At 53.7% G+C, this 57,276-nt stretch overlaps 2 protein-coding genes and 1 long non-coding RNA gene across 8 annotated transcripts; 1 reads left to right on the top strand and 2 right to left on the bottom strand.

Moving 5' to 3' along the window:
• Window positions 1–362: 362 nt before the first annotated feature.
• On the bottom strand, window positions 363–12,937 carry TMEM11 (transmembrane protein 11). Its single transcript, XM_036888168.2, has 2 exons — window positions 12,805–12,937; window positions 363–1,241 (listed from the first exon to the last, which is right to left on the bottom strand). Exons 1-2 carry the CDS (start codon window positions 12,864–12,866, stop codon window positions 725–727), a joined length of 579 nt encoding a protein of 192 aa, XP_036744063.2. The 5' UTR covers window positions 12,867–12,937; the 3' UTR covers window positions 363–724.
• LOC118913857 (uncharacterized) lies at window positions 12,146–41,900 on the top strand. Of its 6 annotated transcripts, none has more exons than XR_005025381.2 (4): window positions 12,146–14,842; window positions 19,413–20,055; window positions 37,237–37,377; window positions 37,671–38,153. It is a non-coding gene; the product is annotated as an uncharacterized LOC118913857 (long non-coding RNA). The 6 variants fall into 6 exon arrangements; XR_005025379.2 differs by adding an exon at window positions 38,767–41,900 and having other exon boundaries at window positions 12,798–14,842; window positions 37,237–37,851; XR_005025383.2 differs by lacking the exons at window positions 37,237–37,377; window positions 37,671–38,153 and adding an exon at window positions 38,767–41,900 and having other exon boundaries at window positions 12,153–14,842.
• On the bottom strand, window positions 24,835–38,731 carry NATD1 (N-acetyltransferase domain containing 1). The gene is made up of 3 exons (XM_036888169.2): window positions 38,160–38,731; window positions 30,824–30,942; window positions 24,835–29,141 (listed from the first exon to the last, which is right to left on the bottom strand). Exons 1-3 carry the CDS (start codon window positions 38,254–38,256, stop codon window positions 29,025–29,027), a joined length of 333 nt encoding a protein of 110 aa, XP_036744064.1. The 5' UTR covers window positions 38,257–38,731; the 3' UTR covers window positions 24,835–29,024.
• Window positions 41,901–57,276: the final 15,376 nt, after the last annotated feature.

The following is a 57,276-nucleotide window of genomic DNA, read 5'->3' as shown; positions in this document are numbered from 1 at the left end:
GGGTCCCTCTCAGCCTAGGGCAGTGGGGTGAACTCAGGCCACGTCAGGAATAGCTTCAGTGCTTTAAAAACAGTTATGTGTCCTCCTAAATCAAAACCTCTGGACAGGAGGTACTGGGACCCAGTTCTCCACGTGGACCCAACTGGAGTCCCAGTGACTCCTGGGCCTTGTCACACTATCCTACGGTGTCCCTGAACAGCTTAGGGTGAGACACGAGGCTGTTCTGGGAGGGGTCTAGGCCTGCCCTGTTCTTGCTGCCGGTGGCGACCCCAGGCTGCAGCAAGGAGCAGGAGGCTCCCGTGGTACCCCTCCTTCCGTGTGCAAGCTGCCACCAACGGCATGGAGACGGAAGACACCAGAGCTGAAATTTCATAATTTTAATGGTCAACAGCTTCGGGTCGGCTCTGCGTGGTACAATTAAACAACAGACTTAAAAGACCCCTAAGCGCACTCACACCCCCTTGGTGGCATCACTGCCATCAACAGTTCACTGCCCGGGCAGACGTCCACAGCCTCAGGCCCCCACGGGTGACAGGATCCACATCTTGGTGTAGTGAGTTGCAAAACCCTCAGTACACTGTGATCTGTGTTTCTTTTAAATAACAAGCATTGAACCAAACGCCTCCCCAGGCTCTGCTGCCTCACAGCAGGACCATTCCGGTGGCACCCTGACCTCTGTTGTCTCGTGGGCTGGTTGCTTGCTTCTCTCCTTGTGCTACTGCAATCATACGGCATAAAGCTCGTAGATCTTCTTTACACAGTACACTAAGGCGGCCAGGGCTATCGTGTTGTGCAGTCTCTTTCTGTGCAGGTCGTCCTTCCGGACCAGCACCACCGGCGTGGAGGACGTGAGCGTGTGCAGGGGCAGGCGCGACAGTTTGTAGGCGTCGTACTCCACCTGGTACTTGCAGCAAGGGTCAAACTGCCAGGAGATCCCGTACAGGGTGCAGCAGGCTAAGCTGAGCACACCTGCAGGCAGGGAGATGTAGTGGGAGTAATCTAAGGGCAGGGCCAGCGGGGTGAAGAGGCAGGCGGTGCCAGCCAGCACAGCGGTCTTGTGCAGGCAGTTGCCCACGGTGATCCAGCGGGCGGTCTCGTCGCCAATGCGGGTGGGCTCAATCACGATGTACTTGTACTGGGCTTCCAGGGCCTGCTCCAGCTCGTACTCAAACTGGTCTTGGGCATTCTCTCCATTGTAGATTTCATGCACGATGTAACAGTCTGTGGCCGACAAGCTCACCCTTGTGGAGGGGCAGGAGAAAGGGGAGACAGTTAGGCTGAGGAGCACTTGCCACATTTCTTGGGGAGATGCAGAGCAGAGGCCAGGGGAGGGAAGTCTGGCCTCAGGCTCAGCAGAGCCCAAGCTCTGGAGGGCACCACCTCTCCCTTTTGTTACCTTCCTTAGAACCCAATATTATACATCATTAAAGAATTTTTTCCCCCAAGAATAAAATAGTGAATGTAAAGATGCAGGAAGAGGAGCACTCCAACCTCTAAGAGGATGACATCCCATGTTATGTTCAGGGCCTGCAGACAGCCCAGCACAGTGAACAGACCTGTGAGCCAGCAAAGGAGCCCCAGGGGACCACGACGGCTTCAGCTCCGAATCACGTTAACACAAACAGGGCAGAAGCCCAAGTCAGCAGGATGAAATCTGTTCTTGGTTAATCAGGGCAAACTGTGGGAGGAAGACTCTTCCTCGGAAACCAACAGACCCCTGGGACGGAGACTGCCAAACCCTCGGCTCTTCACGGCTCACAACTAGTCATCCCTGCCGCAGAACCGCGGTGCGCAGGGCCGCCTCCACCCTGGGCAACAGAACAAAACTTCTCCAGCCCTCACAGCAGGACAAGCTGTGCAAGGCCCAGGCCCCATCCAGGCCCACAGCCTGAGGAGCACCAGCCCTGAGATTCAATTAGGAAGACAGCCCTCAAGACAGCAGTGACTCTGAAATTCAGTGTGCAAGCAGTCTGTGAGGGGCCCCAGACATTCCTGCCCACTCTCACACTGTGGCTCAGGACTCTCCATCACCAGTGAACACCTCACCCATGTAAGAAACACTGCAGACAAAGGTCTACTGTAAGTAGCTGAGCAGATCCGACTTTACCCTGGGATATGACCCTGACCAGAAGATGAATCTGGAGCCTATGGAAGGCTTAGCTCTGCACTGAAGCCAGGCAGCAGGCTGGCACAGCCTTGGCAGGGACTCATTTCTGGCAGACTTAGGATTCACATTGAGGCGCCTCTGGTGCAAACTTCCCAACCAAAGCAGAATCTCCCCACACCCCTGAGTGGCAACGTAAACACAGACCTGTAAACACCTTATCACTTTGATTTGGCTTATTTCAGCCTGCCCAGATCTTTCTGAACCTCTACACTGCACCCAGCATATACTGTTTCTCCTGGATTTGTATTATCTGTTCATCTGATAAGGCACCTTTATACTAGCCTTTGGGAGGGATGCTGCTAGACACAGCTCTTGAGGATGGATCAAGTTGCTTAACCCATCATACGGCCACCAGGCCATCTTTGGCCACATGCCTCAGTGAGCAGCACCCCCTGGTCCCCAGGCTGGTCAGACTGTCACAGGAGATGAGGCCCGAGGATCCCATCTGTCTCCTGGCAATCACCACGGCCCCCTCCGTCTGTGCATCCTAGCTGGGGCTTGGGACTGGAGTACTGGGCCACACAAGGTGAGCATGACCCTCCTGCCTGAGCTCTGCCTCCCGCGGGAAGCAGAACCCTAAGTACTCAGACACAAGCCAGCAGCTGGGTGCCCACACCACGTGGCTGGCCAGGTTAAGTCCACGAGGTAGCTGGGCTCAGAGCTTCCTGGTCACTGATGGTGCACATTAGGGACCACGAAGGCTTTTAAATCAAAGCCTGAGAGCCTCTAAGTCCAGCATTAAGGCACTTCTAGCTCTCCTTCAAAGATGAGAGCAATTGCATGTTGAAGGTGGTAGAAATGGGACTGTCAGGGGCAAACCACGGGAAAGGGGCAGGCGGTCAGAGAGCCAGACGGAAACAGACTGCCAAGTGCTCTTTCCAGTTGTTACTCCCGGGCAGGGTTCATGGGGAGCTGCTTTTAGCAAAAAGCAAGCAAACCCAAGTGGCAGGGTTTCACTCCAGCTGGACAGACTGGCTAACATGTTCCTGCACTCACTAGAAATTAAACCTTTGGTTACCAGGCTGATGGTGCCCCCAGGTACGAAGCAGCACCCCAGGGGGAGCCACTGCTTGGACCAGGCAGAAGAAACTACCCCCAAAAAGACCCTGTAATTCAGTGCGCTCAGGGAGGCTAATTAAATCAAGGCCCCATTTAAGCTGTGCCCTGGGGAGCAGTCATTCCCTGGGGGCCCCTAAGAAAGGTGGCTGCTGCAGAGGGCCAGGAGACAGGGCTGCCTTTCCAGGATGTTAAATGAGCTGTTTCTGTAAGACTCCATCAGACATTTACAAAATAGGAAAAGCCAGGTTTTCCCCTTGAAGGGGAAGGGGAGAGGGAGCTCACACTGGGATTACTCCCAGGTGGGACTCAGCACTTTGGAAGCCACCTTGAGCACACAAGCAACACTAGAGGCTGGTCCTACTCTAGATGGGTAAGTCACACGGGGAATGGAAGCACTGGTCGTGGACTGACTGTCACAGCGGCCCAGAGATTTCCTTTGTGCTCTCAGGTTCATCAGGCATAAGTGGGGGAGGACAGGGAAAGGGAGGGGCCGGTCCTGTGCACTCTGTGCTCTGGGGGAAGTGCTTCCAAGCCACAGTGCTTCCTGCTATCAAAGCGAGGCCAGGGGACACCACCTTGCAGTCCGCGTCTGAGGCGAGCTATCTGGCCACCAATTAATTCCTCTCAAACACGCAAAGCAAAGCGTCAGTGTCAAGGTTAGGATTACAGAATGTTCTTGCCAAAACCCCAGGCACCTCAGTGCAGTGCCCTGCTCTGCCTGGCACACTGTGGCCATCCTGAGTAGGCCCATAATGTGCCTGCGACAGACTGCTCTATCTTGCAAACACATCAGTGGGCAGTCCCCACCCCGCCCCCATGCCGTGCTGAGCCCCCACCCCACTCCCTGTTGCCCTTGCCTCCGCAAGCCAAGCTGGCACCATGGCCACCTCTGCCCAGCCCAGGATCGGGCTCCCTTGGGTCCCTTGGTGTGGGCTAGGGGGCCGAGGTGCTGTTTTGTCATTTGTTAACACGGATTAGGGGATGTGTCCATGGGTCCCATTAAGCCTGGCAGTGGGTGAGAGGCGGTACCCTTCAGAATCCCCTCATTGCTGATGTTCGGGGTGTCAGCCCTGACAGCACACGAGCGACAGTGAGTAGACACGGGCTGTCATGAAACCACAGGCAAGTGTGTGTGCACACAGGTGGGCTCACCTGACGAATGCAGCCAAGCCTGCGGAAGCAGCCTGCAGCTCCCTGGAGCCCATGGCTCACTGTGGGCAGGGCACCCCATCCTGTCTGTCCCCACAAACCAGCTCTCCGCAGTGTGAAGACAGGCATGGGCCGAGTGCAGCTTCCTGAGCACAGCAAACCAGGTGTGCCCAGAGGCCCGCAGAGCCATGTTGCCTGAGGCACACCAATTCCGCTTTACAGCCAAACCACTACACCCGGTTCAGGGAAGCGAGTCTTGGTCTCCACTCATCTGGAATAGCAGATTCCCAGGATCCCACATGGTATACAAGGAAGGAAGACAGCAAGGTTCTACACACACATTCACCAGGAGCACCCCGTTTGTGAGGGGCCACCCCACAGGCAGTAAGCACCCACACCCACATCTTGCACCTGGGCTGCCCCTGCAAATGTAGGATTTGAAGGCTGCCTGGGCCACCAGGTTCGTTTGTGCATGGTTGACATGGAGAGTTACTTCACAAACCCAGGAGAAAGCCATGTCTGCCATCTTCGGGCTACATGGGCACCCACCAACAACGGCGTGCTTTTGCTTCTGGGTCAAATGTAACCCCACTAAGGAAAGGATCTAGTAGGAGGTTGCCTTGAAGCTGTTCAGAGAATCACCAGCCAACTCCCAACTCGAACTGGGCCACACAACAGATCATAAAGAATAGCTACCTGGAATCTTCGGAACCCTGGGCTCCCTCAGGAACTCCATTTCTGCTTTTCATTGCAGATGTGAAATGACCAGGAGAGAGTAATAAAAAGCATCTGTGTTAGAAGAGAGTGCTGACAATGGAAAGGCCTCCAAAAAAATGAAAAAAGCAGTTCCAAACAGTGTTTATGTATGCTATCTTTAGTGTGTTCTTAAAAATGTATACACAGAACATTTCTGGATGGATATACAAAGACCTAAGAGATGACTGTCACTAGGGAGGGGAATGGAGCAGCTCCACAAAGAAAAGGGGGTCCCTTTCTACCAAATGACTTTTGACCCTTATGCATTCGGCATGCACTGTGCTCTTTAAGGGAGGTTGTTCCTCTGATCGCCTGCTGCCCGCGCTGAGATCGCTCTGAGCCGTGGGCCTCTGACCAGCCTGTGGAGCAGAGCATCCTCCCGAGGCTCTTGAACCTCCTCCCCTGCTATACCTTACACCAGAATTGGCCCGCCTTCTCCTTGTCTGAACTGCTCGGGAAGTACTCAGGAAAGAGTCATCAAAGAAATCCCCTGGGAACAGTGGCTTTCCGGCAAGAAGGTGGCCACACAGAAGACATGACAGGACAAACCCTATTTCCCCTGGGATCTGGGAACCCTGCGTGTGTGCCCTGCCCAGAACTGGGCCTGTGGTCCCTGCACCTTCACAAAGCTGGTGTCAAAGGAATCTGGGATTACTAAGCACTCTCAAATGTGGGTTCCCCAGAGTCTGGAGACACCTCCCCAAGTCAGAGCTGCACAAGAATGCTTGGAGCAGCACTGTTTGGTCAGAGGAACAGATTACTAACAAAAGAAGAGAGAAAAAAATGGTTAAGTCCTCCACTGGAGTGACAGCAAACAGCCTAGAGCTTATGCTTCACGGCTGAACACGCACATCGAAGGCAGAGGGAAGAGCAGGCACAGAGCGTGTGCAGGTGGGCGCCTTGCGTCCATGATTCCAGGCACACAGAACTAAAGGAAGGGCCACTTAGGGATTTTTTTCAGTGCAGGAACTATGAGGGAAGGCAAGGAAATGCCAGACAGTTCAGGAACTGGGTAGCCTCTCATGGGCAGAGGGACACATGAGCCAGAGTAATGCTAGTTTTCCACTGCTTAAACTGACCAGTGAACACACAGGTTTATTAATTTTTTTAAATTATGATAAAATATGTGTAACAGAATTTCCTGTTGTAACCATTTTTGAGTGTGTATTTTGGGAGCATTGAGTACATTCACATTTTGTGTAATCATCTTCAGAACTTTGCACCTTGCAAAACTGAAACTCTGTACCCATTAAAGAACTCCCACTCCCCACTCTTCTACTTTGTCTCTGTACTTGACAGCTCTAAGTATCTCATATAAGTAGAATCATACAGTATTTGTTCTTTTGTGACCGGCTTATTTCACATGGTGTTTTCAAGGTTTACTCATGTTATACAGCAGGTGTCAGAGTATCCCTCTTTTTTACGGATAAATAGTATTCCACTGTATTCCAGTAAGCCACATTTGTTAATCTATCCATCCACTGATGGACACCTGGGTTACTTCCTCCTCCTAGCTATTGTGAATAACACTGCTATGAACACAGTATAAAAATATTGTTCCTGTCTGTGCTTTTAATTCCTTTGGATATATACCTAGAAGTGGAGTTGCTGGATCATACGGTACTTCTATTTCTAACTTTTTGAGGAGCAGCCATACAGTTTTTCACAGCAGCTGCACCATTTTACATTCCCAACAGCACTGCACCGAGGTTCCAACTTCTCCACCTTTTCACTAACACTTGTTATTTTCTGTTCTGTTGTTTTTAATAGCTATGCTGATGGGTGTGAGGTGGTATCACATTGTGGTTTTAATTTGTACTTTTAAAAATAACAGCTTTACCGAGACAGAATTCACACCATACAATTCACCCATTTAAAATACACACTCCAATGGCTCACTGCCTTCCTGAATTCAGCAGCCATCACCACAATCAATTTTGGAATACTTTCATCATCCTGAAAAGGAACCCATCACTCCCCATTAACCCCAACCCCGCACCCCCACCCCACGTGGCACCCCCTCTCTTTCCTGACTCTGGAGCTTCCTCCTCTGGACATTTCATATAAATGCAATCATACGGTACGTGAGCTTGTGACTGGCTTCTTTCATTTAGCAAAATGATTTCAAGGGTCACACATGGTAGCAAGTTTATGACTTTTGAAGTCAGAAACATATTTTTGGTGTGTTTAACACACTATGTTTAAAAGTCAAAGACAAAATATCTGAGATGAAGTATCAAAGGCGCTATGCATGAGAAATGGTCAACAACGGTTTTCTTTGGACAGTGGCCTGACAGGCAGCTTTAAAATTTTATTTTTCTTCATCCTTTTCTGTATTTAAAAACAAAAACACATGTTTCTTTAACAATGGGAAAATTAATTATAAATGTTTTCTTAAAAAGAAAAACCTCGTTGCAACAGCCCATATCCTCTGGATGAAGAGACCAGACAGCCGTGGGCCTGCCACAGCTGAGCAGTGCAGGAGGCCACTCACTTTCGGCAGCAAGCCCCTACCTCGGTCGGTCTGGGTGCAGGCAGCTTCTCACGAGGGTCGAGCCGCTCTCCATTCCTGCCAGTGAGGAGGACACGGAGAATTCCATTTCCGTGTTTCACTCAATCGAGCAATGGTCAAGCTGCCCCGCAGTCACCACCACTTTTTGATCATGTGAGAACCAGAGAACCAAGTCAAACCACAGTGGAAGCACCTCCTGTAGGCCTCTTCCTGATGCAGGCCCCGGGCTCACAGACGGATGGAGCTTTAGCTCCTGCTGAAAATGATTCCAAGCTCCACGAAGGCAGAGACTGCACTCCACCATGGCAACCCCAGCCCTGGGCCTGCCTGCAACAGGTTCCCAACACAGCTGGAGGAACTGCGTTTGGCGTGAGTGATACAAGGAAAACCATCACAGTAATTAAGAGAACCCGCGGCTGAAAAACTAAACTAGGTTCATAGGTCAGGATGCCTTCCCCCTAACGTGTACCTCTGACAGGTGGGGTGCTGGACTCCACTGCTACCCCCAGGTCTAGGAAAACCAAGTTTTGGCTAACAAAAAAGTACTTCCTCAGGAGTCTAAGAAAGCAGCTAACATCTTCACTGCTGCAGATTTAAGCGTCAAGACAGAAGGCCCAGGCATGTGGCCCCAAATATCCAGGACAGTCCAGAGGCCAAGGAATGTCCACGGGGCACTTGACATTTTCATCTGTTTCAGAGAAAGTCACATTGTGAGAGCATAGTGAGAGACACTTTCCTCTTCTGCTCTAGTAACCACGCACCTCTCTGGGGACAGAACATGGTGCTTGCATCACGTGTAGGACTCAAGTTCCCTCTCAGTCACACACTGGCTTTGTGTCCACGCGCAGAGCCCCCACTGTGCTGGGCCAGTCAGCCGTAGGTCTGGTGGGGTGAGGCGCCCACTCCCCCAGACAGTTGCAGGGCAGATGGATCAAAGGGAGAACTGCAAAGACCAGCCCAGTGTTAGGCCCATGCAGTTGTTTAAGTTAATTAAAATTGAATAAAATAAAAAGTCCAGTCCCCAAACACATGAGCCTCATTTCAAATGCTCAACAGACACATGTGGCTAATGGCTGCCCTAAGAGACCACACGGACACACAGTCCTGTCACAGCAGAAAGGCCTGCTGAGAGCCTGAGCTGAGGACTCTTACGACTAAGTTTCAGTGGCTTTCCCAAGAACTCTGTGGCCCATAAAGTTGCGGCCAGTGCCAGAGGCAGAACGCCGTGGCAGCTGCGAGGTGGCCACGGAGCACTTCCCACCTCCTGCTGTGGTGGCCCTTGCTCATGGGCGTGCAGGCCCAGGGCAGGGAAGGCCATCTCAGGCTTGGCCTCTACCTCCTCCTCACCTCCCCGGACATGAGATCATCCCTCCCTTCTCCGGAAGTTGGGTCTGGATCGGAATGTGGCTGAAGGACGGACCCCTGAGGCTGCAGCTGGAATCCAGCCTGATTGAGTGAGTCAAGGAAAATGTAAATTCATGCCCCAGATGTGCACCAGCAGACCTTAACCAACACCCAACTTCCAGGGACAGAACGTGTGGCCCAAGCATGCATGGCCAGTTGGGGAGACCCACACCCTCAGGACTGCACACCTGTGGATGGGTGCAGACGCTGCAGCTGTGTGGCTCACCCAGACCAGGAGGAAAGAAGCGCTTTACCACACATGGGAGCCAGAGTGGGAGTCTTTCAAGAGAATCAAAATACCCAAAGCCCCTAAAGGTCTTAGCTTTAAAGGAAAGGATCCCATCAGAATGAGGGAACAGTACCCCAGGACTGTGAGCCACCTGCCTGTGTGGCTGGTGGTCCATCCAGTCAGCTGGATTGGTAACGAATTCCTCCCAGCCATCCAGGACCACGTTCGTCTCATTCACAGATTAAAAGCAAAGCTGTGAAAGCGGAGGACTACGCGCAGGGGAATGCCACGTGGTACAGAACGCTGTGGAAATAATTCCACAGAACTGGCTGCCTAAAAACACTGGAGCAGACGGCTGCACAGCTGGGGGTGGGAGGTTACAAAGTGACTTTACCCTAAAACCTAAACATTTTGTCCAGCGTGCTTGGTCCTCTGAACACCCGAGGCCCTTGGACAGAGCTGCTGCCTCGCACCAGGATCAGAATCAGATCAAGCACAACTTCACATGACGATAAAGTCAGGAATTGGCAGCACACATGGTACTCATATTCCCACAATCAGGGAGGGCTCAGGGTGCTCAGGGGCTACAGGGTGAAGATGAGTGGCCCCAGGGACAGGCGTGCTGTCTGTGAGCTGATTAGAAATGGCACTCGAGTGGCAGAACACACAGATACCTGCGCTGTGCTTTCCTAGGTGGGCAAGAGTGTCTCAAAGACGCCGACAGGACAAGCGGCAATCTGTTTCGTGTGCTCGCTGCTAGTGTGCTGAATTTTGGACAATAATTCAGGTTACAGCCCAGAGTCTGATGTTCTTCATTACAACACTGTTGATTCCCTAGATTTAATGGAGTGGAGAGAAAAATCAACAAGCAGGCAGCTACCAATCTGCTGTTTATACCCCTCTCCTCTTTGTCTAGGCCAGCACAATCCTGTCAGTAGAACCTTCTGCATCACGGGCATGTTCCTGTATCTGTGCCATCCAATATGGTCACCACAAGCCACATGAGGCTGCTAAGCACCTGAAATGTGGCTAGTGTGACAGAGGAGCAGATATTTAATTTTAGTTAATTTAAATTTAATTGCCACAAGTGATAGTAGCTACTGAATTATTACAGCTCTAGACTCAAGAACCAGGTAAAAAATCCACACACTGTGTATTCCAAATCAGACTATCATTAACACACAGCTGATGACAGTAATTCTTGTGGACAGGCCAGCATCAGGCAGGGCCTTTAAATACAAGGCAGGCTGTGGAGTTTGCAGCCACTGGCAAATCTGGAAAGTCTGCCCAAAATGCTGCTCTGCTCCAGCCCCTGACCCAAACCAGGCAGTTTCCTTCAGGTTCAGAATAAAGCTGACTCCAACCAGGTGTGTGCAACAAGTCAGACAAGTCGTCTTACAGTGTGGAGCTGAGATCTGAGTCAGCACAATGTAACATGGAACAAAGTCATTTGAGAGAGCCATAAACAGCCTACTTCAGTCATAATGTACTCGGGCCTCATAATCTCCAGTGCTGGGCAATCAATTAATCCAGCCTGCCCCACCCGAATAGCCTTCGCACACATGGAGCAGCAGTGGAGGTGTGCCCAGAAGTTAGCTGGAGGCCCAGCGGCTGTTATGTTTCCCTCCCTTGCTCAGCATGGGAGGCTCTTAGGGAAACTGGGCTCAGGCAAATGACACCTCCCAACAGAGCCGGGCTGGGGCCTCACAGCCAAGGCAAACAGAGAGGTACCCCCAGCCACAGCACATTATATGGAAGGAGGAGACATGGCATCACCCAAACCACAAAACCAGATGCCTCTTTCCTGGCTGAAAGAAGACATCTGCATGTGTGAGCAGAGATGTCAGTTCCAGACCAAAGGTTGCAACCTCAACACCCCAGGAGACCAGGCAGGTAAAGCTAGCAGGTGAGAGATGAACTGAAGAGTACTTGTCCTGACCAAAAAAAAAAAGGCGGCCACTACTCAGCTTTTCAAGGAGCGTTTTACGTCAAATTTTTCCATTTATAACTGTTGGCAACTAATTACTGTAAAAACCGAGGCTCAACAGTCAAGGGCTGGATTCAGCCTATGGGTGGCTGGTTTGCAAACTCAGTTTTGAATTACCACTTGTATCCAACCAAGAAAAAAATCCCCAGTTAGATCAGTAAATGCTTAACTAGCACGTTCCCTGTATGGTGTCTGGGGCATCCCCATTAGGACCTTTCAGTTGTTTGTATCCAGTAAGGAAAAATGCCTTTCTCTCAGATAGTCTTAATTTTCTAAACAGGTTATTTCCTAGTACTAAATAATTAATGTGTGCATTAAAGAGCTTGAAAACGTTTGCTAGTTTTTAAGACCATTTGGAAACCACTGAGGTCACTTTTTTAACTTCTAAGAAATACCAGTGGGAGTCTGGAATAACAGCTACCTGCTTGCCATTCATTGCTTTTCCAAGGAAAAGAAAATGCACACAATGTTGGTTAACTGAGCTCAAGATAAAATGTGATATAAGGCATCTGTCCCAACTACCAAACAGGAAAAATCTTCTGGGTTGGGAAAACCATCTGCAGGCAACAGCCATGATTAGATGCACTCAGTCAAAGAAAAGGAATAATGTAGAATAAGTGAGAGAAAGAGAGGAGGGGGGAAAGAGAACTTTCTGTTTATCTCAGAATTTTCTCAGGTTTATCACCAAGAAGAGGAAAAGACAAACGCAAACTTCCCTTTCTTGCTGACCTCTGCTAGACCAACCACGGCTTAACAGAATGGACAGGACGGTTTAATCCAGGTGGCCCCACCAATACACATCCTTTCCCAAATTTCTAGTGGCTGAACAGCTTCCAGTGGCTTCTGCTAGCTGCAACTGCTTTCAAAAAAAAACAAACCTGTATATTCAACAAAACACACGAAACGACTCCAATCTCATCTAGAAATCAGCTCTCCAAATCGAGATCCTCCTTGGAAGAAACAAAACTCCTAGTTGCCTACCCACACCCCATTCATCAGGAAAGGTCACTTTAAAAGGACTCCCACAACACAAGAACGCTGGAATCGCCCCTCGAGGAAGTGGCTGGCTCTCCGCCGAGGTCACACCGGGGAAGGCTGCGGCACCCCCGGCAGATGCCGCCGGCCCACCCCGGGAAGGCGGCCCTTCCTCCTCCCTCCCTCGCCACGTCAGGAGCCGCGGACGAGAGGGCCACGCGTGTGGCTGGCGGGGCGGGAGCTCCGGACGCCGCTCGGTCCGCCGGCTGCCAGGCGGGTCCCGTGAGCCCGCGCGGGACGCCGGGTCTTCTCGCGCGGCGCGGCTGCGGCCCACGTCGCCGCCCCGCCCCGCCCGCGCCCCCACCCCGCCCCGGCCACTGAGCCCTCTGCGTAGGCCGCTCGGGCCCGGCTCCCTGGGTCCTGGGTCGGCCAACTGGGCCCCGCGTGCGCGGCGTGGCGACGGGCGGGCGCGCGAAGGCAGCCAGGGTGCTGCGGCTCAGGATGCCTCATGGGCCGCCGCGCTCCTGCGCCGCCCGCCCGGGGAGGGCGCCAGCCTCGGGCCTCACCTCTCTCGGGGGCCGCCACCGCTGCTGCCCGGGACGAGACGCCTCCTTCCCCAAGCGGCCATCTTGGAGACTCTCTGCTTGCAAGCGACTCGCGCCGAGGCGGCCTGGGGATGGTGGGTGGGCGGAAGGGAAATGTAGTCCTAGCCGCAGCCCGGGACGGGGAGTGAGGCGGAGGCCGGGCTCCAGTGGACTACCAGGACCACAATGCCTCGCGCGCCGGAAGCCCCGCCCGGGCCCTGGGAACCGCGGTCCGGCAGCGGGCGTGTCCTGCCGTTCCCCGCGAGTCGGTACGCCGGGTGTGCAGCCGGGGCAACACCAGCGTCCACCGCGGGCGCAGCCTTGAGCCTCGGGGGCAAAGAGCTGAAGGAGAGCTGGAAGGACGGTGCCGCAACTACGCGCCACCCCCAGCCTTTCCCGCGCCCCCGCCCCCGCCTTTCCCCACGAAGGCCACCGGGGCGGGAGGCACCCCCAGCTCTCTGGACTGCGGTGCTGCGCCGCGAACTCGACGGACGCGGTCTCTGCCGCGGAGGCCTCTGCGTGCGAGCTTCTGGAAGACCGAAGGCAAAGAGGAGAAAGTGGTCACAGCATGTGGTAGTTGCTATGAGAGAAACGGTATCTGCGACGGAGAAAAGCCCGTTTTAGACATAAGGGCCCCGGGCCCCTTCGGCCCTGCCCTACACGCCGCTCTGTCCCGGCTGCGGTGACAGAAACGTGATCTTGTATTTCGGTGTCTTTGACGGCATTTGCAGGGCAAGTCACCCACCTCACAGCAGCCCTGCCTGGACGCTGCTGTAAAGAGGCACAGCCAAGATGGACTAAAGGGAGCCCAGCTATTCCTAGATGCTCCCTCAGACGTGGGAGCTATTTGGCGGATCTTTGGCAGTTTTTGAACTGCTAGTCCCTCTTTTCCCACAACATGGCTGAACATTCGTGGGTCGCATAGTTAGTCCCATAAATATTGAGCAACTCTTCTATGCCAAAATCTGCCCAGATCAGAGGCGGGAAGAAACGCAGCACCCGCTCTGAGCGCCGAGTGTGGTGGGACTCGGGAGCAGGGCTGGAGGACTGGTGGGTGTAGATTTGACTCTTTATCACGGAGGATTCCTCAGGATTTCCTTGCAGCTGATGTTCTACAGTAGGTGTAAGTGCATGAAGTCTCCTCCTTCGTTGCCTGACATGTAAAAGTCGAACTCGGCACAGTCTAGACGCTCCTCTGCAGTTTGGAGGGTGCCTGCCTCCCCAGGTTCAACTGCCTACTTCTCAGACCTGGGACTTGCCGGGCTCGCAAATTCAGAGGGTTTGAAGGTCCCCAGATGTTCCATGCTTTGCCTAAAATACCTTTCTCTCCCTGCCAGCTTTGCTTCTAGACCTTGGGCCTGTGTGATCCTTCAGAAGTATCTGTTGGGTCAACCCTGCCTGCAGGTACCAACACGTGGTATGTGCTAGAGATCTCTGAACAACTACCATGTTGGCTTGGCCCTGCCTATGGCTAAGTCTGCTTTCTCTGGCCCCTTGTGGTGATCAGGCTTTCTAGGGATTTTAGAACAGCTGGGCTTGAAGCATGGCTCCACACTCTGGATCTGGATCTTGTATAACCTCTGTTTCTCAGTTTTCTTGTTTATAAGGTGGGGGTGATATTAGAGACTCTCCTCAGAGGACTTCTCTGAGTATTGCATAAGAGGACATGTGTATGGAACTTAGAGCAGTGCACAAGGTGACGATAACGGACGACTATGGCATGCCAAGCCCTGTTCTAAATATTTGAAGTGATTTAACTCTTGATCTTCAAAACAGCCCTATGGAAGTGATACTGTTACTATCAACATTATCATTTTGCAAATAAGGAAACCAGGCTGCAGAGGACCCTAGTGATTCACCAGGGCCATGCTGCCTGTCAGGATTGGTATCAGGATTTGAACCCAAGCTGTCTGGTTGCAGAGATCACACCATGCAGCGTGCCTCTCAGGAGGACCTCGGGAAATGCCTGTCATCTTTGATGAGGACAGGTCCCAGCCCAATGACTAGTGCTGGAGGAAAGGTAAGTGTTCAAACAATTGTAGACCTCAGATGATCTTTCCACCCCTCTGGCTTTTGCACTTAACTTTTAACAGGCCATCTGCTTCCAGTCTGCTGATGAGCTGACATCCAGGTCAGTGTTAGCACACTGCCATCTTCAGGAGGCTTGACAGGCAGGCTGACTCACTCAGCATGGAGTAACTGAGCACCCCTGAGGCCTGAATGCTGGACAGTGGAGTTCTTGTGGGCTTCCATGCTGTGGAGCCCCCCGATGAGCCCCCTGAACTGCTGGCAGAGAGGCAGCAGAGGGAGAGGCAGGTCCTAGCTGGTGCTCCAAACTAATCGGCTGCTTCTCATGAGCCTTGTCATCCGTCAAGCTCACAGCAGGTAGTATTGTGTGCATACTGGTGCCAGTACCCTGAGGCACCTGAGACACAGCATTTGGTCAGACACTCTTCCTGGTCTCATGGGCTTTCCAGTCCAGTGGGGTAAACAAGTAAATAAATAAACATTCAGAGAATGGTGAGGAAATAAAGCAGGATGATGTAATAGAGTGACTTGGAAATTACTGATGTCTAGAGGTCTCCAAGAGGTAACGTTTGCATGGGGCCCAAATGAAGAGAAAGTATGCATGTGAAGAGCCAGTGACAGAATGGTCTGCACAGAGAGAATGGGTGTGAGGGATCTGGAGTGCGAGCGGGTTTGGTGTGTTCCAGAAATGGGGCCAGGGTGGCTGAGACATGGTAGGGGGAGAGGTACCAGGTTTGCCTTTGGCTGAGTCACTTCCTCTTTCTGAATTTCAATTTTATCACCTGTAAAATGGGGGTAATTTTACTTTGTTAGTTTCTAATTAAGGGGAAAAAACACCCTAGGTATTTCAAACAGTAGAACTTAAATATAGGGCAGTGTTTACAGAGGTGCTGGGAGGGCAGGAGGAGCAGGGGGTGATGAGGACCCCCACGGACCAGTATATGGCGGGAGAAGCTTGGGCCCCTAAGCCTGAAGGAGCAGAAGGAAAATGAGTGTTTCCCAGAAACAGGTTCCTGCTGCAGCCTGGGCAGGAGTGGGGAGCTGCAGCCACTGGGGCTCTGCTGACACCACACTGTGGCCTGGGGTGCCACCAGAACCCAGCTGGGATGGCTCTTCCTCCCTTCCATCTTCTGAACTCTACCACTGCCTCCCACTGGCCGAGTCAGTTGGCAAAGGGGTCTGGGAAATCTCACTTGTAGGCTTCCATTCCTGGCCACAAAGAAGGGTCTAGAAAGGTAAGTGTGGGAAGAAGGCAGCTACATCATTTGCCCACCAGCTACCTTGCAGGGCTTTTTTGAGTAGAAGTGCATATATACTCAACAAGTTCTGCGTGTTCTCATGCTTCATAGTGCATAGCAGGCATTCAGGAAGGGAAAACCTACCAGAAATATATCTCTGGTATACTATTTCTACACAAAGGTTTGAACTTAATGATTAAAGCATCAAAACTGAGCATTTTGAGGATAGAATTTTAGTTCTGAATGGGTAATGCATTCACATGGTGTAAAACTCAAGTCAGCTTCTCTCACCCTAACTCCTGCTACCCAGTCCACAGTGCCTTCCAGAGCCAGCATGGCGCCTCTCCTGCGTACCTGCCATGTGCAAGCCAGACACAGGCAAGTGTGCACATATGTTAGAAATGACAGTTCTCCTTTGCCCATCTGGGGCATACTGTCCCTGCACTGCACTGTCATGCAGGTCACCGCCAGCACACGCCTGAGTGGTTTGAACAGTGCATGGCATTCAATGGCCAGGTCAAGATGCTATTAGCCAGTTCCCCAGTGGTCTGCCATTTCAAAGTGTTGCAGTCAACATGCTTATACAACTTCCTGGTTTCCCATGTGCATGTATTCATGGGAGATAATTTCCTGAAAAGAGCTTGCTGAGTCAAAGTGTATTTTGATGAAGATTGCTGAACTGCCCCCCATTCCGCCTGTCTCCTGCAGCTTCCTGCCATATTCACAGTGCCACTGACAGGCAGGGACAATCCTCCCTCAGAACCCTGTCTGAAGGCCTGGCCCACAGACACCATGAGCAGAGTAAAATGGCTATTTCATGCCAGTGTGTTTCAAGGTGGCTTGGTACACAGCAATAGGAAACTCAAGCAGCCCCTTCCTGAAACCCAAGGGCAGACATTCTCCACTTGGTGAGACAAAAGCTGGCCTAACAGTGCTGAGCAAAAGCCCAGTCGCTCCCAACTGCAACCATCCAGTGTCCTCCGTGCTGTCTCGGGAGCCATGTCAGCACCCCACCTCGCACACACAAAGGCCCTGGGTGTGTGCACAGACAGTGCTCTGATGCACACCTGCTGCCAAAAGATGAAACAGTTGGCATGGTTGTATTGCATGCATCAGGGGAAGGCACAGATGGCCCCAAACTTAGTGCCCTCCTGGAGGAGACCAGTAGCAGTCAGCAAGAGCTGGCAGTCACAGAGATTTGTGGGAGATGTGTCACTTGCTCATTTGTCACCAAATCTTTGCTGAACACCTGGTTTGTACCAGGTCCTGGAAGAGCTCCGGTGATAGAGTAATAAACAGATGAGGCCCCTGCCTTCCATCAGCCCATGTGGCCAGCCCCTAATTCAGGGTTGGGGGAAGAACACAGAGCAGGGGTGCAGAAGGGTAACATGGGGGTTTCAGTTTCAGTATCGGGAGGGTCCTGGGCAAAATGGGCCAAGGTGGTCACACCAGGGCAATGAGCAAGGCGAAGATGGCTTGATAATACTGATGTCTCGATAGCCCACCTGCTGCACATGCTCCTATCACAAGCTGGAGAGGTAGATGAGACTGTTAGAATTTTGATTTCACAGACTTGGGCTGGGGCTGGCGGCTGGCTAGAGAAATGGAGAAATTCAGGATATTAAAATATACTCTTCATTTGCCAGGGCTGCATAACAAAGTACCACAGGCTAGGGGGCTTAAATAACAAATTGATTTTCTCATGATCCTGGAGGCTGGAAGTCCAATGTGAAGGTGCTGTCAGGGTGGGTTTCTCCCGAGGCTGCGAGGTTCACAGATGGCCACCTTCTCTGTGTGTTATCCCCTGGGTGTGCATCCTGGTGTCTGCTTGTGTGTTCAGATCCCCTCTTCTCAAGAGGACCCCAGTGGGGTGGACTAGGGCCCACCCTGTAGCCTCACTTACCTTCTCACCTCTCTCAAGGACTTGTCTCCAGACAGAGTCACATTCTGAGGTACTAGGGATTAGGGCTTCAACATTGCTCATTTGTCAACAAACCTTTGCTGAACACCTGGTTTGTGCCAGGTCCTGGAAGAGCTCCGGTGATAGAGTAATAAACAGGGGGTTTGTATCTCAGGGGATACAACTGCCTGAACACTCTCCCCAGTTCGCACTGCGACCACAGAATGAGGTGAGGCTCCACACGCTTCCCCTGCAGTGCCGTTGCCACCTCAGCCTAACAGGAGGTGGAGGATCAGAGAAAGTTGATCTGGGACAAGAACAGTTGCTCTGGGTGCCCTGGGCTAGGTGCAGGGACTGATGAATGGCTACACGTGGAGGATTCTAAAGAGAGGCTACACTGGTGCCCAAGGTGGTGGACACAGAGAGGCAGACCTGTGCTGGGGCCAGCTCCACTCCCCACCCGGGTGGAAGGAGATTGGAGTGAAGGGCTGACACTACTTTAAATCCTGTCCTGCCCTAGGGAGGAGATTGGAGTGAGGGGCTGGCACTATTTTAAATCCTGTCCTGCCTTAGGGGACAATTAGAGGGGCAAAGGGCTCCCATCAGCAGGATGGGCCACCAGATAACTAGGGTTTGAGAAAAGGAACGGAAGGCTGCTGTCACAGGAAGCAGACCCAGAAGGGCCACAGCGCAGGTGCTGCAGAGCGGGGCCAGCAGATGTCACCCAGGCAGGTGCTTGTGCACCTGTACTTGGAGCAGTGCTCTTCACAGCCACAGAAAGGCTGAACCACCCAGATGTCCACCCACAGAGGAACAGATAAAACGGCGTCCATCCACACAGTGGGCTATTACCCAGAAACAGGAACGAAATTCTGACATATGCTATGATGTGGATGGACCTGGAAAATATGCTAAGTGAAAATAAGCTGGTCACAAAAGGAAAAACTATGAGTCTATGTGTGTGGAATGCCCACACTAGGCACATCCATAGAGACAGAAGTAGACTAGTGGTTGCTTAGGGCTGGGCAGGGGATGGGGAGTAGACTCCTGGAGACCAGGTTTCTTTTTGGGTAAAGAAAATGCTTTGGAACTAAGTAGAAGTTGCTATTTGTGCCAGACCCTTAGTCCATGTTTAATATTTGTCTTTAAATGGGTCCACTCTTTGAACACTGAAATGTATTTATTTAAAAGAGAGACTCTATATGACTAAGTGGAATGTCTGTGTCATGTACACATAGCTGCAAAAATAAATATAATGGAAACAAAGGTTATTAAGTTTTAGTTAGATATCTCACCATTTCCCTAAACCTCCCTCAAAAAGGGGGGCACTTCCATGCTATGTGAGGGCTGCTGTTTAGCTCTGGGCTTTGCACCGCCCCAGATCATCTTGGCCACTGCACCAATTTTTTTCTCTTTACATCCAGGCTTCAAAAACATGGGCTCCTTCTTCGTGTGCCTGGGACCTGAAAATGGATTTGGCTGCTGCCCATGACTGCCTGGATGCCTCCCAAAGAGGGTCCAGGGAGGCCTGGGGGTACACTAGGAAACTTCCAGGCCCACAGCAGGAGGGAGGTGTTTCCATCCTGATTCTGGCACCAAGCCACCTAGGGAACTTTGTAATTCATTTATTCAACAAATATTTATTGAGCATTTCCTATGTTGCCAGACACAGTTTTTGCCATAAAGAAGATGGGTATGGTCCTTCCCTAGTGGAACTCTACTTGTAGTGGCAGGAGTTGGTCTAACAAGCAAGGAAACAAGAAAATTCTAAGTAGTGATTAAGATCAGAATAGGATGTGGTAATGGAATAGAGAGTGCCCAGGGAGGCAACTTAGATAGGGAGGTCAGGGAAGGAAACGTGTGCCTTTCCTTCTGCTTGGAATATGGTTGTGATACCTGGAGGGAAAGCACCCATTTTGTGACCTTTAAACAACAAGCATGAAGGCAAAAGCCATCATGCTGAGGGTGGTGCAGACAGAAGATGAAAAGCGGCTGGGTCTTCAGTGAAATCACTGCACCACCACGCAAGCCCTGGACCTTCACTCTCCAGACCTCATGATATGTAAGGTAAGTGAAATGCCACTATGGACTGGGTTTTTCTAGCAACTGAACACATCTAACTAAAGAGACTTAAGTGACAAGGAAGATTAAATTATGGTAATATCTGGAGGTAGAACAAGTACAAAGACCCTGAGGCAGAACAAGCTCAAAGGATTTAATGAACAAAAGCAAAGCCTGGGCAGCTGAAATGTGACAAACTGGAAGGACACAGGTGAGCAGGGCTGCATCAGGTCCCCAGGTTTTACCCTCAGTGCAATAGGAGGACACTGGGGAATTTGGAGCGAGGGAGAGACATGGTCTGATTGAGGTTTTAGGAAAATCTTTCTGGCTACGTGTGGAGAGCAGCCCACAGGGAGCAAAAGAGCAGTCGGGGGACCAAAGGATGGTGGGCCCTGGCCTGGTCGGCGTAGCCAGAGTCTGGGGCCGTGTGTGTACACACATACCTGGACATACAGGACCCTCTTCCACCCAGACAGCCCCCCATTTCAAATGCTGGCCCTGTCACTTGTCAGCTGTGGGGCTCGGCCAGGTTGCTTCAGTGCCTCAGACCTACCCATTTCTCTGTCTTACTGCCCCCATTGTGGTCCAGGACACTGTTCTCTCTCACCTCAGATCTGCCATGACCTTCTAACCTGCCTTCCTGCCCCCAGGCTTCACCCTCCAGTCCTTTCTCTGCACTCCAGCCACAATATTTTTTTTTTTCAGTGTGTCACGAAGAACTTTTATTACTTTTATAATAGGCTCTTATGCTTCCTTGGAGTCAAAGAATGAACTTCGCAAACACTCAAGGTAGGACAGCAAGGCAGAGGCTTTTATTTAGAGATAAAGCAAGAGGACAGAGCTCCTGGCTTACGCCAGGAAGGGACAAGAGAGCCCCACACAATAATACTTTTAAAACAAATGTAGCCGCAGCACTTCCCTGGTTGAGGCCTTTATGGCTCCCCACAACCCTTAGCAATAAGTTAAATGCCCGGTAGTTTAACAGATAGCCTGAACAATGCTGCTGAGGTCGGCTACAGTGCAATGTGGGCTCCCCCCCACAGCAGCTGGGGCAGCGGTCTCCCACCAGGGACTCAGAGACCTGGGTCATTAGTCTGGTACCCCACCACACCCCTTCCCTACTGGCCAGCGTAAGGGGAAGCTGGCAGTGCTAGGAAATGCGGCCCATGTGTCTAGGACAGGAAATGGAGTTTTGGTGAGTTACTGAGTCTGAAACAGTCTGTGCCCCTTCCTCCACTCACATCTCCCCCTTTCTGCTCCAGGGCCCCTGTCTCTTCCAGATGCACCATGTTCTACATCAGCAGCAGCCTGAGATCTAGAAGTAAAATCCAAGTTACTGCCTGCTCTGAACCTGGAGAGACAGACTGAACTCAGGGGAGGCTCCCACTAGGAAAAGGGAGAGCAGGGCACAGCCCGCAGCAGGGCACAGCCCGCAGCAGGGCCAGGCCCGTGGCAACAGGGCCAGGGGCAGTGGCCCTGACTCTGCTCTCTGGGGTGGCCCCCCTCGTCCAGTTTTCCCTGCGGCCACATCTGAGGAAGGGACTACACACTTTCTGCAGCTCCTTGCCTGCTCACCAATGTGTGGCTTCAGGGGCCAAGCCACAGGCTCGTGGCCTCTTTGGCAGTGTGATTCTCTCCAAAATTGAAGGAGTTTCCCTTCCAATAAGTTCTGTGTACTGCACTGAGGTTCTTTTCTAATATGGCTTTTGAGCAGCTTTATTTCTTTGCTTCCTCCTCCCCTGGTCTGTTTCTGTCTTAGTTTACTGACACTCATGTCAGAGCATCTCAGACAGTTGGAGGGCCATAAGGGTCATGTCCACATTGCCACAGGGCTGAGGCCTTTGTCTGTAGAGCTAAGTAAGCTTTAATGGGCCTTTGTTGCTTAAAACCTTTTCCAGTCTGAGTTCCTGCACTTTGGGGTGGGGCCCAGTCACAGGTGCCTTTTCCAACACGGAGGCCTAAAACCCTTTCTTGCCCCTTTCTTCTGTTTGCAAACTGTCTGCTGCTTGCAAACCTGGTATCCCTCTTTCTTTTACCTCACTATAAAGTGAAGGAACAGCAACACACATTAGTGTTCAGCTTGTTCCAACCACTTTTCCCTGGAGCCACAACTGGGTAGGTCTCTGGTCTGCCCCCAAGGCATTGCAGGTTTGGCTTTAACAAACGTTTTCCCCTGCACTCCAGTCTCCCCAACTTGCCACGTTGCAGTACCTATGTCCATGTTCCCTGCTGCCTGACCAGTAGCCAAAACTATGTATTTCAGGTTTAAGCACCTTACTTCAAGGCATTACTACCGTCTGGGCATAACAGACCACAAGGTGCAGTATGCTTAACACACTGTGGAAATGTGTTTATTCCTTGCTCGCCAAATAAACCCAAATGAGAGTTTGGTTTTGGCAGGGGGTTTCTGTATGTAGCCATTCAGCCAGCAGGTTCACCAACCCCAGAGTCTTGGCACTTGTTCCATCTGGCATGGTCTGAGAAAGACAGGGCCTGGGGGGAGCCTGCCTCATTTCCAGGCACATTCCATTGGCTGAACTCTGACCCAGGTCATGCCTGTGTCAAGGGAGGCTGGTAGGTGCAGCTGTGTGTCCACCCATGGAAACAGGTGGGTTGGTAGCAGCCTTGACCATCCCTCCTGGCCCTCATCACTTGCCTGCCTACCTCTCCGGACTCACTTCTTGACTCCCAGTTCCAGCCACACACAACCTCACAAGATGTGAGAAGCTATCTCACCATGAGGCCTTTGCTCATGTTTAGTCTCCCAGAGCCCCCTTCCCCTTGCTGTTCCATCCATTCATCTATCCACCCACCCATCCAACAAATATTGTTGAGCATTAAAGATGTGCCAGGCACTGATCTGATCTGTGAATATTGAAATGATGTGGGGCTTGTATTTATTGCTGACAACAGATAAGGTAAAATAAAACAGCCATGTGTAGTGTAAGAAGAAAGCAATGATTGGAAAGAATCCAGCAAGATAAGGGAATCAGGAGTTGGAGGTGGCAATGTAAAGGAGCTGGGATCTGGGAAAGGCAGCCTACTGGGAAGGGGACAGTTGGGCACAGCTCTGAAGGAGGTGAGGGAGGGAGATCTGAGATGCCTTTGGGAAGAGGAGGAGCACATGCAGAGGCCCTGAGATGGGCATGGCTCTGCAGATATGAGATGTTGCTGGGAGGCCTGTGCGGCTGGAGAGCGGTGGGCAGTGAGGTCAGAGCCCACGGGCCTCTGGGCTGGTCCCTTCACAAAGCCCACCTTCCAGCTCAGCTACCTCTTCAGGAGGGCCTTCCAGGGCCCCTCACGCTGGGTGGGCGCCTCGCCTGTGCACGCCAGCACAGCCTTCTTACCGGGTGTGTGCTTTCCCACCCCCACCTGCACTGCGGGCCCCTGGAGGTGGAGCCCCATTGGCCCTGCTCACCCTTGTGCCTTCGCTGGACACACCATGGGTGTTCATCATAGGAAGCAGTTGGCTTTCTGGAGGGTGGTATCTGCCTGCATAAGGAGGAGAGCTGCCCCATCGTAGGCCTGCTCGCAGATCGGAATGAGATGGCCTGGTTTTCTGATCTGTCCACGTACTTAGTTGGGCTTTTTGTCTTAGATGGCAAGTGAAACACCAATAGGTTCTTACTCCCCGAGACTCCTTTCTCTAGATCCCAGAGTGACTGGAGAGGCTTGCTACTGTCCCATGTCAGTTTCTCCCCACATCTGACAGGTGCCTTCACCAGCCAGTCTCACTAATTCAGAAGATCGCTGAATCTTATCCAGCCCAGTCTCCCACCCAAGTTCGTGATTCACCACCTGCAAGCGTCTCGCTTGAGCTGTGAGCTCACACCGGCATTGGTGATGGCCCAGTACCTCCAAACATGAGCTGCTGCAACAGCAGGCATTCTGAGCGGGCTGGTGTTGGGCTCTGTCGTTCTCTGTCATGCTGGTCTCAGCATTTGGGATAGATGGGTTCGCATTATGGCAGATGCCCCACCCCTGGAGACAAGAATATCCCTTGTTATTTTGTCCCCACTGTCTGTCTGCTGGCACTCAGATCCCTTCTGCACCCCGATCAGAGAGGGACTGGGCACCTGTAGCCGCATTCCCCAGAGCCCTTACCAGCGGGTGGCCATTCATTTCTGTGGATGGGAGGCACAAGCAGGAGGCCAGAAGCAGCAAGTTCCTGGATTTGGGGTGTTTGCAGTGGCAGTGGCAGCAGTGAGCAGAGGGCAGGTGCTCCTGGGCTTCTTTGAGGCAGCGAAAAGCAGCCATGCAGCTGTGGCCTTGGGGCCCCTTGTGCTCCTGCAGCTCTGGCTCCTCCTAACACCTGGGGCATCTCACCCTCTTGCTTTTGACCCTCCAGCCCTTACACCAGTTTTCATGACCAGCCCTCTGCACTCAACCCCGTTTGAAGCAGGGGCAAGAAACCTGGCGCAGTTTCTGCTTCCCTGACTGCACATGAGCAGGTATTGTTCTTGGCGAAGGAATGGCCTCTGATGAACGGTCCCTCTGGTGTGGAAACCTAGGGTCACTTATCTGGCCTGACGAGCACAGAAACGACCTCATTGCTTGGGGCAAATGGGACCCTGACGTTCACAGCTCTCAGAGCCAAAATCACTGCTTCAAGAGCTGGGGTGAGGCCTCTTGAAAGCAAAGCTTGGGGATTTGATGGGCTGTCACCCCATCACTGATGGGAGCCACGCCACAAAGGCTCTGGTGTGGGCAGGCTGCCGGGGCCTGAAATCAGCAGGAAGAGACCTGCACCCTGCTCAAGACACAGGTAGAGAACTGGAGAGCATCTCTTGACAGCCAGAAATGAATCTCTTTAATATCTGCAGCTGTGAGACTGATTCAACTGCAAACGTGACCTTGAACTTGATCCTGCAAGTGGCAAAGTCACATGACTCCACAGCCTCAGCTGACCTCTGATGTGCAATTTAGGGTGTTTGTTGATTTGGGAGGAATGGGACCTTGAGAAGAGTACAGAGACATCTGGGTAGACTTGGGCAAATCTGAGAATCATCAACTAGGGAAGAAACAATGTGAGCGGTTGGATGGCCCATCTGCGTTGCCGTCACCACCCTGGCTCCACGGGCAGTGCAGGCTGGAGGAGATGTTATCTCCACGTCCACCCGGATCTCTGATGGGCCATGTACCTTGTAGCTCAGGACGGAACCCACCTCAGCCTTCCAAACGAACTGGAAGGTTGCCAAAGTGCCATCTGTGCATTGCTTTCCAAGGCCATCTGTTGCCTGAAGTGGACATGAGATCTCCCGACACTCAGGTGTAGTTCATCTCACAGAGAGGGCAGGAACTGAGTGTGGATCCTGGTCCCCTCACCTTCTGGCCCTGTGGGCTGCAGCCTAGGGCCTCCCCGCCAAGCCTGTTTCCTTGTCTGAAAAACAGGCCTAGGACTCAGGATCCCATGAACTGCTGCACCAATCAGCTGGACAAGCCTGTGCTCTAGGGGCCTGGCGACTGCTATGCCCTCTTTGGGGTGGCATTATGACCTCCAGGGTGGGAGCCAGGAGGAAGCAATCCTGCTCGGGGTCCCTCCTGTCCCAGGCAGCCAAGAAGCAGCCCTCAGGCTGGGCCAGAATGCTCTCACACTCCTGTTTTGGGAACGTTTGCGGGGGCTTAGCCCCAGGGACTGCATGGGTGCTCTGCCGCCTCCTGCTGGACCACAAGGCTTGGAGAAGGCTGAGGGGCAGAGGGACAAGTCCAAGAACAGCGGTGGATGTGACATGTGATAGCGCAGCTCTTCCTGGTAAATCCCGTCCAGGCAGTGGGCGGCCCACTGCTGAGAGTGTGGCCGTGGCCTCCGGAGGAGGTGGGAGCCGTGGTGCAGGGAAGGGATGTGGCTGGGCATGCACAGCAGGGCCCTGGAGCCCAACACCTGCTGTCTCACAGCCAAGCCCAGTGCCTCTCGAAGCCTCGCACTCCCTACCTGAAAGTGGGGCTGCGCCACCAGTTAAGTATGAGAGGCTGACCACCAGGGCAAGAGATGGGAGGAGAGCACCTGCCAGGCTTGCTGTCTCCTCTGTCCACCAGCCTGTGGCTCCTGAGCCTCCACTGCCTGGCTCTGCATTAGTAAAAGCTAAAAGGCGCCAGTGATCAGACTGCGGTGGGGAACGGTCCAGCCGGCCTGAGGACAGCAGCCCCTGGCTTGCAGGTACCCACTGTGCCTTTTCTAGCAGCAATCCTGGAGCCAGTGTGCTAGGCCATTATCTTTTATTGAAACGTACATCATGCAATCTGTTTAGGAGTTTGAAAAATAACAAAGGGTGTGGGTCTGGAGACACCCTGGCCCAGACACCACCTGGAATAGGCCCTGAGTAGGAAAGGCACATGAGTTGCCATCTATTTTGACCAGGCAGGAAAGAAACACACGTGAGACATGGCAGGAGAGCCCGTGGCCTGGGGGCTACTGGGAGGGGGCCCCGGATTGGCGGTGTCCCTCTGCTCTTGCCGGTGGTGTGAACTGGTCCCTGTGGCCTGCCTCCAGAGGAAGGGCTCCTGGAGCACCCTGGGGTGGGTAGGGTGAGGCTTGGGGCCCCAGACAGGGTAGCACCGAGGGCAGGCCACTGGCCATAGAGTCAGGCGTACAGGCTGAGGTGAACTGGGGTCTGCAGGGGCATCTGCAACAGACCAGGGCACCTGCCTGGGAGAGTGGGCTATGGCTGTTGCCTTGAGGCTCTGCCAGAGCCTGAGGGCCAGCCTGGCCACAGCAGCAGACACCCCTGCAGTGATGGCAGCAACAGTTTAAGGCAGCCCAGGTCACACCTGCAGGACCTGGGGACAGGGGTCCCTCTGAGATCCTGTGCTTCTCCTGGTTCAAGTACTGTTGTGCATGCTGGCTGGGCTCAGTGAGTCACCTGCTATTCGGACACAAGCTCAGGCTGGGGATAGGGACAGGGCTGCTGTCCTGGTGCCACCTGGCTCTTTGCTCCTCTGGCCTTCTCACGTGGGGGGCCTCCCCTGGGGTCCTGTGTGCCGCCCCTGCAGGGCACCCTCCCATGGACAGGTTGGGAAGGCACCAGGGCCAAGTGCCCTCCTGCAGCTGGCTCACCTCACCCTGTAGGCTGTGGAGGGACAGCACTAGCTTGCTGTGGGGGAGCTTTTCATGACGGGGTCTGTGCTTGAACTTGGGGAGGCATGTGTGGATGTGGGTGGTCCTGGAGAGGGAGGGAAAGGGGGTCCCAGGATGGTGAGGATGGAGCAGGCCCAGGCCCAGGCCCATCTGTCTATGGGGGCCTACAACTCACTCTGCTTCAGTGGGACGCCCCGAGGCCTGACGGCCCAGCAGCTGAGCCCACTTCCTGACAGCCACTTCCAGGCCCATGACACACAGCACAGTGGAGGCCCAGGGGCTTTCTGGGCTCCCCACAATAGGCCTTTGCAGATAGAGCTGAGGAGTACAGTGGGAAGGCAAGGGGTGCCCTCGGCCTTCTGGCAAGCTCCTGAGACCAGAGAGGATCTAGGCATGGGCCACGAGAGTGGGTGGGTTGCTAAGGATGGTGACTCGGGGGCACAGAGACCCCCGGTGGGCAGACCACCAGGCCTGTATGCACGTGCAGATGACATATTACTGCCACTGGGTGCAGAGGTGTCTGTGCAAATGCCTGGGGTGGGCCCTGCTGTAGCGGGGCAGGGACTGGGGGAGCTCAGTGCTGACACTGGTTGGTGAGAGAAACAGGCAACAGCAGGCCAGTTCCCACCACCAGTCAGACAAAGGTGCCCCCAGCATCTACACCTCCCAAGTCCATGCCAGCTGGAGGCCTGCGGAGCACGTCATCCCCAGAGATACGCTGTCAATCGGTGCCTCAGCTCCACAGGGAAGCAGGCATGGATGGGACCGTGTGGAGAGCGGCACAGGGAGGCAGGACACTGGGCCCTAAGCAGCCTCCAAAAGGAAGCTCCCAGGACCCCAGGACAAAGGCTGCAGGAGTGCACCTTGCAGGCCATTACCTGGAAGGCAGATCTTAGAGGGGCCCTGGGACCCTAAATAGGCAACAGAAAGTGCCCAGCCACTGGCTCACCACGAGAGAGAGAGACGCTCTGATGGCTGGTGGCTGCGCAGGAAATCCCTCTGCAGAAGTGCTTCTTCCTCCTGGGTGGTGAGGAGGATTTTCTGAGGACAGTTTGCCTCCTAAAGGGTCTTCTCTGAGAAAGCCCACTGACGGGGTGGCCATGAGGCCACCGGGGGTGGGAGTCCCCAGTACTGGGGCCACACTTGGGGCTGGCTCCTGGCAGTCGGGGACAGGGAGGGCAGCTCCGGGGCCCAGGGGCCTTGGTTTCGGCAGAGCTGACAGACAAGGAGGCAGGAACTTCAGGGAATGGCCACCGAGGAGCGAACACCCAGCACCCTCCCCAGCAGCCACCCGACCCAGCGTCTGGGTTTGTGTTTGTGCCTGGTCTGCCCATCACAGGCCTCACACATCGGGGGGGCTGCCCCTTGCCTTGGCCAGCCCCCTCATGGCACACAAGTCACAGGGCAGGGGCAGAGCCCATGGCAGCATGGCTGCGCCCCTTGGAGGTTGGCACACAAGGTTTCTTATTGCTCATCTTGGCTCAGGGAGCACCCTCCTCATCTACAGGATGGATGCAGATCTAGGAGGTGGCAGCAGGGGCTCCAAATCGCCTTCCTGTGATCACAGAGCAGGGAACAGCAGGTGGGGCAGATGGGCCACAGGGCTGCCCTGTCCACCTCTGGTCCTGGCCACAAAAGGCTGCAGAGGCCTCCTGAGAAGCCAGTGTCTGCAGAGCGGGAGCTGCCGGGACTTTGGCCACCCAGCCTCCCCTTGCCTCAGCAGCTGGACCGCTGCCCATCCTTGGCCAGCTGCCTCCAGAGGTCACAGATGAATGTCCTTACAAAAATAACTCTGACTCTGCCCCCTGTGGGGACCAAGTTTCCTGAGAGCCCACGGAAGGCTGGGCAAAGGCCACGAGGAGAGGTCTGCGTGGAGTATCCCCACCCCGCAGGGCCAGGGTCATGGCTGCAGGCGCTCCAGGTACTGAGGCAGGGGGTTCTCCTTGATGTACTTCTGGATGTACCAGCATGTGAGATGCGCCTTCAGGTCCTCCTCCACCACAAAGTCCAGGGCGGCCTGGCAGCAGGGCAGAGAGAAGAGCACCCAGTGTGGGACCTGCAGCCTGGGCTCCGCGTGGCCCAGCGGCCGCCTCCCCAACTGCCCCCTCTGAGCCACCTGTTCTCTGTTCTGCAAGAGGCAGGGAGGTGCTGTCCTCACCCCTGTACTTCAGTTGGGGAAACGGAGGCAGGAAGCTTTGGTACAGTGCCTGAGGCCACGTGGCATGGAAGTGAATGAGGACTGGACCCAGGATTGGGGTCCCAGCACAAAACAGGCAAGGCCTGGGCAGTCTCCATACTGGCAGCTGAGAGAACCCAGCAGCAATGTGGCCGCAGCTCGGAGTGTCTTGTACAGCATCAGGCAGGGACTGAACCAGTCACCCTCTGCCCCGCCGCATCTCTGCCCCACACCCCACCAATGAAGCCTGTCTCTACAGTGCCCCACCCTCCCCAGGCTTGGGGCTTTTGTTCACAGAGCGCTCCTGCAGCTCCCTTTCCTCCCACCCTTCATGTGGCGGCTCACTTAATGCCTCCTCCTGGGACCTTCTCCTCCTTTCTCAGTCAGGGGTGTCCCAGGGCTCCTGTAGCCCCTCAGGGCTTCCTGCACCCAGTGGAGATCACACTTAGTTACTAGAAGGGCCCCAAAGCCAGTTGTGGGGGAAGCAATGGGGGTACCAGTGTGTGGCCTTTGTGGCTCCAGTCATCTCCGAGCTAGGAGGGGGAGAGCAAGGGCCTGTCCGGTGTACTCGCTGCCCCTGCCAGGGTCTTCTCAGGATGCCATGCACACAGGTGGTGTCTAATGCTTGCTGGTACAAAGTGGGAGATGAGGGTTGGCTGATCTGACGAGCACCTAGCAAGGGGCTGGCTTGTCTGAGTCTCCGGCCCCACATGCCGAGCTGGCCTTTGGGTGTCTCGACAGCCACACCCTGTCCTGGGCCCTACGACCTGAGACCCTCTCTAGTGACAGGACTCCCATCTATTCTCCCAGTCTACAGAAAAGAAACTGAAGGCCCAGAAAGTGTCATGGGAGGCCACAGGGTGAATGCCTGTGCCTCAGCAGGCAGGGCTTCAAGCGGATCCCCTGGCTCCTGAGTGAGGGAGGGCATGCCCCTCCCTGGCCCACACCCTCACCCAGGGCAAGGGCTCTGTTTCCTCCTCTGTAACACGGGACAGCTGCTGCTGAAAGACGCACCCCCTCCCCCCCTCCATGCTGGGCCTGGGCAGCACCAGGTGGAGGGTGGAGGATGAGTGGGGGCCTGGGGCGGGGATGGACGTGGGAAGACAGGCAGGGGGAGAAACCCAGGCCACTGCAGGCAGCAGCTCCCTCACAGCCCAAACCTGCAGCAGAGCGATGAAGGGTGGGTTGTGGGGCAAGAACCACTTGAACGTTTGCTTATCCATTCTTTCAACAAGGGTTTCCTAAGCACCTGTCATCTGTGCTGGGACCTGGCCAGTGAGCTCCTGGCCCACAGGAGGTGACTGTGGCCCTGGAGGCTCACTCCACAGAACCCTGGGCCTGGGCCCAGAACTGCCACCACCAGCCAGAGAGAAGTGGCGGGAGGCACATGGCTCTGACAATAGCTTGTCCTCACTGCAGCCTGCTGGCAGGGTGGGCACCCGCTGCACACTGCCAAGAAACAGGCTGGGGTCAGCCCTAGGATGTGGCTCTGCTTGGGGTGGGCTGGTGACCCCACCGCCTACCTTGGCGAGGTGCTTGGCGATGCCACGTCCACGGTAGGCGTCAGGGACCTCGGTGTGCTGCAGGTCCACAGTGCGCTTGCCCACGTACTCATAGAGCAGGATGGCCCGATCGTGACATCCTGTGGGGCAGGTGGCAGCAGAGTGAGGCCCTGCAGTCAGGGGCTTGGCTCAGGCCCTTGGAGGCAGGCACTGGAGCTGGGTCCTGAATAACCTATGTGTGCCTCAGTTTCCTCACCCGTAAGTCGGGATATAATGAAACGCTCCTCCTGGAGTCTGGAGGGTTAAGGGAAGTAGTCTCTGAAGGTGCTCAGAGCAGGCCCTAGAACACCCCAAGTCCCATGAAAGTCTCCACTGTTGGGGTCTGTCATGGCACCCCAAGGCCCCCAGCACCCCTTCACCACCCAGCTCCTGTGTCCCCACCTGAGTGCACTCTGAGCTCTGGGAGTCCCTGGCCCAGTGCTGGAAGCACAGCAAGGCTCAGCAAGTTCCAGCTAAACCCCAACCCGAACGGACAAGAGGCCACAAGATGCATCGGGACCACCTGCTGACCCTGTGGAAGATCAGAAGCAGCACTGACATCTGTGAGAAAGTGATGTGGCACAGGATGCAGGAACAGACTGGCCTTTGTGCCCTCTCAGGCCTGCCAGGACTGGAGCACACCAGTCCACCCAAAATCCCGCTGGCAAAACATTTAACTGAAGTTCAAACCAACCAGTCTTTAGTTCCCCATCCATCTGAACATCCATTGAACTACACACATCCATCCATCTACCCCCTCACACACCTACTCAGCCATCTGCCCAACCAGCTGTCCACCCATCCGTTCCATTCAACAAGTGTTTATGGAGCCCCAGGCACTACTTCAGGCACTGGGGACACAGCTATAAACAAGCTGGACAAAGAGCCCTGCCCTCATGGAACTAGAAGGGGAGACAGAGACAGAACAAGGAAGCAAGTTGATGTGTGGCGTGGCAGGGGTCGGAGCAGGGGCAGAGGGGGTGCTGGGTAGGGACAGGAAGGAGAGGGAGCCAGCCAGGCCATGTGACGCCTGGTGGGGGCAGTGTTCCAGGCAGAGGGAATAGCCAGTGCAGAGTCTCTGAGGCAGGAGAGGGTCTGGCGTATCTGAGGGACAGTGAGGAGTCTGGGGTGGCTGCAAGGGCTGGGAGAGGGTGGAGATGAGGGAAGTGACGGCAGGTCCTGCAGAGCCCCTTAAGCTATCGTGAGCTGGGGGCCACATAAGGGTCCTTGGCAGAGGAAGGACAGGATGTGACGTGGGGTTTCACAGGATCCCTCCGGCTGCCAGAGAACAGAGTGGGGGCAGAAGCAGGGAGACCAGTGAGGCAGTTGCTGCGCTAGTCCGGGTGAATGGCAGTGAGGACTCAGGACAGGCAGTGGGGTGTGAGGAGTGGTCAGACACAGACTGTTCTGAAGGTGTAGCCAGCAGATTCGCTGAGACGGCTTGGGTGTGGTAAGTGAGAGAAACAGTTGCTGAGCTAAGGACACCTCCAGGGTTTATCATTTCAGAGTTTTAAGTGTGTGAAGGAAATAAGCCAGGTTTTGGCAGAGAAGGGCCATTTAGCCAGGGGTAGTCAGGGGATATCCTTCCAAGAAACCTCTGGGCTCAGAGCAGGAGAGTTAGTGGGTACAGCTAGTACAAAGGCCCTGAGGTTAGTGTACACAATGCACTGACCCTAAAAGAAGTTGTGTTAAAGCAAAGGGTCTTTCTCTAGTTTTTAAAAGTGGACTGTTATTTCATGCATCTTAGCTTCAAAGCACCATAGAGAATTCAATCCTAAATGCTGGGCACTTGGCCTGTGGGAGTGGGGAAAACTGACAGGCTAAGAGATGTAAGTGACCAGTCCAGGATCTGCAGCAAATTGGACACTGGGACAGGGTCCAAACCCACTTAGGAGGCTTCTAGTTCTCTACAATTCACCTCCCCATTTCCAGATGGGAAGATAGGGATCCAGAGACCCGAGTTCCACAGTGAATCCAAGGTGAAGCTCCAGGCCTCCAGACCCTCAACCTAGTCTTCTCCTGCCCCACCTCCATGTGCCTTTTTCCTCCTGCCTCCAGGCTTTTGCCTAGGCAGCTCCCTGTACCTGGAATGTCCTTTCCCTCTTCAGGTCCAGCTGACAGTGACCCCCAGTCCAACCTCCAGGCCACCAGCACCTCTTCCTCATAGCCTGACTGTGACTCTGCCCCCTGTCCTGGCCCCCCTGTGGCCCTCACTGCCCCTGCCCCGGCCTGGGCCCTGCTGTGGCCTCCGCTGCCCCTGCCCTGGCCATGTGGAATGGAACCTGGTCTTTGGCTCTGCGTCTGGGGTTAATTCAGCTCACCCAGGACAGCAGAGCAGAGATCAGGAGGCTACTTTGGGCCTGAGCAGGTTCACCAGTCAAGTTAGGAGCTGCCTGCCTACTCTGGCTACTTAACTACCCCAAGACCTTAACTCACTGAGGGCCTACTGTGTGTCAGGTAGGGGTTCAGGTGCAGGGGATGCAGCGTCCTCACAGAGGGAGACCGACAACATCATCATCACAATACAGGATTCAAAGATGACGAGTCAGATACAACACAGGAGAGAAGCAGGGGCTGCCGCTGTATGGAGGACACAGGCCTCTCTTCAGCAAAGGCCAGGATCTACAAGGAGATGTGGGGGGTGGGCAGTCCAGTGGAAGGACCACTAGGAAGATCCTGAGGAGGCTGTCTGGGGAAGGGTGGGGGCCTGCCTGCACCTTTGGGGAAAGGGCAGGAGGGAGCGGCTGCGGCTCCCACTTGAGGTGGGGCTGCCATGGTACAGGCCTGTGCTCAGCTCTCTCCACAGCTGAATCCTCACACAATCTTAGGAAATGGGCAGGGTTCTTACAGCCCCACTTACAGGTGGGGAAACTGAGGCCATAAAATGTAGTCACACAGCTTGGCAGTGCGTGGAGGTGAGCTCCGTTAGGAGGGCCTTCTGGCTGAAAGAGGAACAGAAGGGTGTCCAGTGCCCCCAGGGGGTCATGGCTACACAGGACCACACCAAGCCTGGCTGGGGAGGGGCCAGGCCCCCAGCGAACCATCTCGGAGGGCTTGGCCTGTGGCCCGGCATCCTGTCCCAGCTGTCAGGGCCCTGGTCCAGCCTCACTGGCCTCCTGGCTGTCCTGCATACAAACCCAGCTCTCCACCTAGCCGTGTGGGCTGCCCCCTCTGCCTGGAACACACCTCCCCCATCCTTATCATTCAATGTCACCTCCCGAGGCCTCCCATCAGCCAAGGGCAAGGGTAGTACCATAAGCTACCCTCCCAGCCTGGGCACCGGGGCCACCCCCATCACTAGTGTCTGGGCCACAGACCCTTTGATAACACTTATCTGTGCTCACAGCATCGTGGGCAGAGCCCCTGGGCACAGCCTTCTCTGGCCCCAGACCTTATCCAGGCTGGGTTGAATGAGCTGCCAAGACTCCCAGGCCTCAGAACAGCAAGTAGGTCATTATTTACCACCTGGGGTCTCAGGAACAAGCCAGGGCAGGGCAGGCCCAGGGTTCCAGTCCCAGTTCTGCCAGATGGGGCCAGTCAGACACCTGTGTCCAAGACCTCACCTGTCCTGGGACAGTTGGTATCATCCTCCTGGGCCTTGGAATCATATCAAGATCACAGATTGTAACTAGGCTTGAGAAATGTTAAAACTGCTCCACTAACAGAGGACTCTTCCCTGGATCTCTCCACCCCAGTACCCTCCACCTCACCCCACTCTCAGGGCTGAAACCCTAGGAAGTTATTGGGGTGAGTGTCAACAAGAAATTGTCTACCCTACAGGTGGGGAAGAAGAGCAGGGGTTCCAGGTGGGAGATTTCGGGTCTTTGTGGAGGGCATTGATGGCCACCATCTCTGCTCTGCCCTAACCAATCTGATGAGAGGGCCAGTAGGTCAAAACTCCTGTTGTACCAATGAAGAGACTGAGGCAAACCAGAGCCCAGGCCTTCTGCTCCATCTGGGAGCTGAGTTAGTGAGCAAGGACAAGCAGTGCAGGGGACAGGCCCCAGAAGCACCCAGCTGGCTTTTCTGGGTGCCTGCACGTGCACAGCCTGGTTTGGGGAGGCGTCACATGCTGGTGGCTCAGAGGTGGGTTAGGCAGTGGACTCGGCCTGGAGGAGCCAGGGGTGGGCAGGCCCTAGGGGTTCCCAGGGAAGTCCATCCCCAGGCCCTGCCAGTCCCCTTGCTGCACCGGTCAGCCTCCTGGGACCTCTGCTTGGCATCCCTCTAGGTGGCATCATGGGACACTATGGGGCAGGGTGGTCCCCACGGGGTACCTAGGCCTGGGATCTGAGTGCCACAAGACCTGCCAGTGCACTTTTAGCCCGGCTGCCTCCACAGGTGCTGCAGGCCAGAGCAGCCACTGACTCCGGGGCCTCCACTTTCCTAACTGGGAATGGGGGTCTAGGTGGGTGCGGAAAGCACTGGGATTCCATGGCCCCCAAGTGACCCTTCTTGCGGCGAGCACTCAGTGTGGCTGAGGTGGGAGAGGAGGGCAGGGAGGGGACTGCCCGGGCTGGGGCTCAACTCTGGCTCTGCGACCTACTGGCTGCATGCCCTGGTCTCCCCACCTAGCGTACAGTGACATAGGAGCTAGCAATTAAGAATCCGGATCTCCCACGTCCCCCAGCACTCATGTCAGCAGCCCATCTGTGCCTCCTACAACATCTGCCCAGGACCGTTGCTCCTACTCCCCGATCTGGATGAGTGCGGAGCCACCTCCCGGCTTCTGTCTCGCCAGAGAAGCCTCTCATACCTCCGCTCAGAACCCTCCAGGGCCCCCGTCTCACTCAGGGGAAGCCAAGTCCTCACGCTGGCTTTCACCCCTGCACCGTGTGTATCCCCAATTCCTGGCCTGGTCTGCTGGGGTCCTCCTCTCCAGTCTGTGCTCTCTGCCGCTCTGCAGGCACCCCAGGGACTGCTGGGCCTTTGCTCTTACTGCCTCTTCCACTTCAACAGCTTCCTGCTTGCCTCCTGGTCTGTACTCAAATGCCACCTTCCCAGGGTGGCCCTTCTGGACACCCAATTCTACACAGCAGCCCCTTCCTGACATGCCTTCCCTCTGCCCTGCTTTCTTCCTCACCAGGCTCTTGTTTCTAGAATGCTCTACAGTTTATTGCTCAGTGTTCTTCTAGTCCCATGAGTCTCTAGCACCTAGAACAGAGCTTTGCACACAGTAGATGCTCACTAAGGACCTGGTGGAATGAATCCCAGTTCTTCCAACTCTTGAGTTGCAAGACCCTGGGTGAGTCAGTGATTTCTACATGCCGCAGTCTTGTCTGTAGAGTAGAAGCAGTGTCTCCTCACCCCACCCAGTGATGTTCTGAAGATTAAATAAGTGGTCCATGAGCCGGAGTCCAGCACCTGCCTGGAGCACAAGGACTTACATGCAGCAGCTAAAGCTCACCCCTCACCCAGAGCCAGAGCCAGCTGGAAGCTCAGCAGCAGAGCTCTGCCATGTGGAAGGCCCAGGCCCAGGCCTGCCCCAAGAGCCCTGGGGCTGCCTCCCCTCTCAGCCTGCGTTCCCACCTTTCAATGGGCACAACAAGACAGGCTCCAGGGCTTGCCTTGCAGGTCAGCACACACTATGACAGGCTGCTCTCCTCCCCGGCTGAGGCAGGGCTGGGCTGAGACACAGAGAGCCCTTTCTTAGCTTGTATACATGCCAGACCTGCTGGACCAGGGCTACCCAGCCCCTGCCTTACAGGCTGGAGAGGAGCCAGTGGCTCCCCACTCCTCTCTGGCTTGGCTGGGGGATCCCTATTTGGGCAGTAGGTTCTAGAAGGGGCAAGTTTAGAAATACGGCTGGGCACATCCAGCTCTGACCATGGCTGACTCCAGAGGGGCAGCCCTGCTAACTTGGAAGAGAAAGGAAAACCCCAAATGTCCCTTTTCCTCCTGTCTCCTTGAGTGCTTAGGGCCTCCTGAGCCCCCAAGAGAAACAGAAGCCTCTCTGGAACCTCTGAAAAGAGGACTTGAAAAGCCACAAGGCCCTTCCCTACGAGAGTGGCCAGCCCTCAGTGTTGGCCAGCTGGGCCAGGCAGGCACCAAGGTCTCTGAAGGACTCACTTTTGTGGTAGAGGGTCACTGGGCCCAGGTGTGAGTTCTGGCTCTGGCACTTTGTGAAGCTGGGCAAGTCACTCCTTCCCTGTGGTCCCAGCCTCAGTTTGCTCATCCATAAGGTGGGTGGTACCCACATCACAGGGGTGTTGTGACAGAGAAGTAGGGGGGGACACATCCATGCCACAGGCCCAGGCCATGCCCCATCCTGACGGCCTCCAAGTGCAGGTAGGAAGAGGAGCCAGGCCAGGCACAATCCTATCCCAGGCCTGTCACGACTCACTGCCCGACCTCAGGTAAGCCTCTCCCATCTCTGGACTTCTGCCTTCCCAACTCAGAAATGGGCACAGCGTCTCTACTGCCATAGAGGGCCCAGCTGGGAGAGAAGAAAATGTTACTGATAGGGAGAGCATGGGAGATGTAAGTTCATGTTCCTGGATTTTATAATTTTGTGTTCTAAGGGGAAGGGGTGTAAGATGGTAAGTTGGCAGAATCTTTCTTTACAGGAAATTAAGACTTGGCTTTCTGGTTTTAAAAATAATGACCAGTCCATGTTTATGAGCACTTAATATGTGTAGCAGGTGCTGTTCTAAGCCTTTACTCTTACGGCGGCATTTCATTCACCTAACCAGCCCAGAGCGATGCACAGCTGTTACTCACATTGTAGAGAGGGAGCAGAGGCGACTGGGCCCAAGTCCCCGAGCCAACGGGGTATGCTCGGGGCATCAACCCCCCCACACCCTCACAGAGCAGACACCACTTTCTCCCTCAGCCCCAGGTCTGCAGAGAAGATTTTTCCAACGTTCTCAGGGCAGAAAAGCTAAGCTTCCCGGGGCAGCAAGGAGCCATTTAACACCCGGGGAAGAGGGAGAGGTAACGGCGGGCCCGCTCTCCGAGATTTCAGGCAGCAGCCCTCGGCGATGTCCGGCCCCGGAGGACAGCCGGCGGAGCAGGTGCGGGTCCCCAGGCTGACGCGCGGCTGGCGACCGCTCGCGTCCCGCCGTCCCTGGGGCCCCGCCCGCCGGGGGCGCGCCCCTCCCGGGCAATCCGCCCCGCGCGCCTGCGAGGGAAGCCCCCGGCCTGCCTCCAGAGCGCGGGGCGGGGCTGCACTGGAGCGGCGGCCGCCGAGGCCATCCCGCAGCGCGCACTCGCGCCCCTCACCCGGCTGCGGGCCGGGGGCGCGCGTCCCAACTGGGGGCGGCCTCGGCGGGTCCCGCTCCCTCCCAGACAAAAGGCGGGGTTGCGCCGGGCGCCGCGTTACCGTTGAGCCGGACGGTGAACTGACGGCGCCGGCGGTCGTGCTCCACGCGGATGGGGCAGCCCTGCTCCGGCGGCCCGGCGGCCGCCGCCTGCGCCATCTGCGCGCCGGGCAGCCGCTCGGACCCGCGGCGGGCGCCGGCTCGGCGGGGCCGGGCGCGAAGAGGGGCGCGGGCGGTCGGGGGCCGGCACGCGAGAGACGGCAGGCGGCGGCGCTGAAACTGACACTCGGCGGCGGCCGCCCGGAGGAAGGGCCGGGAGATCAGCTGTGCGGTCACGTGCGGTGCGCGGCCAGTGGGCGCGCGGCCTTTTTGTTTTGATACATTCCTTTCGCCTCTTAAAGGGGCTACGCGCCTCTCTGGCCGCGTTCCCCACGCCGCTGCGAACAAAACACCGCGCGCCACTCGCGCGCCAGGGCCTGGGTTCCCTCTGGCGTTTGCCCACCGGCCGCCCCGGGCGCCCCAGGGCTCCTCTCTCGGGAAGGTGTGGAGACGCGCAGGCCGCCCGGTCGTCCCCTCGCGGCCGCAGGGTGACGGGCTCCGCGGTGCGCGCGGCCAGTGCCTGGCGCGCCCTGGGAAGTGGCGGGGAGCGACTTGACCCCCGTTTTACAGACGCGGAAGCAGAGGCCCAGAGCAGTGCCAGCGCCTCGTGAGTCGCACACAGCTGGGCCCTGGGAGGGCCGGTGCTGCTCAGAGATGATCTGACAAGCCCTGTTGGGGACGGGGGTGAAGTGCCACCTTCTCCCAAAGGCAGAAGCGCAGGGGAGGCTTCGGCGATGACTGCGCCCCACTCCGCAGATGGGGAAACTGAGGGGCAGGGACTTGCTTGAGAAGTCACAGGACTGCGGGAAGGAGAGGATTATTCTCTGAGAAGGGACTCGACCAGCCTACGTCCAGTTCCATCTTTTTCGCACCAGAAGCTACAGTCCCTCTCATCCACAGCTGTGCGCTGAACTCCGTGACTGTAGGTCACTGTTTACTAGTTGGTTAATTAAGGTGTAAGCTCCTCGTTCACTCCCATGTGACCACCACCCAAATCAAGATAGGGAACACTTGTGGTTCTCTGGGCCCTTCTAACCGGTGCCCCATCCCATGAGGTAACCTATCCTTGACTTCTAGCGTCATTGACTCATTTGCTTTTCCTAGAACATCATAAAAACAAAATCATGTAGTACTGTCTTGCCAATGGGTTTCAGCCCCTGGCAAGTTCACTATGGATTCAATGTCACCAAAGAAATTGACAGCAAAACGTTCTTGGGATGAAAGGGTTATACCCAACTTTATTTCCAAGTGGCAGGTCAGTCACTAGAGTCCCATTCACTCAAAGTGAGTCTGCATGCAACAAGCTGGTCTCTGCCTCTGGGCCCCTCTGTCCGCACAGCCGTCCTCTGGGCCTCTCTGCACAACCATCCTGCACAGCCGTCCTCTGGGCCCCTCTGTCCTCACAGCTGTCCTCTGGGCCCCTCTGCCCACACAGCCGTCCTCTGGGCCCCTCTGCATAGTCGTCCCGCACAGCCATCTTCTGGGCCCTTCTGTCCACACAGCTGTCCTCTGGGCTCCTCTGCCTGCACAGCCGTCCTGCACAGCCATCCTCCGGGTCTCTCTGCACAGTCATCCTGCAGAGCTGTCCTCTGGGCCTCTGTCCTTGGCGCTGCCAGCACTCCAGCCTCTGCTCTGCTCTCCTGCAGCCTTGCAGCCCTGCCACTGTGTCATGCCCAGAGCACTGGGCAGAGCTCTTCATATAGAGTCAACAGCCATGTATTGCCCACAGGTGTGCAGTGAGCTAGTCAACCACAGGAATTCTCATTTTATCCACAAGTACCTACTTTTTAGTGTCCAGCTTCCTTTTGTTCAGCATTGAATGTGTGAGATTCATCCGTGCTTTTGTGTCTTCCTCATCACTCAATAGTATCCCATTGTGTGCTAGCCACACACCTGTTGATGGACATTTGGGTTGCTTGACTATTTTGACTATTTTGAATCAACCTGCTGTGGACATCATTGAACACATCTTTTGGTGTCCTTATTGTAGCATGCCTCTTGGGAGCCACCAGGAATACACTGTGGATCTCATACAAGGTGTATTTTTACTATTAGGAGAAATTGCAGACCTTTTCTGAAGTGGCTGTACCATTTTACACTCCTATCAACAATTTTGAGAGTTTCACTTGGTGTCACAGTGTTTCCAGTCTTTTTTAAGTTTAGCCATTATGATTAGTGTGACATGGGCTTTCACTGGCTTTCATTTGTATTTGCCTGATGACTGATGGTCCTGAGCCTTTTCCATATGCTCCTTGGCCATTTGGGTATCCACTTTTGTGAAAAGCTTGTTTAAGTATTTTGCCTACTCATTTTTCTTCTTTTTGAGTTGTTGGAGTTTGGTTTTCAGTCCTTTGTCAGATATTACTGAGAATATCCTAGCATTTTTTTTTTAAGCAAGTGTCTTATTATAGAGTTCGAAAACAAAAGACGGCTGAGGTGTAGGTCATTATATACAAGGAGACAGAAAGGGATTCTGGGGTCAGAAGGGGCCTTGACCTCAGCTGAGTCAGGGCTGGCTGCAATCCTGAGCAAGCAAGATGTGACCTTGCATATGTCTCAGGTGACTTCTTTTGTTTACAAAGTACTTGAGTAGGGTGGGGAGGCCAGAAGAAGTGTCTGGAAATTCCATGAACAGGACATGCCGTGCCCCATTTGGGCCTTTGCATCTGGTGTTGTCCAAACATCACCTTCTCTGGGAAGCCCTCACTGGTGCTTACCAGCCAGCTTGGGTCCAGGGAGGCCCCTTATTGAATAAGTCTCTGGCAGGGTCCAGTGCACACCAGGCCCATCCTAAGAGCCCTAGATCCTCCCTGTTTTTGACTCATTTCTTTCTCTCCTACTTTTGAATGTCTATTAATTTGCTGGAGTCTTTAAACCTTGCATAAATCCTTTGTGGAACAAGCCTATGGATCAATAAAAGAGTAAAGTGAGCAATTGATGTCTGCTGAGTTGAATGGACTTGCTCTATCTTTTGACCCAGAACATGCTGGTCATGAAAAAGACTTCGGGGAGGGGTGAATCAATGTGAGACCACTGAAGTTTGAAAGCAAAGTGGAGTCCCAGTAGTCTTGGAGGAGATGGGCCCTGGGTGTTGAAAGCACCTATGGCTCGGGCCTGGTGGGGCTGCATGGATAAGGATATCATTTATTCAGTCAATTATCTATTCATTTAGCAAATATTTATTGAGCATCTACTATGTAAAGTGCTATTCTAAGGGTACACAACAGTGAACAAAGCAAAACAAGCTCCTTGCCCTTTAGGAGCTTATGTTCTGGAAGAGAGGGAGATAATAAAGAAATACATAAATACACGGTCCATCTTGTGGGGACAAGTGCCCCCGAGAGGGATTCGTCTGGGAGGGTGTGGGGCAAGACCCTGGAGGAGGTTTCCGGCGGGACGGCCAGGACATAGCTCAACTGACTTGGGGTCTTTTTAATGACAGACTTGAAGCAGGTAAGGGAGTGAGTCAGGAGATATCAGGTGGCGGGGAAGGAGTGGTCAAGGCAGAGGACAGCCAGTGCCAAGGCCCTGAGGAGTGTTTGAAGAACAGGGTGGGGCTCTTAGCTTTTACTCTGAGCCAGGAGGGAGCCACAGGAGGATTTTGAGGATACAGTCTTAGGTTTTCTTGTGTTTCTTTTTAATGCTGGAAAATTTCAATCTTAAATGTAAATGGAATAGTAAAATAAATCCCAGTGTACCCATCATGGGTGAGGTTTTTGTTTATTTAAAAAATTTCAAGTGGTATTTAGTATTTATGTGCACTAAAAATGATCCCTTTCTTCATGTAGTTTTGACAATGTATACAATGTCATGTGGCTGCCATCGGAATCAAGTCATAAAAGTTTTATCACCTCCTAAACCACCCACCTCTATTGTCTTGCCTTTTCTAGTGTCATATAAATGCAGTCACACAGCTCATGGCCTTCTGAGCCCACTGCCTTCGGTCAGCATGACACCTTTGCTTCGGCCAAGCTGCCATGTGTGTTGGTGGCTGTGTGTTGGTGGCCTGTTCCTTGCCGTGTTCTGTAGGATTCCATGGAACTGTGTAACAGCCTCAGTTGTGAGGACCCAGGGAGGTGTGGGCCATGGAGAGGAAAGGAGAGAGGCAGGGGACCCCTGCACCAGTCCAGACAAGCAGTGACAACAGTGGCCATATCTGTTGTGCTGAGCACTGTGGTTCTCACAGAAATGCTGCATGGAAGGCTGCTCATGGGCTTGGCACTGACACCTCCACCCTTTGGAGGGGAGGGAAACTGAGGCCCCATGAGGAGGAGGCTCCCAGGAAAGTTAAGTGACATATTTAGAATTTGAACCAGTCTGTCTCCAGAGCCTTGCTCTCAATCCCCAGGCCTCAGTTTCCTCATCTGTGAGATGGAGTTGACAGGTATGAATAACTCCATCGGGTGTCCAGGTGTTATGTTGGAAGCTGATACCTGAGTAGGCCTGGCCCTTCCATCCTGGTGCTGCTGTGTGACTCCAGGCCAGTCACAGGCCCCTCTGGGCCTCACCTTCCCTCCTGTAGTGCTGGGCAACCCTCAGGTCCTCAGCTCTGCCAGGCTGTGTGGATGAGTGTGGGTAGGCAGGTGGGAGGCCTGCCCTGGTCACCAGCCCAATGTTCTTAGCAGTGAGCCCACCCCCTGGCCCCCTCTGGGCCTGAGACACCCCCATGCCTGTGACAGAGCCATTATTGTTTCCTTTCCTGATTAGATGCTTGAGGGGGTACTCATTTTAGAATTTCTGAATAAGCTGAAAAATATCAAGAAGACACCTGCTAAGCCTGCCACTGTTCAGAGTCTGGCTGTGTGTCCTCCAAGATGCCGTGTTCTTACAGCCATTCATTCATCCACTCTTTTATTGGCTCGCTTGTTCAGTGTTTGTCAAGCAGCTCTCTGTGTTCAGGGTTCTGGGAGCACAGCAGTGAGGAAGGCAGGCCGAGCTCTTGCTCGCCCGGACTCTGCAAACCCATGGTGTTCTTCCAATGAGAGTGGAATCAAATCATATACATTGTGTGGTAGATTTTTTCCCCTTTTAACAATATACTGTAAACATTTTCCTTTGTTAACATATTGAAAACTACAGAACCATTCTTTTAAGAATATTATTTAATTTTTGATTAGGTTTGTGTTCATGTTTCAAAAACTGAAACAAAATATACACTGGCCCTACAAAACATTCTACCTTCTGCTCCTGTTTCCCGTCTTCCCAGTTCTCCCTGACACATACAGTGAAGCATTCATTTTTACTTGCTTCCTATTCATTTTTCCAGAGTTTTCCATAAACAAAAATAAATACAAATATATATTCTTTCTTGCCATTTTTTTAACCCCAAAGTTAGGAGTATCACTTCACAGAATATCCTGGAGCCTGGACATCCCCACCTTTCTCTACATAGTTTCCCATTGATGAATATCATGACGTCATCAACAGACAACAAGGCCTGACCATTCTCTTAGACACAGTCCTTTATTGGTGGCTACGTGGGTCATTTCTAAATATAGCATGTTTGTCTCAGCCGCTGAGTCCTCCATTTAATGGATACACGAATCATCTAACCAGCTCCTCATTGTCGGGCATTTAGGTCAATTTCCAGTTTTTCACTGCATTTAGATGATGCAGGAGATATGTGCTGATGAGTTAAGAGCAAAAGGTTATGATGGCAGTGAAATGATTCAGAAACATTATGTCTCTAAGTATGTCTAAGGGGGAGAGACAGAGGCAAAGAGAAAGGGAGCATGTGGCCCTGTCTTAACAATGCCAGCCCAGGCTGCCTGTGTGCTTGAAAATTTCCATAATAAAAATTTGGGGAAAAGAAGGAAAAACCAGGGGGTAAAACAAAGCATACATGGGTGCTAGATATGGCCCCTGGTTTGCCACGTGTCATTTAGCCCCATTCACCCTAGTGCAAGATGGGGGATCTGAGGCCCAGAGGGCAGAACCAGTGTCCCTTTTGGAGGCTGATTCATTTTGCCACCTGGTGTGAGAGCAGGGATTGGGCTGGTAGGGATGAGGCCTGGCTGGCACTTCTGTCTTCCTTGTCTTCTCTCTCTCCTGTACCAGAGCCCCACGAGAGCGGGTCTGTTCTAGCCCCATTTTACAGAGGTGGAAACAGGCCCAGAGAGGGCAGTGACTTGCACATCAAGTTGGGGAGGGAAACTGGTCCTCTGGACCTCCCATTTTCCCTTGTATCCCAGAGCAAGAGCACTGGCTGTGGAGCCAACAGGACTAGCTCCACTGCCAGCTTTGCTGTGTGACCTGGGGAACTCACCCAACCCCTCTGAGCAGTAGCTTGTGGTAAGGAATTAATGAGGTGACATGTGAGAAGGCTCCTGACCCACTGCCTCATGCGTGGTGGAGCTGTGACATGTCCTTCTAGCCTGCAGTCCCTGACATCTCAGCATCTCCAGCATTATGCCCACCAGGGCTGCCCCACAGGGCCATTGCCCTCCCTCCAGCCATCCTCTTTCCCCAGCCCCGTACCCGCCTAGCTGCTGTCCCACCAGCCTCTGCCTGCGCCTCTGGGTGTGTGCTCTCATCAGAGTGTGCCACGCACCTTGGCCCTATCACATCATGCTTCTGAGCCTGTTTCCCCATCTGCAACTTGGCGACAATGGCCCCAATTGCACAGGGCTTTTTCTTCACTGGACAGTCTCCCCTTCTCCTTCCCCAGCTTTTAAGGTATAATTTACATGCAATAAAATTCACCCAATTAAGTGTAAGTTTGGTGACTTTTGACAAATGCATATAATTCTGAAATCACAACCACAAGCCTTAGACTCTTTCCTTTGCCCCCAGATTTCTCTGGTGCCCCTTTTCAGTTACCCTGCACCCCCACCCCCAGAACACCGATTGTTTTGTGTTACCAGAGTTGCCTTTCCTAGAATGCTCACGAATGGAGTCATGGCAGATGTTACCTTTGTAGTGTGGTTTCTTTGACTCAGCATGATGCACTTGAAACTCACCCATGTTGTGCCCCTATCTGAAGCTCTTTCCTTTTTGTGTTGCTGAATAGTATTCCCTGGATGGATATACGATCATTTGATTTTCCATTCGCAAATTCATGAATATTTGTGTTCTTTCCAGGTTTTAGTTATAATGAAAAAAGCTGCTATTAGTATTTGCTTACAGATTTTTTTTGCATGTAAACACAAGTTTTCATTTCTCTGGGGAGTGAAACTGCAGGCTGGGTTGTGGGTGGGTATATATTTAACGTCGTAGGAAATTGCCAAGCTGTGCTACAGAGCAGTCGTACCATTTTGCAGGCTGCTGTCCTGCCAGGGTGAGTTCCAGTTTCTTCACTTTCTGGCTGACACTTGGAATTGCCAGACCTTTACATTGTAGACATTCTATCAGGCATACAGCGGAGTCTCAGTGTGGTTTAATTTGCATTCCCCTGATGACGGAGAACGCTGAGCATCTTTTCATTGCCTGTTTGCCGTCTTCTTTGGTAAGGTGTCTGTTTGGGTTTTTTGCACATTGTTTATTGGGTTTGTTTGTTTTCTTATTTTTGAGTTGTAAGAATTTTGGATATCCTGGATACAAGCCTTTTAAACACTTGATGTGCTCTTACCATTATGGTTATTACTGCTGCTATTTTATTGCTTGATTTTTCTCAATGTGGATAGAACAAGACCTCATGCCTCTCAGCCCAGAGGTTCCAGGGCACCTGCCAATTGAGGCTCTCTCTCACCTGCTGAAAACCCTCTGTGGGGGACACAGCTGCCACTGGGGCCCAGGTGCCTCAGTGCCTTCCGCTGTTTATAGTGATCATCTATCAGAACCAACCAGCTGCCCAAGGCTGCTTGGCCGGCTGCTCGTTGGGGCAGGAGGCCCAGAGGAGGACTTGGCGATGGCCTCACCCTCCTTGCCCTGCCCACTGGACAGCCCATCCTCCCCACCTCCCGGTTCACACCCAGGGCTCCTGCGTGCCACGCGTGCACAGAGCCCCCCATTCAGGCCTCACCACAGCCTCCAGGGGCTGATTCCCATTTGCTAGATGGGGCAGCCACAAAGAGGCTACGTGCCCACCCACAGCCCTGCAGCCCAGGGGGGCGGGCCGAGGCAGCACCCCTGGCCCTCTGGCGCGACATCCCTGTCTGCTTGCGCCCCTGGCCCATGTGTGGCCGGGCTGAGCCGTGGACAACCAGGGTCAAACAGTGACTATTTACTAAGTGTGTCGCAGGTGCTGAGCACAGGGATCTGTGTGAGCTGTCTCATTTGAGGCAGGAGATGTTATTGTTCCATTTTATAGATGAGGACATTGAGGCTTAGACTGTGTGACTCACTTAATAAATTAGTGGCAGAGCAGGACTTGAACCCAGGTGCACCATCTCCTCAGCCTGAGTGCTTGACTGCTGGCCACACTGAGTCCCAGCCTCTGTCCCTTCTGTGGGGCCTTCCCCAACCTGTGTGGCCAGCAGTTCTGGGGCCAGGCTCAGCACACGGACATCCTCACGGACCATCATGGTACCTGGGGAGCCTGTGCCACCCTGTCTTGCCCACCACGCCTCTGCCCTTCTCTCTTCAAGCTCATTATCACTCCCTGTCTGCACTGTTATTTATGCCGGGTGTTTTGCAGACTAGCCCCCCAACCTCACCATCACCCATATTCCTTAAAATCTTCCCAGTGGAAACCGGCTGACTCAGACATGGTGCCAGGGCCCAGCCTGTGGAGGCCCATGTGGTAGGATTTGCCCCAGCCACCCCCCATTCTGGGCCTTTCTTCTTCAGATGGACTTACTCACACATGTGGGAAATGATGTTTGCAGAAGGCTGTACATTGTAAGTTCTAAAGACTGGAAGGCACCCAGGTGCCCATCATTAACGCCTCGTGTTTGGGGAGAGGCGTGGGGGCAGAGCTCTGCAGCTGCAGAGGAGATGGGGCTGCTCCCTGTGGGCCGAAGCAGAAGACACACAGGGCCGAAGGGGCACATCAGGCCCCAGTGAGACATGTGGGGTGGGGGGAGAGGGCACGCACTGCCTTGTCCCCGTGAAGGCGCAGAGGGCTGGCTGTAGGGATGGGAGGGGACAGTTTGCACTCTCCCACCTTGCCACATTTTGAAGCCGCCTCTGATTCCACACCTGAGGCATCCCACTCATGGTGTTGTTCTGAGTAACTTAGAGGGTGGTGACAGACCCCAACCTCCTCTAAATCTGGTTGCCCCCCTAGGTACTGGGAGGAGGTCCCACCCTCCCTTTGCATGTCTTTGGCTCACACTGGACGCCCTGAGGGAGGGGCCTCTGAGGTTTGTTCTGCAGGTGACCCAACAGGCCCAGCTCAACACCCTGGGAGGCTGCTGACTCTGCCCAGATCCTGGGGCCTCCTCCTGCCCCCAGGCCTCAAAGCCTGTGCTGAGCCAGGCACATGGAGGCATACCGGCACATGCTAATCCTCACCTTAATTCTTTATGAATACTACTAAAAACCCCACTTTCCAGAGGTAACAGGCTCAGAGCAGTTAAGAAATTCCATAACACCCCAGAGTCACACACCAGGGAACCAAAGAGCCAGAACTCAATCCTGGAGGTGCCTGGCTGCTCTTTGAGGGGCCCTGGCCCCTGGTGGCCTGTCTGCCGGAGAGGCATCTCGGCCTGGGGGTGCCTCTCTCCTGCCCTGGGTGAGGCTGAGGGCCCTAGGACGCATCAGGCCTGCGTCAGTGGGCTCCCATCCAGTGTGATGGTGGCTGGAGAGGGTTTTCTGGAGCCCAGAGGAGGGAGCAGTGATCCCACCTGCAGTAGCAGGGAAGGCTTTCTTGGAGGAGGAGGTGCTGGCGCTCAGCCTGGAAAGATGAGGTGGCTGTCAAACCTTTCAACTCAACACGTTCCCGCCAAGCTCACAGTCTTCTCTTTCTGCCCCAACTGCCCAACCCAGTTTTATCCTTATCAGCACTTTCCTTCTGAGGCAGGAGGAGGCTTCAAGCCTCCCCATTACCCTGGCTTCCTCCCTCCGCCTCCGCCTGCTTTCTGCCAGCCACCAAGACCTCTTACTCTTTCTCAGATCCCACCTCTACCTTCCATGCCCACTCCAGTCCCATCTGGACTTGTGCCAGTCTGCGCACAGGAGGAGAACATCCCTGCCAGGGCCCTGCCCGAAGAGATGTGCTGGCACGCTGGGGAGTGCAGGGTAGGTGGCGCTGCGAATAGTCACTGTCTGTGAGAAATTGCAGAAGGGGTGTGTAGAACAAAAAAAATGGCTGGAAGTTCTCCATCATTCCTCCCACTGTGAGACGGGGTCTATGTCTCCTCCTCTTAAAACTGGGTGGGCTGCTTTGACCAGTTTTAAGTTGACAGGAAGGCAGACTGACACTGTGTGACTTCAAACACTGCATCAGAAAGGGCCATGCAGCTTCTGACCAGTTCTCTTGGGATGCCTGCACTCAGCGCCTGCCGCCCATGCCCCAAGGAACCCCTAGGCACCTGCGGAGGCTGTGTGCAGGTGCTCACGTCCACAGACCCAGCTGGCCCCGCCCTGATGTGCTCCTGGCCTAGGTGCCGGACATGGAAGTGAAGAGCCTCCGGATGCATCCAGCAGAGGCCCTAAGGTGTCATGGGTCAGAGACAGGCCACCCCTGCTTTGTCCTGATCATAAAAGAGTGGTTTCACACTGAGTTTAGGGGGTTGTAACAGAGGAAAGAAGTGGGGATGTGGGGAGTTATAATTTTCCTCGTCTCTCATCATTATTTCTTTCTCAACACATGTCTGTTGGGACCTATATGGGTTTGGGGACTTCAGAGGCAATGCTGGTTGGAATTCAGTCCAGGGTTAAATCCTAGAGCCACTATTTACCCCTCCTTGTTAAATAATGGGACTGGATTAGAATCAGGGAACATTGGCTCTGACCCTCTGCCTCCCCAAACCACCATACAACCCAGCTCCTGACATCACTGGACTTTGAAGTTTTGGGGTCACTAGATGGTGTTAAGTCCCAGGAAGAGCTCACTTTGGGTAATCCAGGAAGGCTGCATGTAAGAGGTAGAACTGAAGTTGTAAAGAACAGAGATAAAAATAATAATTTTTTGTTTATGTTAAAATATTAGATTAACATTAATTATGTTAACTGACTTTATTAACATATTAAAATACTACATATTTAATATGTATTAAAAATAACACTGGTTCTTACAGAAATGTTTGACAGAAAGAGTGTAAAAAAGACAGGCACATTTCTTGTAACCTCCGTGCCTAGAAGTCACCTTGGCTGACCTGCTGGGGTTTCACCCACATTCCCACCATGCAATCTGGGCCAGGCTGCAACTTTCAGCAAGCTTTCCTGATGGCTCAGGCAACACAGAGACCAGCTGGCAGAAGGTCCCAGCAGGAGAAGAAGCCGCATTAGGGGCATGTGGCTCCGTGCCCTTCTTCCCTGTCCCTGCATAGCTCCCAGGGACAAGGTCATCCCAGCAGCTCCCCCTGGCATGGCCCCAGCTCTGTGTTCCTCACAGAACAACCTGGGGGGCATCTCTGAGTGTGCAAGTCTAACATCCTTCCAGCTGCTGCTTGGGTCTCTAATACCCAAGCACACACAATAGCCTCCAGGCCCAGGATGGTGGGAATCTATCCCTAGAAGGGCAAAGGAAGCTGCTTGTCTAAGTATGCTGGGGGCATCCTGACTGCTCGCCCAACAGGTGCTTCAATCAGTTTCAGTTGTGGGCACCGGAGGAGGAAATGAATTCCTGTAACTCTCCAAATGGCAGTTTCCCAAGGTCAGCTATTTGAACACCCTTCTCTCACTATACAAGGAATACCTGTGGTTTCCAGATTCATCCTGGAAGGCTGGGATGGCTGAGCCTTTGAGTCCAGTGCAGGCTGGGGTGGCAGCCAAGGTGGTCCATGAGGCCGAGCCCCGCCAGCACAGGCTGGAGGCAGTGCCCTCGCTGAGGCATGGTCGGCTGTGCACTCTGGCCGCAGCTGGTCTGGAGGAGCCTCTTCTGAGGAGACCTGCCTCTTTGCTGCTGGGAGGCAGAAATGCTAAAACTCGGCACTGTAAAACACCTCTGCTTGGAAGCGTTTGTCACAGTGTCCTGCGGAGCACCATCCTGGACAGATCTACAGCAGGCCTCTCAGAGTGGCCCTGGGCCCCGAGGTCGCCTTCCAGCCTGGGTGGGACTGGAGCCAGATGCTTCACTGTGGCCTCCCCTGCCCAGGCCTGTCGGGGCCTGGAGGGAGGGCACATGTGTCCCTTTCTGTCCAACCCACAGCAGACCCTTGCCCGGGTGCCTCCATGTCCCCTCTGTAGGGGCAGAACCGCCTCTCTCCAAGACTGGGAACACTGCCAGACCCTGGGGTCCTAGCCTGCCTAGTGCCACATCATCTGGCACAACTGTTCAGGCAGTGTGCCCTGGTATGTGCATGGAAACCCAGCTGAAGCGAGAAGGGCGGCCCTGGGCCGGCAGCAGCTGTGGTTGTCATCCACCGCATGGCCCTGGGGAGGAACTTGAGGTTTCTCCCCTGAGGGTGTGGCTGGCAGGCTGGAGAGTCCCCAGATGACTCAAGATTCTCTAAAAAGATTCCAGTTTTGGCTTCCATGACCTGGGCTGGCTGACCTCCTAACCTCATGTCCTTCTATTGCTTGCTTCCCCACTTCTTGTTATGCTATGCCAGACACATTGGCCTTTTTATTTTTCCTTAAAATGTTTCATTTTCATTTCTATGAAAGTGATGCATGTGCATCGCGTCCAACAGCACTCACTACAAGGCCTTTGAGAGCAGGAAGCCAGTGGGAACTGAGCACCTGCTGTGTAACCAAGCTTGCTGTGGGCCTGCGGGTGGAGCAGTGACCCCCAACAGACCAAGTCCCTGCCTGCGCATGGCCGATACTCTAGTGTGCCTCCAATGGCCACCTTCCTTATTTCTTAATCACATGCTTATATTGTATTTCTCCTTTCTTTCTCAATTTTAGACAGTATCTGATGGCTTCCTAGTATGGAAGGCGAGCACTAAGTTCTCTTACACACGGATTACTGTCCTCCCACAAGCACCCAATCTTACCACATCACAGTTTTGGGCTACATCAGTATTTGGGGTTTACAATATTGTAATTATGTAAATATTGTTCTCAGCTAAGCTGTGCAGTACTTTACAACTACAGTTTCTATTTTGTGTTATTTGTTTTTCCAGGAGTTAATAATTGCCTTATTTTCTTCTTTCATCAAGCTGGGTACTCAGGGATTCTCTGAAGATGGAGACTCATGACTTTTGGCTCTGGAACATTGGAAGTCTTAGCTGCAACTTTTACACATCCTCACCTCCTTTTGTGTCCATCCCCACCTGCCCTCCCCCTCCAGGGGGCTGGTGCCCCCCAGGCTGAGTGTCTCCAGGGGGCTGGCAGTCAGCAGGCTGGCCTCAGATTGGCTCCTTCCCCTTGCAGACTTTGATTTTTACCATCTTTACTCTGCTAACTTGGTTACCATTTGTCTCCTCATTTTCTAGCCTTGAAAATTTTGTGTATTCCTCTTGTCCCTGTCATTGGCTTTCTTCTCTCTGGACCTGTGAATTTGTGCCTAGAAGACTGTCATTTTCAGTGAGGTTTCGGAGAGAAGGGAAAAAAATATCCCTGTTCAGTTCATGGTTAACTATAAGTCCTTCTCACCTCCTCTCTCTGAGGTGATGTACCATGTACCATGGACTATTTTAAGTCAGTCCCTATGCCCAGTTTCACATGGCTCTTTTTGTTACCCAAATCTGAGCTCAGAAGACACCATCCCCAGGAAGGCCTCCTTGACCACTCCTAAAGGAGCCTCCCCAGTGCTTCTCTGCCACATCACTCTGCTTTACTTCTGTTCATAGCTCTTATCACTATTCAAAATTATGTTAGATATTGACTTTCATTGATATATTTGCCTTCTTTCTCAACCTGCCCCAGAAGATTTGCTTCACAAATGCAGGGACCTTGTAAGTCTTGTTCTTTGCTGTGTCATCAGTACCTAACACAGTGTCAGGCCAAAGTAGATACTCAGAAAATATATGTTGAATGAATGAATGAATTTGAGCTTAAGATTTCCAAGAGACAAACTTCAGCATAACTTAAGGCAAAAGCTGGTAATAGTCAGAATTTCCCAGGAATAGAAGACATCACAGGATGTCTGGGGAGGGCTGAAAGGGGACAGGGCATTGATGGGAGTGGATGCCATGTCCTCCAAGGCCTGGCTCTGATGAGTAGTTGGCTCCATGTCATTCATTTACTTCCTTGGGGAGCCAGAACTTCCCTCAGATTTGCAGGCAGATACTGAGATGTGTCCAGGCCCTGGAGTCAGCTCGGTTTGGATGCAGTTTGCTTCTCTTCTTCCTGGTCATGTGGGGCAAGTTGCTTGTCTCTGTACTTCTGCCCTGTTCCATGGTGATAACAATTTTGAGGTCCTTGATTCTAAATACCAAGCATGAGTCTTCTAGTAAAATGCCTGATATGTAGTAAGTTTTGGGGATGGTCTGGGTTAAAAGCCTGGTTTCATCCTTTCCGGCAGTGGGACCTGGGAAGATGCTGAAACACTTGGGCCTCAATTTCCTTGTCTGTGGGATGAAGTTCTAACCATACTGGGCTCATATGGTCAGGTTAAGTCGCAGGCATGGAGAGAACAGATATCAGTCAATACCTGTCCTGTCTCCTGGGCAGGAAGTGCCATTTTGAGGACCCAGGGACAGACAGGTTCCAGACTAGGGCTCCTGGGATGCCCAGAGCCTCTGAGTGCCTAGACAGGTTTCTGGGGCAGCCTCAGAGTTTCTGTACATTCCTGCAGGGTATTGGACTGGACAGACCCTAGGGCTCTGTCAGAAGCAAAGAGCTTGGCATCTTTCCAGAAAGCAGTGGAGGGAGCTCAAGGATGACTTATTTTGCTCAAAAGGGCACTGAAAATCATTTTAGCAGAAGCTTGGGCAGGAAAAGGTGGGGAAATCTGTGTCTCCATCTAACAGTTCTTGTGAAAGCTCTGGCCTGACCAGCGACCTTTGGCAGCTCTCTCAGCCTCAGGTTTCTCCTCTAGTAGATGGAGATGGTGATAATAGTAGGCATCTTCCTGGGATATTGTGAGCCTTCCTGCATCCCATCAGTTTACTGAGCACCTGCTGTGTTTTGTGAACATGGCAGCGGCCAAAGCAGTCATTGTCCTCATGCCTCTTGCATCATAATGAGTCTACGAGATGATGTGCTTTGAGAGATTAGCACATAGTAGGTACTCTAAAAATGGCACTTGCAGTTTTGCTAGTGGGGTCATCTAGTTTGTATGAATTCATCCTTTGATACTCAAGAGTGGTGACAGTTTACATAAAGGAACTTCGCCCTCCCCTTGATTTTCTCCTTTGCACTCAGCAATTTCAGAGCCCAACCCTGTGGAAGAGGGGTCCTCCTGCCTACAAGCTCCTGCAGCAGAGTACCGTATCCTGCTGGCCTCTGGCAGGGCAGAAAGGGGCCAGCCCAGTCCTTGCTCTGCAGGAGCTTGAGCTTGATGGCAGGGCAAACGTGGATGTGGCCACTGGTAGAGCAAAGTCCTTGATGTCGCTGGGGTGCAGTCCTCCCCTCCTGGTTTCGGATTGGGCTTTGAAGGAGGATAGGAATGAGAAGGCAGGGGAAGGGCATTTCTGGCTGAGGGAACAGCCTTTGCAAAGAAAGATTCAGGGAGGAAAGCTTGGGTTGGGAGTAGCTGGACTAGGGAGATGTCTGGGAAAGTTTCCCACGTATGGAGACTTGACAGGGTTTGGAGTGTGTTTTGGGAGGCTCTCTCTGGCTGTAATGCCGAGGAACTGGGGGCAGGAACCGTTGGAGAGGAGTAGGAGAAGCAGAGAGTGTGGCTTATGCTGCCTGCTCAGCACTCCAAAGTGACCCTCTCCTGTTCAGCCGCCATGCCACGACAGGTCACCAGAGGGCACTGTTAGCCAGCAGACTCCAAGGCTGCTGGGGGAGTCGGCAGTGTGTGGGCACAGTGCCATGGGGACTGAGCCTGAGAGCCTGCCTGCCTGCGCCTGTGTGGACACCCACACACTGTATGCTCATCTGGGGTGTGCGGACTTTCACAGGTGTGAAGGGGGGCCATGGGGTTCTGACTGAGAATGAGCATGTGCAGTGGGTGCCGATAGGTGAGAACAGGGGCCCCTCATTTCCCACTGCTCCAGCTGCACTGTTATTCCCCAGCAAGCCATTCCCCTGAGGCATTTGCACATGCTGTTCCCTCTGCCTGCCATGCTCTCCCCCAGATGTCTTCATGACGCCTCCCTCCCCTCTCTCTACTTACATGCTATTCTCCAGTGAGGCTTTTCCTGACTCCCTCTTTAAAATGATGAGTCCACAACCTGACACATTCCTTGTCCCCCTCCCTCCTTTTACCTGTGGCGTTTATTCTCTGTCAGACTATAATCTCACTATAATCTCAAAATAGGCATTTTGCTTTTCATACCATCACCTCCCTGAGGGTGGGGAATTGTGTCTGTCTTATTCAGTGTTGTGCCCTCAGTTCTAGGCACACAGCAAGTGCTCAAGAAATAGTTGCTGAATGAATGAATGACATTCCCCAATCCTGGGTTCAGACCATCCTCTCTTCCCAACCCTCTATCCCCCCAGGTCCTGCCCACCTTGGTTCACACCCACACCCCTTTCCACCCTGTGCTCAGTTTCCCTGGGTCTACAGAGGCGAGTGTTTGGAACTTTTCTTCTAGGAGACAGGTGGGAGGTGGCCTGCTATGACCCTGTGAAATGCGCTTTCTCATTTCTGAGTGATTGTGGAGTTCCCTAGCCTCACTGTGCTACTTAGAGGCAGGGGGAGGTCAACAGCTGCTGCTGTAACCCGCCTGGAAGAGAAAAAGAGGCTCCTGGGTGCTGCTCCATCCACCAGCAGCCCAGTGCTCTGCATTGCAGTCTGGCCCTCAGGCATGGTCCCTTTCCCTCCTCCAACCCTTTCCAGAGAGGCTCTTCTTTCTTCTCTGCCTGATAGGCTTCTGTTGGTCTTTAAAGGTGCAATCTCAAAGTCATCCCCTCTGAGAAGCGTTCTCTGACCTCACCCAGGTAGAGTCTGGCACCTTCCTGGGACTCTTGCTCATGCATCTATTTATAGCACCCCACATGGAATTTTATGATTCCTGGGCTGTCTGTCAGGCTCCCTGACTAACCATCAACTCCTCCAACTGGAAGACCTTGTCTGAGTCATATGGGTGCCTCAGAGGCCAGCATGGGACTAGAGTTGCTTCATCAATGTCTGTGGCATGCTTTCCATCCTTCCTTTGTTCATTCCTCAAATATTTATTAGGTACCTACTATGTGCCAGGCCCTGGGCTGTGCATCAGGAATGCAGCAGGAATGAGTTGGCATGATTCTTGCCCAGGAGGGCTGGCAGTCCAGAGGGAGAGCTGGATTAAAAACAGAGTGAACAGAAGTGGCATCGGCATTGTGCAGAGAATTTAAAATGATTTGGGGGCATGACAGGGAAGACCCCTTACAGGAGTTCATTTAAGAGCAGCCCTGGAGGATAGAGGGGAACAAGCCCCAGGAATCACGGTGTGGGGGGAGAGATGTTGGAGGCAGAGGAAAGAGCAAACGTGAAGGCCCTGAGGCAAGACCAGGATTGGTATGTTCTGGGGGCAACACTGAGACCCTTGAACATAGCAGGGAGCAGAAAGGGCAAGGGGCAGAGTGGAAGGAGCAGAACTCCCAGTGGTCGACAGGAGCCTGAACCTAGAAGACCCACTGGACCAGGCTTGTGGTCCTGGTATGGAGGTGGCTGCTGCGGGACACCCATTTCACAGACAGACAGGCAGCAGGACCTGAGATGAAACCACTAGGCACATTTAGGACGTAGCACTCTGGGCCACTCCTGACACCCAGGAGAGGGAAGGCCGGGATGGCCCTCTGTAGGAAGTGCCTCACAGTGTGTTTACAGACATTTCCTGGGCACCTGGTGAGTGCCAGGCCCCACATCAGGCACTTGCATACCTGAACTCGTGAACTGATTTCAGAGAGGCCTCATTGTCCCCATGGGACAGGTAAGTAAATTGAGGTGTGGGGAGCTGCTTGGTGACTTCTAGTAACCGGCTGACCTGGCATTGGAACTCATACCTGCCGGAGTCCATAGATCATGACTTTCCGCCCACTGCCTAGAAAGGATGAGCAAGAGATGCAGGAAGAGAAGAATGATTACCACAAGGTCTCTCTCCCCACTTCTCTCTGGTCCTCCCCATCACTGTATGGGTGGGACCCTATGGGGATCACCCCGTTTTATGAATGGGCAAGCAGAGGTCAGTCCCCTGCTTCCAGCCTTCCAGCAGGTGGTGGAATCTGCTTCCTTCAGGGGAGGTCCCTGGCAGTCCACACATTCATGCCTGCCCTGAGGCAAGGGGCTGACCCCTGACTTTTGCAGGGAGCTTCTAGCCCTCACCAGCCTCTGGCTTTGCATTTGAGTCATCTGATCCCAGCACCAGATTGGTTAGTGGTTCCTGAGACCCCACGTGGGAGCAGAAGGGAGGATTGGCCATTATACAGAGGAGCATACCGAGGCCCCAAGAGCATAGGAGGAGAGGATCAAAGGGCCACTAGTGAGCCAGGATGAGATCCCGGTCAAGGCTTGTGAATGGAGTAAAATGCATTGAAATGCCATCTTACTCCCTCGGAGACTCAGCTTTCCCGTGTGTAGAACGCAGTGTGGTAGTGACAGCCGTTGAGGCTGCATTTACTGACTTCTCGCTAGGTGCTGCCAAGTTCATCACTGTAGCCCATCCGTTGCACAGCGCCTGACACTTGGCCGGCGCGCGGTGACTGCCGAAGCTGGGAATGAATGGGCGGACGGAGCGTTGCGCTAAACCCTTTCCAACATTCAGTCAACAAACGGAGCATCCGCTAAAGCCGCAAAGCCGGGTCGGTTCTCACCGCACCAGGAGGCGGGCTGTTACGGTCTCTCACAGAGGCGGAAAGCGACTCTAGGGAGTTACCTGACTTGCCCAAGGTCAACCCCCGCTAGAAAGCAGCCGAACCGGGACCTGAACCCAGGTCTCACCGGGGGGCGCACTTTTAACACCTCCACAGCACCACGCCTTCCAGCTTCTTGAGGCCCCGGCGGGGCCGCCCAGGGAAAAATCGGGGTTTTTCCAGATTACGCACACAGGGCGGGGC

The sequence above is a fragment of the Manis pentadactyla genome, chromosome 4, assembly GCF_030020395.1.
Source record: "Manis pentadactyla isolate mManPen7 chromosome 4, mManPen7.hap1, whole genome shotgun sequence".
NCBI classification, from domain to species: domain Eukaryota; kingdom Metazoa; phylum Chordata; class Mammalia; order Pholidota; family Manidae; genus Manis; species Manis pentadactyla.
This window is presented reverse-complemented; position numbering and strand designations above follow the sequence as displayed.

Bases quoted from the DNA above. Each gene is read 5' to 3' on its own strand.
- TMEM11 (XM_036888168.2), bottom strand. From the start codon at position 12,866: ATGGCCGCTTGGGGAAGGAGGCGTCTCGTCCCGGGCAGCAGCGGTGGC. The intron at 1,242-12,804 runs GTGAGGCCCGAG...CCCCTCCACAAG, and splicing joins GGTGGCGGCCCCCGAGAGAG to GGTGAGCTTGTCGGCCACAG.
- NATD1 (XM_036888169.2), bottom strand. From the start codon at position 38,256: ATGGCGCAGGCGGCGGCCGCCGGGCCGCCGGAGCAGGGCTGCCCCATC. The intron at 30,943-38,159 runs GTAACGCGGCGC...CCTGCCCCACAG, and splicing joins GTTCACCGTCCGGCTCAACG to GATGTCACGATCGGGCCATC. The intron at 29,142-30,823 runs GTAGGCGGTGGG...CCCTGCTGCCAG, and splicing joins TCGCCAAGCACCTCGCCAAG to GCCGCCCTGGACTTTGTGGT.